Raw genomic sequence first — 66,030 nt, forward strand, 5'->3', positions numbered from 1 at the left:
TGCAACTGAGCACAGATATAATTAAGGCAAGGATCTTGAGATGAGCTCATCCTGGATTAGGGTGGATCCTAAATCTAATGACAAGTGTCCCAATCAAATGAGAGAAAGGAGGGAGAAGAGACAGAAGAGACAGCCATACGAAGCCAGAGGCAGAGGCTGGAATGATGTTGCTATAAGCCAAGGGATGCTAAGCATTGCTGCCAGCCAGTCAGAAGCCAGGAGAGAGGCAGATTCTCCCCAGGAAACTCCCACACTTCCTCTCATCCGAATAACCTGCTCCCTGTCTTCCCGCAGGTCTCCCAGCCCTGAGACAGGGGTGCCTACCCCTGGGGCATTCTGGCCAGGAGTAGGGAGGTATGTCTTTTGGGATTTCAGGGGCACGTGGGTTTTAGAAACTCCAGATGGTTTCCTTAAGTGTTGGAAAGTCTGAGTACCTTGTGAATCTGTGTCTTGGGAAACACTGGTTTTGTTGGCTTTTGTAGCTTTTGTCAGTCAAACAGCATCTCACTGGAGTTTCAGTTTGCATCTTCCTTATCTCTTATTGATTCTGAACATCTCACCACATGGGTTTCCTCCTTGGCTTCTTCCTACTATTTTTGATGAGCCAGGCATGCGTGCATGCTAAGTCACTTCAATTGTGTCCGACTCTTTGTAACCCTATAAACTGTAACCCACCAGACTCCTGTGTCCAAGGGATTCTTGAGGCAAGAATACTGGAGTGGGTTGCCATTTCCTCCTCCAGGGGATCTTCCCAACTCAAGGATCGAACTCATGTCTCCTGTGTCTCCTGTATTGGCAGGCAGGTTCTTTACTACTAGCGCCACCTGGGAACTCCTATGATTAGTCATAGGAGTTCCCTATATATGTTTGATACTATTCCTCTGTCAGTCAAATGTGTTGCAGATATCTTCCCCTTGTTTACAATTTGTCTCTTTACTTTCTTCAAAGTACCTTTGATTAACAAAAAGTCTTAATATATACAAGTTGATCAATATTTTGTTATATAGAATACAATGTCTTGGGCTTCCCTGGTGGCTCAGATGGTAAAGAATGTGCCTGCAATGCAGAAGACCTGGGTTTGATCCCTGGGTCAGGAAGATCCCCCGGAAAAGGGAATGGCAACCCACTCCAGTATTCTTGCCTGGGAAATCCCATGGACAGAGGAGCTTGTGGGCTACAGTCCATGGGGTCGCAAAAGACTTGGAAACAGCTGAGTGACTAACATACACACAGAGTGCCTTGGTGCTCTTTACGGGGAAATCTTTCTTTACTGAAGTTCACCTATGTTTTCTACCAAGACACTCAAGCTTTATTCAAGCTCTTTTTTCCCATATTGTCCCTTCACCCACAAGAAGCTGAGTTTTGTGTGATGTAAGGATCCAACTTAATTGGACTCTCACTTCCCAGATCCTTTTATGAGATACTCTTCCCTCCCCACTACTAGGACAGACCTTCTCCACTTTGGAACAAAATCTCTAACCTGCATTGGCTGTATGAAGGCATTTAATTCCAATCCATTGGTCAATGTGTCTCTCCCTGTGCCAATATCCCTCTTACTCAATTATAGGTTCTGTAATGGCTCCCAGTATCTGGTAGAGCAGGTAACACCACCCTGTTCTTCTGTAGAAGCATCCTTGCAACTCTCTGTTCTTCTAGATAAAAATTTGACTCATCAAGTTCCAGGGGGGGAGTCACAATCCTGTTGTGACTTTGACTGGGGCTGTTAAAACTTCAGATGGGGAGAATCAGCATCTTGAGCCTCAACCCCACTGTCCATGAATATGGTACACCCACCATCCCTGTCACTTCCTTAGAATCTCAGTACAGATGTTTCTGTTTCCCTGAAGGGCTGAGAACATCAACTGTTTCATTTATTATTCTTTCCTGATGCAGGGGGCCCTCCATCTGATTTTCTGTTTTACTACTGCATACTTGTTTTCACTTTGAGGATTGTTTTCATACATGGTATTTTTGATTTCTGTCTGTTTCTTTTCTGAATTTTGTTTTGTTCTGTTCAGATGGGCCCACTTTCACATGGCTGTCATATTTTCCTGCCCAGTTTGGGATGCACGTCAAGCTCATTTTAAGCTCCTGGCCTATCTGTCCTTCTGTTCTCGCTCTCAGTGGAAGCCGTGGTTCAGAAATTTTTCCTAGTGAAATGATGATTTTCTCCAAATCTGATCTTTTTGATTCCAGCCCATTTTCTCAGGAACATCAATGATAATGGTGGCTCAGATGGTAAAGAATCTGCAATGCAGGTGACCTGGGTTTGATCCCTGGGTCGGGAAGACCACCTGGAAAAGGAAATGGCAACCCATTCCAGTATCCTTGCCTGGAGAATCCCACGGGCTACAGTCAATGGGGTTGCAAAGAGTCAGACACAACTGAGCGCCTAACACTCAATGATAAGGCCAGCTCCAGTACCTCAGTCTCAGATAATGAGATGAGTCCCCAAGTCCCCTGAAACCTTAGGCCATCACTTCTTTCCCCTCCTTCCCTAGTTCCAGCTTCCCTTCCAGCATCTCCCAGGGAGGCAGCTGATGGGAGGTGAGGGTGCCACTCTCTGTTGCGAGTGCCTCTGCAGGGTGAAGAGGGGCAGTCCCCTGCTCAGGTCATTCTGCCAGCAGGTGTGGGGGTGTGCATCGCGTGTTCTTGCAATGGCTACAGTGAGGGTTGGGGGATGCCAGGAACAGAATTCCCAGCCACCCCCTCTAGGCTGTCTGGCGCTGCCATCTCAGGCCTGGGTCATTCTCAGAATTTTCTCGGCATCCCCCACTCTGGTGCCTCTGGGCCAGTCTCCAAGAAGAGCTGAGATTTTCCTTGATCCTGGACATCAGGCCTGGGATCGGCCTCAGGAGCCTAGAGGTCATTTAAAAATGCTCTGTGTCATGGAAACTTTCAAACATGCCCTGCAGTTAAGAATGCACAGTGACCCAAGGGCCATCCCCAGATTCACAGTGACCCAGGCTACACTCACCCCATGTCCAAGAGACTACCCACCCCTGCTGTGACCTTATAAGGTTCATGTTTATCCCAAGGTCATGCCCCTCATCCAAGATGTGAAATTCTTCTTACAGGACAAGCCTGACCCCTGCAACTCACCAGAAACTAGGGTCCCTTTCATTCCTTGCCTCCCAGCCTTTGGGATCCTGCCTGCGCCTCTCTATCCTGAGGGTGCCAGCCTATGCCACAGCTGCAGGTCGGGAGCTTGGGGCCTCGGTTTCCCTGTCTGTATGTCAAAGGGGCACCAGTCTGGTTGGGGGTGGGGAGGGGTCCACAGGTCAGATGCGGGAGGGTGGGATAATGCCCCCAAATCTCTCTCTCACCCCCTGTCTTTCCTACTGTTTCTCTCTCTCTCTTCTTCTCTGCGTCTGTTTTTTTCCCTGTTTCTCCACCATCTTTTTCTCTCACTCTCTCTGTTTCTCTATTTCCATTTCTCTGTCTCTCCTTGTCACTCTGTCTCTCCTCATTTCTCTCTTTCCCTCTCTCTCATCCATATCGCTCTTCCTGTCTCTCTCACCCTATCACTCCTTATCTCTTTGTGTGTGTCTCTGTCTCTCACTATCTTTGTCTCACTCCTTGTGTGTCTCTCTCTCCCTATCTTTCTTTCTTTTAAAAAAATTTTTTATTGGAGTATAGTTGATTTAAAATGTTAGTTTCTTGCTGTACAGCAAAGTGAATCAGCTATTGTTGTTGTTGTTCAGTCACCAAGTTGTGTCTGACTTTGCGACCCCATGGACTGCAACACACCAGGCCTCCCTGTCCCTCATCATCTCCTGGGGTTTGTCCAAATTCATGTCCATTGAATCAGTGGGGCCATCCAACTATCTCATCCTCTGTTGCCCTCTTTTCCTTCTGCCTTCAATCTTTCCCAGCATCAGGGTCTTTTCCAATGAGTCGGCTGTTTGCATCAGATGGTCAAAGAATTGGAACTTCAGCTTCAGCATCAGTCCTTCCAATGAGAATCAGCTATATGTATACATATATCCACTCTTTTTCTAGGTTCTTTCCCCATATAGGTCATTACAGAGTTTTTTGTTTAACATTAATTTATTTGACTGCATTGGGCCTTAGTTGAAGCAGGCAGGTTCTTCACTGTGGTGTGAGGGTTTCTCTCTAGCTGTGGTGTGTGCCATGGCATTTGGGAATCTTGATTCCCCCACCAGGGATCGAACCCGTGACCCCTGTGTTGATTGGAAGCCTCTCCCTCTTTTTCTGTATCCTTGTCTCTCTCTTGTCTCTATGTCTCCCTCTGTCTTTCACTCTCTGTCCTGCAGGTTTATTGAGTCCGCTGTCTGATCTCCCTGCAACTCTTGCCTCTCCCCTGGGACCTCCAGTCTGAGCTGGAGAGAGAGGGACGAGCTCTTGTTGGACCTCCAGATTGTTGACAGGCTGGACTTTCTGATGAGGTCAGAATTACACACACTGGGCCCAACCTGGGCCTGGCCACCTTGCCCTGACTCTGTGAAACCCCTCCCCCATCCTGCTGGCCACACTGCTGAGTCCCCAAAGCAGCCTCCCCAGGTCCCTTTGCCAGGCCAGGAGCTCCCCCACTGATCACCCTGAGTCCAACTGCTGGTGATCCAGAGACTCCAGGATCCCAGGACACCAGCCTGGGCTCCTCATCACCCCCGAGACTGTTCCAGAATAGAAACAGCCGCAGAACTAGACCTTGGTCAAGGGAAAGCTGTGCACTGGAGTGAGGCTGGGACAGTGCTGTTGCCTCATTAGGGTGGCCCTGACCTCGCTGGGCCTATAGATTAACAGCCTGAGCATCTGGGCAATGGTGAGATATGTGAGCTACACTTTAAGTTGACTTTCATTAGTATAAAATAAATAAATGCATCAGAAAGATACTCAATCCAACCCAGGCTTTATTTATCCTATCCTGATGGCACCTACTGCATCACCCCCAACCCACCTGATCCCCACAACAGCCCCACGCAGCAGATGGGGGTCATTACCCCCATAGTACAGATGAGAAAACTGAGGCAGCGTCTCAGGGCAGCTGTGACAGCTATAACGTCTCTATTTCCAAATGGATTGCTTTTTAACCTTTTTTCTGTTTTTATATTATGGTGTGCTCACATATCTTTCACAAATGCTTCATATATAGCATGTTTTTATTGACACAACTTAAAATACAGATTTAAAAAAATTATTTATTTATTTGGCTACACTAGGTCTTAGTTGTGGCATGTGGGATCTTAGTTGTGACATATGGGATCTAGTTCCCTGACCAGGAATCGAACCCAGACCCCTTGTATTGGGAACGTGTAGCCACTGGACCTCCAGGGAAGTCCCAGATGTCTTTTATTTTGAAGGGAGAAAAAGAATATTTGCTGACTCATCTGGACTGCTAGAGTATATAGTAAGAAATGGAGTACAAATGCAGGATACTGGAAATGCATTTGAAATAAAAAGACCAGAAATTTAAAACAACCATGGAAACATAGAGACTGCTGTATCAAAACCTCATGGAAACCACAAATGAAAAAATCTAGAATAGATATACACAGAAAAGAAAAAGGAATCCAAACACAACATGGAAGACAGTCATCAAATCACAAGAGAAAAGAACAAAAGAGGAAAGGAAGAGAAAAGACCTACAAAAACAAATCCAAAATGATTAACAAAATGACAATAAGGACATACGTATCAATAATTACCTTAAATGTACAGCAGATTAAATGTGCCAATCAAAAAACACAGACTGTCAGAATAGATACAAAAACGAGACCCATATGTATGTTGTCTGCAGGAGAGCCTCTTCAGATCTAGAGACACATACAGACTGAAAGTGAGAGGATGGAAAAGGTATTCCATGCAAATGGAAATAAAAAGAAAGTTGAAGTAGCAATACTCATGTCAGACAAAAGAGACTTTAAAATAAAGATTGTTAGGAAATTCCCTGGTGGTCCAGCACTTAGGACTCCAGTCTTTCACTGCTGAGGGTGCAGGTAATTAGGAACCTGCAAGCTGCTCAGTGTGGCCCATAAATAAAACAAAATAAAAATACTGTTACAAGAGATATAGTAAGATATCACTTTTCTTCCTTACACAGACTTCCAAAACAGGAGACTTTGTATAATGTGTTTAGATTTTTGTTCTTATGTTGCCTTATCCCCCCCGACCCTGTGCCCAATCCCCAAAGTCTCAAAATAAATTATATACCTATTTTTTAAAATTCTATTTATTTTTGGCTGTGTTGGGTCTTCGTTGCCCCATCGAGTTTTTTTCTAGTTGTGGCAAGCAGGGGCTATTCTTTGTTGCAGTGCACGGGCTTCTCATTGCCGTGGCTTCTCTTGTTGTGGCTCCTGGGCTCTAGAGCACAGGCTCAGTAGTTGTGTGCATAGCCTTAGTTGCTCTGTGGCATGTGGGATCTTCTCAGATCAGGGATCAAACCTGTGTCTCCTGCTTTGGCAGGCAGATCCTCTACCACTGAGCTACCAGGGAAGCCCATCATATACCTATTTTTAAAGTCTGCTTGGTTAGGTTATAATTCACGTACCACAGAGTACAGTTAGATGAGTTTTGACAAATGCATAGTCTTGGAACTGTCAATCTGGATATATTTCCACAACCCCAAAAGTTCCATCAGGCCCCTTTTACAACCAACTCCTCCTGGACTGCAGGTATACAATAAGTGATGAGTCCTGAGTGAGCTCATTCATCTTTTCCCACTGGATACAGAGAGTCAGAGTTAAAGATTCAGCTGGAGGGAGATGGGGACTTCTCATGCCACAATCCCCCTTGGCCGAACCCAGAGTGAGCCCAGGGCCTGGGGTGAGGGGTCTGCCTGCCGACATCCACAGTTGGCCAAAGTCCCATTTTACAGCCAGTACTACTGAGGCTAGAGACAGATGCCTCAGTGGGTCCTGTGGCCTCAATTCTGGCCCTGAATGTTGGATTTTCATCTCCTCATCTCAAAAGTGAAAATTAAGAGACTTTCTTGGTGGTCCAGTGGTTAAGACACTTTGCTTCCATTGAAGGAGTCACAGACTCGATCCCTGGACAAGGAACTAAGATCTTGCATGCTGTGTGATGTGACCAAAAGGAAAAAAAGATGATTAAAAGGAAAGGTAAAGGGACTTCCCTGGTGGTCCAGTGGCAAAGAATCCAGGCTCCCAATGCAGGGGGCCTGGGTTCCATCCCTGGTCAGGGGACTAAGACCCCATTGCTGCAACTAAGACCTGGTGCAGCCAAATAAATTCATTAAAATAAATTTTAAAAGAATTTTTAAAAAAGGAAAAGTGGGTGTTGCTATACACTGAATATTTATATCCTACATACATGTGTGTTAGTCACTCAGTTGTGTCCAACTCTTTGCAACCCCATGAACTGTAGCCCACCAGGTTCCTCTGTCCATGGAATTCTCCAGGCAAGAATATTGGAGTGGGTTGCCAGTCCCTTCTCCACGGGATCTTTCCAACCCAGGGATCGAATGCAGGTCTCCCACATCGCAGGCAGATTCTTGACTGTCTAAGCCACCAGGGATATATGCCCCCCAAATTCATAAACTGAAATCCCGATCACCCGAGTGTTGCTGTAAGGAGATGAGCCTTTGGGAGGTAATCAGGCCATGAGGGTGCAACACCCATTGATGGGATTAGTGCCCTTCTAAGACTTGAGAGAGCCTGTTTTGTCTCTCTGCTTTCTGCCATGTGAGGATGAAACAAGAAGGCAGCTGTCTGCAAACCAGGAAGTGGGCTTTCACCAGACTCCAGATCTGCTGGTACCTCGATCTTGGACTCCCCAGCCTCTCAGACTGAGAAATAAATGTTTATTGTTTAAGCTCCCCAACCTTTGGTGTTTTTGTCATAGCAACCCAAACTAAACTCTGCTGCATGCTGGGGTCAACTACAAGTCCTCAGCCAGCTGTTTCTTCCTCTAGATCCTGTTTCCAGCTGATGGGGCTTTTTTTAAAAGTATAGTTGATTTATAATATTATGTTAGTTTCAGGTGTATCGCAAAGTGATGCACTTATATATGTATATTTCAGACTGTTTTCCATTATAAGTTATTAGAATATATTGAATATACTTCCTTGTGCGTGCATGCTCAAGTCATTTTCAGACTCTTTGCGGCCCCATGGACTGTAGCCTGCAAGTCTCCTCTGTCCATGGAATTTTCCTGGCAAGAATACTGGATCAGGTTGCCATTTCCTCCTCCAGGGGATCTTCCCAACCCAGGGGTAGAACCCACATCTCCTGCATTGGCAGGTGGATTTTTTCCACTAGCTCCACCTGGGAAGCCCTGTAGTTTCTTATGCTATACAGTAAATCCTTATTGCTTATCTATTATAGGTTATCTATTTATATCATAAAGCCCTATACTTCTCATATATCACTCACACCCTCCCTTTCCCCTTTGGTAACCATAAATTTGTTTTCTATGTCTGTGAGTCTGTTTCTGACTTGTATATAGATTCATTTGTATTATTTTTTAGATTCTGCATATAAGTGATATCATATAATATTTGCCTTTCTTTGTCTGACTTACTTCCCTGAGCATAATATTGTCCAGGTCCATCCTTGTTGCTGCTAATGGCAATATTTCATTCTTTTTTATGGCTGAATAATAGTCCATTGTGTATATATCTTCTTAAACCAGTCATCTGTGGACAATCACTTGGGATGTTTCCATGTCTTGGCTGTTGTAAACAGTGCTGCTGTGAACATTAGGGTGCATGCGTCTTTTCAAGTTAGCTTTCATCTTTTCCAGATATATACTCAGGAGTGGGATTACTGGGTCATATGGTGCATGAGTGCGCTTGCTAAGTCGTTTCAGTCATGTCTGACTCAGACTCTATGGACTGTACCCCACCAGGCAAGAACACTGGAGTGGGTTGCCATGCCCTCCTCCAGGAGATCTTCTTAACCCAGGGATCGAACCCGCATCTCTTACATCTCCCGCATTGGCAGGCGGGTTCTTTACCACTAGCACCACCTGGGAAGCCTGGGCCATATGGTAGCTCTATGGGTTTTTTTTGTTTTTGTTTGTTTGTTTTTAAGGAAGCTTCATACTGTTTTCTATAGTGGCTACACCAATTTATATTCCTTTTTCTGATGGTTTGGGGGGGTGGCAATTGGCACTCATAGGTGTCAACAGCTACTGTTCCTACTATAGGGGTTGCTATTGTTGCCCCCCAGCCCTGGTTCTTGTCTCTGAGACCTCCCAGCTGGACACCCTGAAGCTCTTCTCTCTCCCTCCTGACCCCACCTAGCAGCCTGTGTCCCCATCCCATTCCTCCTGCGTCTTCTGAGGTGGCCAGGACATCATGGGAGAGCAAGGTATACCCGGAAGGCAGACGACTCTGGAAATTACAGTGCAGAGGCGGCACTGGGTGCTGTTTGTCTTGCCCTCGCCAGGACTGAGTTTGTTCTGGGGCTTTCATCCTTTTCCACATGGGTGATTCAGGACACAATGTCCTGCCCAGCTTGCCACTCAACCTTGGTGATCCTAAACCTAGCCTTACTGACTATCTGTGGGAGTCTGCAAATTGTCAGAAGGAACTGTGGGTGGTATGAAAAGAGCCCTTGATAGCATCATGTTCCCTCCCACTCTAGGACCTTTCCACATGCTGTGCACTCTGCTTCCAACTCTGTTTCTTCTGTTTATACCTGTATATCTCACTTTCCAGATCTCTGTCAGGTCCTCCAGGAAACCCTTCTGGAGTCCATGCTGGTGGTCCTAGCACTTTGCGGGGTGGGGGTGGGAGGGGTCTTCCTTTGGCAGGTCCTGTCCAAGTAACAATTTTGCACTTATCCATCTCCTTTGTTTATGAGGAGTCCTGGGCAGGCAAGGACTGGGGTACTTGGCAAATAGTAAGTATTCAATAAAAAGTGATGGGATCAATCATTGAATTTGATAACTACTTATTGAATCCCATCTTCTATTCATTCAGTAACTCTTTCCTGAGCCCTGCAGGTCACCTGGCTGGACTCTGGTTTCTGGAGGCACATGGTGAATGAATAAATTTGGACTCTGGGAGACGGTGAGGGACAGGGAGGTCTGGCATGCTGCAGTTCATGCAGTCACAAAGATTCAGACACAACTTGGACCCCCAACCCTCCTGTGGACCCCTGTGGTCCAGAGCCTCTTGCAGACAATTCTAGTGAAACTCTTGAATAATTGAGCTGTTCTTATCACCCAGGCTCTGGTCCTCAGAGACAGATGATGTATTTATGAGTTAATCATCAAAACAGATCCATTCCCCTGAGCTCCTAGGGGAGACAAGGATGGTGAACCATCAGTGGTACCACTTTCTCTGTTTCTGGCCTGGGATCCCCTCAGGATGTTCACAAACTCCAGTGGTTGAGGCTTCATCAAAGGGAGGTCAGGGAGTTCCCTGATGGTCCGGTGGTTAGGACTCAGCACTTTCACTGCTGGGTCCCTGGTTGGGGAACTAAGATCCCGCAAGCCACATGGCATGGCTAAAAAAAGGGAATGAGGGGTCAGGTTTAGCAAATAAACATCCAGGCACTCAGTTAACTTCGAATTTCAGATAAACAACTGACACTTTTTTTTTTTAGTATAACCCCAAATATTGCATTGTCTATATTTATATCAAAATTGATGTTTTTGAGCTCCGGTGCTAGAGAAAACTCTTGAGAGCCCCTTGGACACCAAGGAGATCAAACCAGTCAATCTGAAAGGAAATCAACCTTGAATACTCATTGGAAGGACTGATGCTGAAGTTCCAATACTTTGGCCACCTGATGTAAACAGCTGACTCACTGGAAAACACCCTGATGCTGGGAAAGATTGAAGGCAGGAGGAGAAGGGGACGGCAGAGGGTGAGATGGTTGGATAGTATCACTGATTCAATGACATAAACTTGGGCAAACACCAGGACATGGTGAAGGACAAGGAGGTCTGGCATGCTGCAGTCCATGGGGTCACAAAGATTCAGACACGACTTGGCAACTGAACAACAATACTAAAATTTTTTAAAAATTTATCTGAAATTTAAAGTTAATTGGGTCTCTTGTACCTTGATGGAACCCTGATCCATCATTGTGCCCATTTTACAGATAGGGAAATGGAAGTCCAAAGAGGTTAATTGATGGCACAGCCAGGGATGGGCAGAAGGAGGATTCAAGTGGGACAATGAGATCCAGTGCCTTAGTACTCAATTACTCAATTCTTCACTCCAAAGAGCCCAGCCTGAGGACAGGGGTGGGGGTTAGGGAGGAGGTGGGGCGAGGGTGTTTGAATGAGCCAAAGTCCTACCTTACCTGGGTTGGAGGCACTTTTCTCACTCTGGCTCCTGGCACAGGAGAGGTGTCCCTAGACCAGGACTCTCTGCAAACAGGAGGAGCCTGTCCTACCATCTGGATTCCTGCATCCGGAAGCAGGGCGGCTGATCTCCTGTAAATAGCCAGTCTCATGTCACTGTAAACAGCTGGTGTCTAGCGTTGTTGTCACAGTGCCTGAGTCTCAGTGTGATTGCCCTGTGACTCGATACCCTGTGGTCAGCCCCTGTCACTGGATATTTGGTAAACAGTATTCTGAGAATGGGCAGCAGCGCTCCATCTGGCCAGCGCTCCATCAGTACCAGGGCTGGTGGCTGGGTCCAGCTTAAAGGCAGATCCTGACGCCTCATTAGCCATCCCTGCTCATTTTGTACTGATACTTTGTAAACATGAAGTTCTGATACCTGTTACTTGTCAATGATCAGACATTGTTAGTCATCAACCTTCCCTAATGTTTCTTAGCTGGAGACCTGGAAGTGCTTTAAACAGAGCTCTGATACTCTGTAAACAATGAATCTTGATACTTCGTTACCCATACTGAGCCTCATCCAGGGGCTGGCAAACTGCAGCACTGGCCAGACCTAGAAAGGGCTTCAACACTTTTCCATTACTGAAAACATACCAAAAGACGATGTGTGACCCATGAACACTACATGAGAGGACTTCCTTGGTGGTCCAGTGGCTAAGACTCTGAGCTTCCAATGCACGTGACCTGGGTTCAATCCCTGGTCAGGGGACTAGATCCCACATGGGCCACAACTAAGACCCAGTGCACCCAAATAAATAAAAACCAACCAAACAAAAAAACTACATGGAATTCAAATTTTAATTTGCATAAATAAAGTTTTACAGTCACATTCACTCATTTGAGCATTGTTTGTTGCTGATTTCAAGAGAGCTGAATTGACAAGTTACGAGAGATGCTGTATGGCCGGCAGAACTGAGAAAACTTATAATCTGGCCATTAATAGAAAAAGCTTGTCAACTTTTGATCTAAGCTCCCAAGCAGTTGCTGTTCCCTATACTATCCTGTTAGTGGTCGGCAGTATATGACGTTCATATACTGGGCCAACAATGAGTTCAATAGTTCCTGATGTTCATATAGTGTGCAAAAAACAAGTGCAGTGGTCCATAATGTTCACATACCATTGCAAGTATGAGTAACATTCAGCCTGATGTGCTGACACACTGGGTGCAGTGAATATTTGGTCTCTGAAGTCAGTCAATGTATCCAGAGACTGTGTGAACAGTCAATACTGACACGTGGGACTTCTCGGGTGGTCCAGTGGCTAAGAATCTGCCTACCAACCATCCCCGATCTGGGAAGATTTCACATGCCTCTTGGCAATTAAGTCCATGCACCACAACTACCGAAGCCCCCACGTTCTAGAGATTGTGCTCTGCAGCAAGAGAAGCCACTGCAACAAGAAACCCACATGCCGCAAGTAGAGAGCAGCCTCCTCTCACTGCAACTAGAGAAATCTTGTGCAGAGCAATGAAGACCCAGTGCAGCCAAAAATTAATAAATAAATAAAAATTAAAAAGAAAACACTGGGAAATGCAACCAAGATGAGATCTAAAGGGTGACTGAGAATTAGGCAGAGGAAAAACAAAGGATCTTGGCACACTCAGGCAGGACCTTGAACCCTGAGCTGAAGAGCTGGATTCCTCTGGAGGGTGATGGGAAGCTATGGCTAGAGTATGAGTGAGTAGAGGAGGGGCCTGCTCAGCCTGGATGCAGGACCTCTCCTGACCTTGGATTTCCCACTCATGTTATGAGCTAAGGAGGCCAAAATAAGGACCTTTCTAGGCCTGGAGTCTGGAAGGAAAGGGGGCTCTGGATCATAATGGGGAGGGTTTTATGAGAGGCCAGTGTGTGAATAACTGAGCAAGACCTTTTGTTCTCCCCACCTCCCCTCCCCTCCAAACACCAAGCAAGCTCTGGGAGAGGGAGCCAGCAAGGATGTGGAGGCCAGGGGGGAGGCTGGGGACTCTCCCTTAAGGAGACATCCTCTGGGTTCTTGCATTCTCCTTTGTTACTACATGTTCATTGGACACTTGCTGCATAATACAGCCCTGCCCTCTCAGAAGTCCCAATACAGAGGGGAGGTGGAGGACAACCATGAACCCTCAAATACATTGTAATTGTGAATTGTCAGGAGCACAAAAGAAGGGCTTACAGAGAGCATGAGGCAGGGCAGGTTTGATCGCGGAGGCCCAGGGGTTCTGAGGAAGGGATGTTTCAGCTTAGACCTCAAGGAGAAGGGGAAGGTCTTGTGAGGAGTGAGGGAAGGGCTATCCAGGCAGGAGGAACAGCAAGTGCAAAGGCCCTGAGGTGGGACTAACTAAGTTTGTTGTGATGGAGGCTGTGGGGGCGGGGCCACACTGGACCTCATGGGCTTTGGGGAAGGTCTGAGCCTTGTTTCTTAGCTCCCAAGGCTGCCCTGGGGCTGGGGCCCTGAGACACCAGCGAGAAACCCCCACCGCATTGCCTGTGTCTTGGACTGTCTCGGGTTCATTTCTCAAATGAATCAGCCTGGCATGGAGCTGATGTGAACCAAGGCCAGAGGGACTGGAAGCCTGGGAAGGGGAATTTCCAGAACACAGAGACATCTCAGTGGAATGGAAAAGTCTTGTCTGCTCTTCTAAACTACTGAGTTTGGCAGGTCCTGAGGGTGATAAGCCAGCAGGAGGCACCTCCTGGGAATCAGGCATGGCTGAGGGACCTGAGCCAGCTCCAGGAAGTCAGCATGTGAGAAACATGGTCTTGTGTACCTGTCTTGGTGATGCTCAGCTCCTGAGAGGCCTGTGCCCTCACCTCTTGGGCCTCAACCCATGTCTATCCCCTCCAGATTCCCTCTATCTGGAGGGGATAGACATGGTCAGATACAAATGCCCTCAGTCCATGAGGTCAGAACTGGGCCAGAGAAAAGGGGTATTGGAGATGGGGTTTTAAAGGATGATCACAATAAACTGTGGAAAATTCTGAAAGAGATGGGAATACCAGACCATCTGACCTGTCTCTTGAGAAACCTGTATGCAGGTCAGGAAGCAACAGTTAGAACTGGACATGGAACAACAGACTGGTTCCAAATAGGAAAAGGAGTACATCAAGGCTGTATATTGTCACCCTGCTTATTTAACTTATATGCAGAGTACATCATGAGAAACGCTGGGCTGGAAGAAACACAAGCTGGAATCAAGATTGCCAGGAGAAATATCAATAACCTCAGATATGTGGATGACACCACCCTGTGGATGACACCACCCTTATGGCAGAAAGTGAAGAAGAACTAAAGAGCCTCTTGATGAAAGTGAAAGAGGAGAGTGAAAAAGTTGCCTTAAAGCTCAACGTTCAGAAAACTAAGATCATGGCATCTGGTCCCATCACTTCATGAGAAATAGATGGGGAAACAGTGTCAGACTTTATTTTGGGGGGCTCCAAAATCACTGCAGATGGTGATTGCAGCCATGAAATTAAAAGACGCTTACTCCTTGGAAGGAAGGTTATGGCCAACCTAGATAGCATATTTAAAAGCAGAGACATTACTTTGCCAACAAAAGTCCGTCTAGTCAAGGCTATGGTTTTTCCAGTGGTCATGTATGGGTGTGAGAGTTGGATGGTGAAGAAAGCTGAGCTCCGCAGAACTGATGCTTTTGAATTTTATTTTTTTATTATTATTATTTATTTATTTGGCCGCTCAAGGGATATTTTAATTGCAGCATGTGGGATCTAGTTCCTGGACCAGGGATTGAACCCAGGCCCCCTGCATTGGGAGCACAGTGTCTTAGCCACTGGGCCACCAGGGAAGTCCCAGAACTGATGCTTTTGAACTGTGGTGTTGGAGAAGACTCTTGAGAGTCCCTTGGACTGCAAGGAGATCCAATCAGTCCATCCTAAAGGAGATCAATCCTGGGTGTTCATTGGAAGGACTGATGTTGAAGCTGAAACTCCAATACTTTGGCCACCTCATGCGAAGAGTTGACTCACTGGAAAAGACCCTGATGCTGGGTAGGATTGTGGGCAGGAGGAGAAGGGGACGACAGAGGATGAGATGATTGGATGGCATCACCGACTCGATGGACATGGGTTTGGGTAGACTCCGGAAGTTGGTGATGGACAGAGAGGCCTGGCGTGCTGCAATTCATGGGGTCGCAAAAAGTCGGACACAACTGAGCGACTGAACTGAACTGAGGAGTTTGAGAGCAAGAAAAAGATATCCCAGGGACATGACCCAGGGAAGGCCCCAGTTTGGCCCCACTTGGCCCCTTGAGTGAGTGACCTAGAGTGTCCCCAACCCTCAGGTGTTTTTCTCACTTAATAAGGGCAAGGACAAAGCCATGGGATCTAGCCAGTTCAAATTTGAGTCCAGGCTTCTTCACTTTCTCAATGACTATGAGTGAGTGAGGCCACATCAAGAATGGCCCCAGGTTACAGGAGAATAAACTGAGGTTTATAGAGGAAGGCCACTCATCCTAGGATGCAGAGGGAAGTGGTCAAAGTGGGAACTTGGAGGAGGGGAGGGAGATAGTTGAGAATCAGGAGAGGGGGTGTCTTGCCCAAGGCCAGTGTCCTGAGATTGGAAAGAAGGGGAGCAGGGGAAGGGAAGTAGCTAGCATAGCATGTGCAAAGACCCTGAGGCAGGAACATATTTGGTAGCCTACAGGAACAGCAAGGAGGTAGATGGGCCAGGAGCTTATGTGTGAGTGGCAGATAGAAGGAAAGGAGAGTGGAGGCATCACACAGGCTATGCAGGGCCTTGGATTTGGAGCAGGGAAAAGATGGTATCCAGAGAGACCACTGACAGCTGCATCAGGACTTACCTGGGGATTCAGAGGCCTGGGGGGGAGGTCACTAAACAGGCTCCTATCTGCCTGCCTATACTGACATAAGCCTGCACAAGCCAGTACTCTCCAGTACAAATTAGGGCTTGCCAGGGCACACCAGTACCCACTGCTGATAGATACCCACGCCTAACACCTGGACCCAGACTCACAAATGCACCAATCAGCCCTCATTTGCTTCCCACATTGACTGAGATGCAGATCGCATTGGAGTACACACAACTTGTGTGCACATGCCTCTGAGCAATGCCACAGACAAGGCAGACACACAAGCGCACGCACATGCTGCACACGCTGGTGGCTCCAGCTATCTCCCCGCTGCCTGTAAATACATGTGTACATGTGCACACCCCCTAGCCTGCGTCACTGGGAGGCTCAGGAAACGCTGCTGGGGGCTCCCTTGAGAGCTGGCTTCCTGTTTTCAAAGTGGCTGGGAACTGCTGATGGAATGTTCTGGACAGGCCCAGCCCCTCCCTCACTGCTTCAGCAACCCTCCCCCATCCAGCCCTGCAGATCCTGCACCCGCTCTGTACCCCAGTACTGACCTGACCTCTAGTGAGATCAGACACCAGATGAGGAAACTGAGGTTCAGAGAGGTGCTGTCACTAGCCCAAGGTCACACAGGAAGGAAGAGATAGTGCCTAGAGCCCAGACCTTGAGCTCTAACCTGCCTCCCACTAGAGCACCATCCCTGGAGGTCCAAGATTCACAGACGGGGATTGCTCCTTTCTGCCTGGACTGTGGCCCAGTTCCTCCTGGCTTCTAGGACCACCCCCATGCAACCCCAGGCTTTCCTGCCCCATGAATGCAATCCTCCCATTCACCACTCACTCTCCCCATCCCATTCCTCTGTGTCCGCCAAGGAGTGCCCTCCCTGTCACAAACATTAATGAAGCTTCAGCAGCTGACAAAGTAGACCTGGTCTTACCTTCTGGGGGTTGGTGAAAGACCCAGCCCAGGAGCAAATAAACAAACACAACTACAGCTGTCCCTTCTATGCTCCAGCCCCAGAGAACCATCAGGATGGCTAAGGACATGCTTGGCTCTCTCTTGTCTGCTAGGTTTGCACATGCTGTGCCCTCTGCCTGGGATATTCTTCTTGAGCTCCCTGACAAACTCGTCTTCATCCATCAAAGCCCCAACTCCAACGTCCTCTCCTGCTTCTAGCCCTTCCAAGACCCTCCAGCCCTCATCCTTCCCATCTGGCCCCACCCCGACTTCACAGGGTGGGAGGTGTTTGTGGTCCTCCAGACTCTGTTGTCCTTGTCATGGTTGGTAAAGAGGGCCCCTATCATCACCTCCAGGGAGTCTCCAAAGTCCCACAGTGATTGGCCCAGCCAGATTCACATACCCATCCCTGAACCAATCCCTAAGTCTGTGGCGACAAAAACCTCTAATTGGCCAGACCTGGTCACCTGTCTGCATCTGGAAGCAGGAAGTGTACCTGGCTCCTTCTGTCCACCAAAATGTGCGCAGGGAGAGTAGATGCCCTCAGAACCATTTTGCCAAGGACTCAGGGGTCCCCTGCCTGCTGCATCCTGGCTTGGGAGCCTTGGGCCAAGTCACCTGTTCTCTTTTCCTCAGTTTTTCTACCTGTGAATTGGACTCAGCATGGCCGAGATGTAGGAGCGCCGAGGGGCCACCCAGCTCTCCCCTCCCCACCACACACACTGTTTAGAGGCCCTGTTTACCATGCACCCTCTTCCCCCATCTTTTCTTGTTGTTCTCTGATTCCCTTGAGATGGGGCAGCACAGTGTGGCAGGTGCTGATGGCCGCCGGCTGAGTCACCACTTCCTCCTGGGCCCCTTGCCCAGCCTGATGCTTTCTGGGGACTTTCCTGGCCTTCCCCGAACATCAAAACAAGGTGAGGGGGGGTGACTCCTGGGCCAGGGGAGCAAGGGCAGAGGTGCTTGTGGACAAGATGGAGTATACCCTGGCATGGATTCAAATCCCATGTCCTGTCCCCACCTGTAAAGAAGCCATAGCCTCCTCAGAGTTGAGGGACTCCACACGTGAACACCCCACACACTCTCAACCAGGACCATGAGTGCCCAGTACTGAGGTGAGTGTGGTCATTGCCGGCAACCCTGTCTGCACAGGTGTTAGCGGGCACGGGTCAGAGGGTCTGCATTAGTGGTTTCTCAGCTGCGTGTGCTCGAGTTCGCAGGGCCGTCTCTGCATCTCTGCTTATGTGTGTGTGCGCCTCGTGGCTGCCCCTGTGTGTAGAGCTTAAAGTGGGCTTAAAGGACAGACAGACCCAACCCCTCGTTGGAAAAAGGTGTCTCTGGTGGTACAGGGAATTCCCTGGGCAACAGCCGGAGAACTGGGAGATTCCTGGTGTGTGGGGGGGTGGGGTGGGAAACAGCAGGGGCAGGAGGAGGCAGGAGCTGGGGTGGGTCAGACAGCTGAGTAGATGAAGAGTCATGTGTATGAGCCAGAATGCAGGCTGATGACATCAACTCTAAAATAGTCACCAAGCCCTAATTTGTGTGCCTGGCACTGTGGATATAGTGAAGTCCTAGGGTAATAAACATGTAAATCAACAAATATGGGACTTCCCTGGTGATCCAGTGGTTAAAACTCCATGCTTTCAATGAAGAGGGTGCGGGTTTGATCCCCGATCAGGGAATTAAGATCCCACATGCCACATGGCAAGGCCAAAGGAAAAAAAAAGAAAACCCTAAACATATAAATATATAACTCTAGGAAGGGCAAAGATCAGAAAGCAAATGCATCAGAGCAGGGGTAGGGGAACTAAGGAGGTGCTCTGGCCAAGGGACAGGAAGGTCTACAAGGGAGAAGGGAGGTCTACAAGGGAGAAGGTCCTGGGACCATCTGGGGAGAGGGAGTTCCAGATGGAAGCCTTGGCAGGTGCAGAGTTCCTGAGATGGGGATTAGCTGGAGGAGGGGCCCCATTCAAGAAGATCTAAGCCCAGAGCAAAGAGGGGAGGCGTTAGGGGGCAGCGCTGGTGGGGAGCAGGGCCACCAGGACGGGCTGTCCTGTAACAGGAGCCTGGCAGAAACATGTCCCCCTGCCCACCCGCCCCCAGTACACCCTGCTCGGGACAGAATGTGCTGGGAGGAGAGGCTGGTGGTGGCTGGGCCTGGTGGCTGGAGCAAGGCGGCGGGAGGATTCCTGAACACCAGCCCGGCTGGGCCTGCTGCCAGTGAGGGCGGAAAACAAGCGGCAGGCACCCTGCCTGCCTGTCACCCCACGCCCCGGGCTTGGCCCAGCCAGGGCAGGAGAGAGAGATGGTAAAAGAGTCAGAGACAGAGAGAGACAGAGATGGTGACCAAGAGAGAAGGTGAGAAAGAGACAGAGATGCAGAGATGGTAAGTCAGAGATGATAAGAGCCAGTGAGAGAGCGATATGAAGAGATGGAGATGGGGGAGGCAAAGATGGTGAGAGAGGCAGAAGCAGAGAGAAAGACAGCAGTGAGAGACAGAGAGAGACCTGGCCTTGACTCTAAACTGGTGACAGTTCTGATTCTCGGGGGTGCTGGGAATAAACGTGAAGCAGTGACCCTCCTACCCCCATCAGAGTCTTTGTTCACATCAGAGTAGATGAGTCCCCTCCAGTCACTCATACCTGCTGTGTGCTGGGTCCCCAGATACACCCCTGACTTAGTCCTGCTCTCAAGGTCTCAGCCAAACAAGTGAATATCTAAATACAAATTTCAGAGACTGACAAAGGCAAAGAAAACATAGGACAGGGAGATGGGGGAGGGAATGATGAGGGGTGGTGACTTTAGGTTGGGCTATCCCTGAAATTTAAGGCTAGTGTGTAAAAAGGGGCCAGCTGTAGGGAACAGCCTTTTAGCAGAAGGAACAGCATGTGCAAAGCCCGTGAAGTAGGAGTCAGCTTGGGGTGTTTGAGTAGCAGCCAGGGATGGAGGGGGAAACTGGAGGGAGAGGTGGGTGGGTGGTCTTAGAGGACCAAGGAGCGGAGGGATTTTATTTTAGAAGAACATTTGGCCACATTCCTCTACACTCTGTGGGCCCCACTCAACATCCAGGGAGTTCCCTGAATTCTGGGCTGCCTGGCCTAGCTCCATGCTGGTTGTCATTTATCCAAACCAGAAAATCCACCTCCTTTAGGGATCAGGTTCCAGAGAGTTGCAGACGCAGGAGTCCTGGGGACACGAGGTAGCTTGTCCTCCCAAGCCCCCTGGGGGAACCTTTCATAGAAGTGTACCCACATCCACTGTTGCAATAAACACCTCAGACTCTTCTTAGTTTGAGAACATGAATCTGGAAACTGCAATCTTGTATCTTCCACAATCCAGCTGATGAGGAACTCAGCCCCACCTGAGGCTGCCATTTGGGGATCTGGGTAACCGTGCTGTAGGAACATCTCCCCCCTGCCACTGGGCCCTCAGGAACCCCAAGTCTGACAAGTTCCAAGCTTGATGGCCAATCAGCTAATCAGGGCAGGTACTGCTGCACTGGGAGAACCGGCTGAACCCCAAGACCAGGAGATGTTGGGAATCAGGGCCTAAATTTACACCAGGGAAGAGAGTGATTAATGTGAAGAGGAAGTGTCCTAGAGTCTCAGATGGGGAAACTGAGGTTCAGAAGCAAGTGACTTCTGAACCCATCATCATAGAGAGCAAAGCCTGAACACTGAGCTCCCAGTGTCCTGCTCCAGGGTCCCCCGCAGTCCTCAATCCTGCCCCTCAGCCCTACCCATGGCCACTCTGGGCTGCTGGTTAATTTTCACTGCTTTGGGAAGACTGGTGGGCAGAAAGTCAAGGCTGTCAGCGGGTGGTCTAATTGGGCTCCGCCCAAGGGGGCGGGGCCTCTTGTCTGGGGAGGAGCCTGAGCTGCACGGGATTCCAGAGTTCCAGGGGCGTTTTCGAGTGGCAGCTCCAGCACTATGTGACCCTGGACAAGTTACCTCATTCTGTTGGACTCACTTTCCACACCTACAGCTCCAGAAAAACGACAACCTCCAGGCCACTAGAGTTGCCCTAGAGCTCTGTGGGTACTCAAACGAACCCTGTACTAGCACAACCACAGCCACTAGAGTCCCAATTATCAGGGGGTGGAAATGACCCAAATGTCCATCAACAGGGGCTGAGTGGTTAAATAAAACGTGGTGCCTCTACACAATGGAATATTATTTGGCCATCAAAAAGACCGAAAGCATGGATTCCTGCTGCAACAAAAGTGGCTGAACTTCAGGCTGAGTGAAAGAAGCCAGACAAATGAGCTCATCTACATGAAATGTCCAGAACAGGCAAATTCAGAGACCCAAGAAAGCAGATGAGTGGTTGCCTGGGGCTAAGGGAGGAGTAATGGGGAGTGACAGCTCGTGAGGACAGGGTCTCCTTTGGGGGAATGGGGAGTGACGGCTCGTGGGGACAGGGTCTCCTTTGGGGGAATGGGGAGTGACGGCTTGTGGGGACAGGGTCTCCTTTGGGGCTGATGAGCATAATTGGGAATTACAGGTGATGGTGGCACAATATTGGAAAGGTCCTAAATGCTAGACACACTTACAAATGGCAAATGAATTGAATCTCAATAAAAGTGGGTTCGATCCCTGGGTCAGGAAGATCCCCTGGAGAAGGAAATGGCAACCCACTCCAGTATTCTTGCCTGGAAAATCCCATGGACAGAGAGAGGAGCCTGACGGGCTACAGTCCATGGGGTTGCAAAGAGTCAGACAAGACTGAGTGACTAAACAATGACAACAAAAGCAAAAACAGCCCAGACTCCACAGACAGGCAGGATCCTCCTGCTTCTGGCCTCCCTCCCACCTGCTCACCTCCATTCTGTGAAGATAGATGAGGCCTCCACCAGCTCTGCTCCCAGCCTTGCAACTACACTAAGGGGAGAGATGTGGTGTCTCCCTCTGTGTCCTCGAGCCTCACCTTCACCTTCTGGTCAATGGGCCCCTCAACCCTCCTCAGCCTGGAATTTCATCTGAGATCCAGACCCAAGATGGTGATCAAGGCCACCCAACTTCCTCAGCACCTGGGGGCAATAAACCACTAAGCCCAATCTCTTCCTCTGTGATTTTTATTTTAAAAAAAATGTACAAAAGAGAACAATTTAAGGCTTATCAGAAATGTGGAGTCCCAGGCGGGGGCCCTGCCTCGGCCGGGTCTCTGCACTTGGAGGCTTGTCCAGCTGCCCCATCATATTTTGTCCCTCTGGGACACAGGGGGTATTCAGAAGCATACTGTGGCCCTACTCTGTCACCCAAGGCTGACCTCTGTCCCCACAGCCTGGTTTAATGCTCTGCTGTCCCTGTCTTGAAATTCTTAATTCTTGAACAAGTGGCCCCACGTCTTCATTCTGCAAGTTATGTAGCCGGTCTTGTCTGTGCTACTTTGAACCTATGTTTCTCAGGCCATGCAGTACCCAGGCAGTGCTTATGTCCTGGAGCGTGTGGAGGGGCTCAGGCACTCCAGCCTGGGACAGGAGTCTCTGGTTTTCAAAGGTTTTAAGGCTGGAGTAGCTGGACCTGCCACCCTTCAGCCCCACACAGCCCTGATGACCTGCTTTCCTGAATGCCTCATTCCTGGGCCCTCTCGCCTCCTGGACCTTGCAGTATGGCCTCGACTGAGGCACTTGCTCTCTGAGCCCCACTCCAAAGATGAAGGGACGGTCTTCAAACATCAGTCAGCTCTGACCTTCTTCGACTTTTCCTCTTGCTTGCCTGCCTACCAAGCTCTTATTCATACACCAAAGCCTTAGCTAAAATGCCCTTTCCCCAGGAAGCCTTCTCTGCTCACTCTTTGGACTCTCCCAGCTCTGGGTCCTTTCCTCTGGTCCTGTGGGTCTGGAAGTATTTCTGGTTCTGTTGCTCCCAGACTGGAGGCTTCTGAGGGAACACAGGCCGACATAGACAGGTTGAATGGTTTCTCAGATCCTACTGTTGGTATCTGGTACCTTATGAGGACCAGTCCAGATATGTCAAGACTCCAGACTGGCTCTTCCTCTGTGTGATGTTGGAATGGCCCTGTTTTGTTCTGAGACTCAGTTTCTCCAACTTCAATGTAGTCAGCCCAGTCTGTTCTTCATCTAGCCACTCCTTACTCATGTCGACGGTGGCTGGAAGCACATGTAAACACCTTATCCTTTGAAGTTTCCACTTGACACTCAGCAGGTCATGCAGCGGGGCCTCCTGGCCTCTGAGGGTGGGTTTGGATCCTCCTGCCAGAAATGATCCCATCAAGTCTTAGGAGGTCCTGGAGGCTCAGAAACACCCCCACCCCATCCTCCTGATTTCCATTCCCACACTAGGTTAGGGAGCAACACTTAGGAACAGATTGAGATGCAAAGTGGGTTCAGACCCTGAACAGGATGTAGAAGATGCTCTATCTCTTTAAAAAAGAGGAAATTTAGTTTTGACTGCATCAGGTCTTAATTGCTGCAGACAGGCTTCTCTCTAGTTGTGATGGTGCAGGCTTCAGAGCGTGTGGGCTCTGTAGTTTGCAGCACTCGGGCTCTCAAGTTGAGGCTTGAGGACTCAGTAGTTGGGGCGCATGGGCTTGACCGCCTCACAGTACGTGGGATCCTACTTGCCCAACCAGGGATCGAACCCTGGTCCCTTGTCTTGGAAGGTGGATTCTTCCCTGGACCACCAGGGAAGTCCCTAGGAGTTCTATCATTAACGAAGATTCACCTGTGGTTCCTTCCCCTCCTCTTGGCTCCCAGGGCCTTGGAGAGGCACAGGGGCTTCTTGAACCCTCAAGCTTACCTCGGAGTACAGGGGTGGTGGGCGGTAGCGGAACTCCTGGATGTAGGCAAAGAAGGGGCCTTGCATGCTCATGTCAGGGTCCTGCAGTAGGGGCAAGAGGCTCTGCTCCAGGGCTGCCACCTCCTCGTCGGGCACCACCTCGGAGTACTCGGGAGGGGCTGGAATTGAGAGACAGGGTGGGTGAGGCTGGTAGACAAGGAGGGGAGCCCCAGAATCGGAGGCAATGGCCAGGTGGAGCTGGCTTGTGCCAGTTCTGGGGCTACTGGGCTGTGTGCCCTTGGGTTGGGATTCTTGAGGGGGACTCAGGTTGCCAACATGATTGTTCCGGAGCACTTCTAGAGATGGGGGCAGCGAGCAAGGCTGGAGGGGAAGAGAGTAAGCCAGGCCCTCGCCGCTCTCCCACCCATGCCCATCCACAGCAGGATGGAGAGTTCACCTTCAGGCCGCTCTGGCAGGACCCCAAGCCCCCAGTCCATCAGGAAGCTGGCACGGCTGCCCACGCTGGATGAGCGGCTGCCGAAAGGGTGCAGGGGGATGGTGCCGATGACCAGTGGGAGCTCCAAGAGCAGCTTGGATGAGCCCGGGATGTCCACGCAGACCTGGAGGGAAGCATCACGATAAAGAAGACCAGCCACTAGGGCAGCCTTGGCCACATGCTCCTTCTTACAGGAGGAGGCCCAGTGGTCCCAGCTCTAGCCTCAAGGAGGGAGGGGGACTCTGGGCTGGTTGTTGTTGCTGTTCAGTAACTACTAAGTTGTGTCCAACTCTGTGACCCCCTAGACTGCAGCACGCCAGGCTTCCCAGTCCTTCACCATCTCCCTGAGTCTGCACACACTCATGTCCATTGAGTCAGTGATGTCATCCAACCATCTCATTCTCTGTCTCTCTCTTTTCCTCCTGCCCTCAATCTTTCCCAGCATCAGGGACACAGCAAATGCAACCACCCCAGCCTTTGAGGATACTCTACCTTGAGGGCATAGTCCACGTGGAGCACACGACAGTGCAAGATAGAAGGACCCACAGGAGGGATCTGCAGAGCCCGGCCCTGCCACAGTGCCCGCCGCCCGGGGCCCACAGGCTCCCCCGAGAGACTAGCCACCACGGCTCGTTTCTGTTTGCGGGCACCTCGCGCCATGAAGGTCTGGGTCTGGACCACAGCTGCCCGAGGCAGCACGGGGCGCGTGCAGCCGTTGTCAATCTCAGCGAAGACAGGGATCACTTCACCTGTTAGGTGGAACCGCAGGGCCTCAGTTTCTCCACCTGCAACCCTGACACTGGCCTTCTTCCCAATCCAGGCCCTCCCACCTGTTACCTGGTGTGTAGCCCTTGCGGTCGATCTTGGCTGAGAGGGAGACAAGGCCACGGTTACTGTACCAGGATCGGGCAATCTTTTCCCGAGCTCCGGCTTGAGGGGCCTGGTCAGGGGTGGGGGGGAAGAAAAGGATGTGAAACGGGTCCCACTGTACCAATCACAGACCCTGTGGAGCTTCTAAATCACCCTCAGCTGAAGGAAGATTTGGGGCAGGGCTTAGCATCCTGGTTTCTAACAGTCTGTTTGCAAAATGGATCCAGGAATGTGACCCATCTCATTAAGCTAAAAACAAGTGAACAAGCCAGGCACTTAGTGTGTTAAAGAGTGCTCAGTAAGCCATTATTATTGTAAGCTCTGATTGTGCCCCCTTTCACAGACAAGGGACGCGTGGGAGGCTCAGAGAGGGTGAGACACTCACACAGAGCCACAAAGCAAACTGGTGCAGCTGGTTCTTGCACCTAGCTCCACTGCCATTCCCATGCCTGCCTCCCTCCCTGCCAGGGCTCAGCTGTGACCCCCACTTTGCGAAGGAAGGAATGAGGAGCCAATCACTATGTAGCCAGGGCCCTGCCTGCGGCGCCCCCAACCCACCAAGGGCAGCCACTCACCAGCAGAGCGGGTGTGTTGATGTCCACAGGCTCAATAACAGTGAACACCTTCCTTGTCCGACGGGCAGGGACCCAGGGCCGGTGCAGGGTGGCTTTGATGCAGTATCTGACACTGCCGTGTTTGCCTTCAAAGGAAGTCACTAGCGTCCTGGGGGTGGACGGAAGGTAAGACCCAGAGACACGCAGGTGGGGGATCCCCAAAGGCTTTGGGGGGTGAGAGACAGGAGACACTCTGGGGGGCCTCCCAGGGAGACAATCTTGGGTCTCAGTGGCCCCCAGATACCGAGCAGTGGAGTCCCAAACCTGAAAGGGGCTGCAGACTTAGGGACACTTAGAGGCTCCCCCACAATCCTGCACCCCACTCGACTTACGGTGGCAGCTGGAAGCTGAATGGGAATTCATGACGCCCAGGAGGCAGCGTTGTGGTCTCTCCAGTGCCTGCAGGTAGGAGTAAGAGGGGGAGGCTCAGTGGCTGCGAAGGGGCTCCCGGAGCACACAGCAAGCGCAGTGCAGAGGTTCCCCCAGCTGGTACCTGGCGCGAGTAGCGTGGCACGGTGGCTCACAACCTCCACGCGCTCGCTGTAGCTCTGCGTGTACGCCGTGCTCGAGCCCGCGCTGCGCGACTCGGTCCAGTGCACATGGGCGCGACCCCGCGCGCGCAGCCTCAGGGAGCTCACTCGCGCCGGGCCCGCTAGCTCCAGAAGCACTCGGCCGGCCACCGCCTGGCCGCCGCTGAACACGGGCTCAGAGCCCGCGCTAGCACCATCCAGTAGCACCACCAATGCCTTCACCTTGTCGAACAGCATCGCCGCGGGGATACGAACTCGCGGCCCGCGGCCCCTGGCTTCGAACCCGCGGCTAGGAGGCTCGACGGCTGCAGCCTCAGGACGCGAGCCCACCAGGCGCGCGCAGGCGCGCTCGAAGGTCGGGCCAAAGACTCCTCACTGCCTGCGCCGGCGCCGCATTTATACGGCGGGAGGGGCGGGGCGAGACGCAGGTCCCGCCCCCGGAACGGAATACGCCAATGGTGCGGCAAGAGGCGTGATCTTGCCCAGGCGTGGAGCAAAATAACATAAGCCCGGGCTTGCGGCTGGAGGCATTCTACCCCTGCTACCCTCTTGGACCCTGGGATGAGACAAGCATCGCGGCACAGAACAAGTATCTCTCAGACTCCAGGGGTGAACAGGAAAAACCGAGGCCTGGAGGCAGGACCCAGGCCTGAGGTCACCTAGCAAGAGCATTCTGCCGTTGGCTTAATCATCTACTGGCCGCCACTTGCAGACGTGACTCGATGCACGTCCAGCCGAGCTGGAGGGAACGGCCAGGTCCCTGAGAGTCTAGGACTAGCTACCTCGGGCCTCAGCTCGGCTCATCGGCCCGCTCACCCCACCCCCCACCCCCACCCCGTGCAATGGGGGAGGGAGGAAGAAGTGGTTGGGGCCTCCCAACACTGGGCGCCTGCTGTCCCCATCTATGATTTGAAACCCGCTCAGCTGGGTGACCTGGTTTAATGACATCTCGGAGCCCGAGTTTCCACGTTTGTAGAGTCAGAAGAAAATCAGGCCCGACCTCAGAGAGTTGTGCATGAATCGCGGTGTAGCCCTACTCGACCCTCCCAGAGCCTCTCTCCCGACTCATCCACCGCCCCTGACACACTGCAACACTCCGCGGCGCCTCAGCGCTTTTGCCCCGACGTTCCTTTCCAAACTTTCAGCACCTGCCCTCTCCACCCCCATTCCCCACCCTCCTCGCCTCCGCAAACTTCTGTTTGCTCTTTTGACCCAGCTCGTCCCCTCACAGACAGAGCTAAGTGCCAGGGAAACTCATGGAATCCCCGGGTTCATGGCTGCGGTGTGCCTTTGGGACGGTAACCACTCTCTGGACCTCAGTTTCCACAGAGAAGAACCTTAAGTAGGGTTTCCAAGTCGGAAGCCGCCTGTACGCGATATGCGAAGCGCCTGCGCCCTCTGGTGGCAGCATCATACATTGCTGCTTGAACCCACCCTCTACCTTGTTCAGTCTGTAAGTCGTATCCAACTTTTTGCGACCCCATGAACTGCAGGACACCAGGCTTCCCTGTCCTTCACTATTTCCCAGAGTTTGCTCAGACTCTTGTCATGCAATCATCTCATCCTCTGTTGCCTCCCTCCTCCTCCTGCCCTCAACCTTTCCCAGCATCAGGGTCTTTTCCAATGAGTTGGCTTTTCCCATCAAAGGGCCAAAGTATCGGAGCTTCAGCATCAGTCCTTCCAATGAATATGAAGGGCTGATTTCCTTTAGGAAGTCCTAAAACCCCCTACCTTGGCCATCCCTTCTGAGTCTGGCTCAGCCTGGCTGGAACCCCAGCTGAGGCCAAGACACCCCCAGTGGGAGGCGGCCATAACTGGACACAACCAGTGATAGAGGTCAGGGCAAACCGGCAGAGATGGGTAGAGGCTGTCCACTCGGTGATCAGCCTGCTGGTGGGCTCTGGGGCTGAAATAAGGCACCAGGACCTTCTCCCAGGGCCAAGTGAAGCCTAGAAAGAAGACAGGGGGACACAGGCCCAGGAGGAGGCAGGGAATAGAGTGACCTTGGGGGGATGGGATGGCTCATACTTTCTTTTTGGTCACATAAGACTTGTGGGATCTTAGTTTCATGACCAGGTACCAGGTATCGAACCCACGACCCCTGCAATGGAAACTCAAGAGTTTGAACCACTGGACCGCCAGTGTCCTCAGTCCATTTCACAGATAGGTTCCCCCAGAGACCCAGAGAGGAGCAGGGACTCACCAGAAGCCACACAGCAACTCTGCTTCACTCCTCCAGTATCTTAAGAAAGTTACCAGTGAGTGGGAGCAGGAGGGCTGTAGGGTGAGACCAGCTCCAATTTCCCTGAGTCTCAAGGAAAGGGAAGTGTCTACAGGGCCCCTTCTTGCCTCATTCCATGCCGGCTATGCTTTGGTTTCCACAGCCCGTCAGGCGAGAGCCTCCCACACCTGGCGGCTGTTTGGACAAAGTAGTAAGCCTGTAGGCAAAGCATCTAGTGTGTGCAAGGCCGGAAATAAGTGTGCTGTGGGCAGAGAGCCAGATTTGAGCAGCTTCCTGTTTCTACCCATCTTGCAGATGGGTAGAATTTGCAAGATGGGTGAGGTCTGGCTTCCCTGAAGTAGCCAGGGCAGCCCAGAGAGGCCAACATCCTCTTCAGCCACACAGCAGGTGCTAGAGCACAGACTTACTCTTTCTGTCCCTGCCCTCCCCTACTTCTGCTCTCAACTGGCTGTATGGCCTAAGGGAGGAGGACCGAGGTTCAGAGCAAGCAGGGACATGTCCAAGACTCCTAACCTGATCTGACCCTACCCCAAGTCTTCTCCCTGCCTGGGATGCATTCCCACCCCCTTACCTGCAAACAGCACCAAAATCCCCAATCGAGCAAACAACCCTTCATGTAAACACTGGTAAGGGGCACTGGCCGGGGGTGAGACATGGGCCGCCTTTGGGAATCAGAGCCCCCAGGCCTGGGGCTAACTAGACATCCTGGAGTTTAGAGAGGAGGATCTCCTAGCTCCACTAAGGGATCCTGTGAAACCAAGGGGGTCCTGTGGGGCTCCCAGGCACAGAGGCCTTTCTGACCCCATTTCTTGACTCCAGCCCCCATAAACTTTCCTGAGTTTCATAGGGTGGGTTTGAATTGCTAATCAAGGGAGAAGCCAAGAAACCACCTGAGACAAGATTACAGGGAACAGAGACGCTCACAAAGATTAGAAGACTGACCACCTGAGATGAGATTAAGGGCGTGCAAGCCCTGCTCACACCTTAATGTTATCAAAGACCTCCAATGTTGAACCACTGTTATAAAACCCCTCATCTAGTTTTCTGGGGTGGAGACATCGTTTTTCAAGGCAGAAGCCAGCTGTGTTTCCCTTTGCCTGGCAAAGCAGTAAAACTATACTTTTCCACTTCACCCAAAACTTTGTCCTGCGGATTTGATTCCTTTGATTCCTCACTGCTGTATAGAGAGGGCAAGCGATTGGTAACCTCCCCAGACTCCCTATGTGGCGGGGAGTGGGGGGCTGGGGAATGTCTCCACCGCATATCCTCTAGGTCAAGGGAGTCCTCGTGTCCCGGTAAGAGAGTTCCCCTCTGGAGAAGGGTTGCCCGCCCACACGGCCTCTAAAGGGAAAGGGCTGGCCTTGGAAAGGGGAGCCCAGACCTGAGAAGAGGGGTCGGTGGCGGGGATTCTGGCTCGAGGGTGGGGGAGATGAGCGGCTCACCTCGGAGCAGCAACTGCCGCCGTCGCAGGTACGTCTCGGCGGCCGCGTAGTCGCTGGACACGGCGTTGACACCCACGCTTCGGCTCTCGAGCCAGTGCGTGACCGCCCCGCCGCGCGCCGCCACCTCGAGCGCTAGCACCCGCAGCGGCGCCGCCACCTCCAGCAGCACCCGGCCGCACAGGCGCTCCCCGCCGCGGTACGCGTCGCCCGGGCCCCGCGCCAGCTCCAGCGCGAAGCTGCGCACGCCCCCCGGGCGCATGGCGGGGGCCAGGGCGCACGGCGGGGATGATGTACCCGCGCGGCTCCGCCCGGCGCGCTGCTGGGCAGCGTCTGCCGACCTCTCTGGTCTCAGTGCTGGTCTTCGCCGCGCCGGACACCCCTCCCGAGCTTTCTCCTGCTTCTGCGATCTTGTGTGGACGCCGCCGGCCCCGGGCCGGCACGTAGTTGGCTGACTTCCTGGTCCTCCGTGTCCGCCCTCGTGACGCGCTCGGGCCTCCGGGGACGTGCCGCCCGCGTGTCCGCGCGTTTGACTTTGCTACCCCCCAGGGCGGGGCGGGTCCTGTTTTTGCAGGGTAGGCGCTGTTGAGTCAGAGGCGGGCGGGGGCGGATGTGGCTGGCGGCGGAGCGGAGGCAACCACCCGGGATCTGTCTAGTGGACTCATTTGTCCCCTACCCGGCACCTTTGGACCCGGCGCGGCCCCAGCCTCCTCCCCGGCCTTCCTGCCATCATCTGGTTGTTCCCCAAACACACCAAGCTCGGGTCTCGCTTCTTGGCCTTTGCACCGGCGGTTGCTGCTAGGAACGCCCTTCTCCAGGTCTCCATGCCCAAATGTCACCTCCTCGGAGACATGCTCGGGACTTAATTCTTTGTGGCCCTGGCCGCTATGTTTGTGACTGCTGTGTGTTCACTGTTGTGCCTCTTCCATCAGCTGGGTGTCCCCAAGGGTGAGCACTGTGCCCTGTTGGCAGCACCTGATCTTACAGAAGAGGAAACTGAGGCCCCCCAGAGGGGCAGCCGCTGCCCAGAGGCACCCAGCGGTGACTGACTCAAGACTCGAACCTATGTCTGACTTCAGCCCACCGACACCTCCCCGGACCCTTCTTGTTCTTGTGTCCCACCTATCGCCCCCAGGCAGGTGGCCCATGGCCTTATCAGAGGCTGCCAGAGCCTGGGCTCTCAGCTGGATCCAGAGTAGCCTCCCTCTCCACCCAGGGCCCAGGATCTGCCAAGAGCCTGCCTCCCCACCTGACTCCAGCACTCTGAGCCCAAGGCCTGGAAGGACCTTTCTGATTCTACTTGTCTGAGACCTTCCCCTCCGTTCTGCCCCAGAGAGGCCTCTCTAAGCCCAGGATCACAGCAGTCCCCTCCCCATTGAGTGACCTCCACTGAGTCCATTTTTCCCCTTGGCCTATGGACCCCTGAGTTTAAATCCTGGCTCATCCCTCTTCACTCTGTAGCCCCAGGCAGGTGGTTTCACTTCTCTGAGTCTCCCCATCCTACCCTGATCAGGTTCTGGTGAAAAGTCGTCATTATATCGGCTGTATACAGCAGATGCTCAATCCATATTCATCAAAAACTGAATGGCCCTCCTCACTCATGTCACTTCCCCCTCTGGACCATGACCTACGGTTCCGCTGGAGCCTGGCCCTTACAGGGTGCTCTGGCAAAGTGAGCTCGAGGGAGGTCCTGACTAGCCACTTTCCCTTGCAGGCCACAGCTGGGCCCTGCTCTCTGCAGGGTCCCTCTATCGGTACCAGGGGCAGATGTCCTCAGGCAGGTGTGGAGTTCAGGCCCGGGAGACCACTAGGCTAGGATGGGATGGGCTCACCTTGACCCCCACATCCGGCCTGGAATCCCCAGGGCCCTGGTGTCCACTTCCCATGTTGTGATACGAGTGTCCACCCGCCACACACAACAGGCAGCAAGTGGGTGGGTTCCTGCTTTATTTGGAACTGGCAAGGACCCCTCTCCTGGCTGCTCCACACCCACCCGGGGCCTGGAGAGAGCCGAGGGCAGGGGAGGGGTGTACCGCAGGAAATCAGGGGACCAGAGGAAGCTCCAAGCTCCCCCAGCTCCAATCAGCGAGAAAGCAGACCTGCCCTCGCCTGCCGTCTGGCCCTACTCTCTGCCCGAACAGTCTGGGTGGGGTGCAGTGGTTTGGGCCCCAGTCCACTCAGCCCAACTCAGCTTCGGCTCCTTGAACTCCAAGAGGCGCCACTGTACAGGGCTTCTTGGATGGCGTGGAAGTGGCGGCCACACGATGGCCAAAATTGAGGGGTCCGGTGGCAGGCAGGGCTGTCACCCGCAGTCTGAAGGGGCCACGGGTGGCCACCAGTGTGGGGGACTCCGAGCCACCTGGTCAAGGGGGCCGGAGCCAGGCCAGGGAGGCAGGGGCGGTGGGGGTGGGTGTATGGCTTGGGCGACGAGGCCAGGCAGGGCCTGCAGGGAGGTGCCCAACGCATCCAGGCGACTTTCGAGGGCAGCCAGGCGGGCCTCAAGCTCCTCATGCTGGGCGTGCAGCTCCGACATGAGGTCGTACATGACATTCTGGGTCTGCTGGACAGAGAGGCAAGAGAGAGAGGAGAAACCAGGTGAGAGAGGGGAGGGATGGACACAGAGACAGCAGGCAGCCCCGGTTGGGTGGTGACCCACTGATTGGACCTAAGTGAGGGACAGCTAAAGGGCACTACCGGCCCAGCCGAAGGTCTCTCGGGTGGACCCCAGGGAGCGGTGGGAGACAGGTGCGGCGAGACACAGGTCTTGGATGCCAGACTAGGGGCCAGCAGTCCAGGGGAAGGTCAAGGGGGGTCCTGGGGCCCAGTGGGTATGACCAGAGTTGCCCTGAGGGGATGAACTAGCCACGTGGTGCATAAAATGAGAGGGTGGTCTTGGGTGATTCTGGACTGACGTTGCTCCAGGTTGGGAACACGGTCGAGGGGGAGGAGGCTAGGTTGTGAACTGTTCCCGGCTTCCCACATTAAGCTGGGGAGGGGAGGGGGGTCTTGGGGAAGAGGTGACCGCCCCAAGGATCTGACTCCATCACAGACCAGGGGACACGACTGCCACAACAGTCACTGTTACAGCAGGTGGTGGGGTGTCCCTGCCACCTCGACTGCTTCTCACAACCCAGCAAGCAGGGGTGTCCAGATAGATGAGCCGGGGAGTTGTAGGGGGAGGCGGGACACACACGGACAGCCCTCGGTGCAGATGTCACTGTAGCCACCAGGTGGCGCTAGACGATGGTTCCATTCTCAGCCCAGCTCCCTGCAGACTAGACCCTCCTGCCCCCTCATCCACCCGCCCTCCGGAGGCGATCCGCAGCTCACCACCCATTCTGGGCCTCAGGTTTGTGTCACCGCACCCTCCCTCGCCATGCTCTCGCTCTGTGGGAGGGAGACTGGTCATCCACACCACCGCTCCTTCTTACCGCATTGTACCCACAGCCTCTCAGCCCGGAATCTTTACCTGGGCCGGGCCTTCCACCCTTTCCTGTTACTGGTAAGCAAATCCCATCCCAGGGTGAACAAATGCCTCTGCGGCCCTCCTAGGGCCACAGACTCTCATCCCAGCCTGCCTCAAGGGACCACATAATCCCCAAGGCCAGGGAGTAACATCTGGAGGCATCCAGCCCTTGGATTGGAGAAGGAAATGGCAACCCATTCAGGTATTCTTGCCTGGAGAATTCTGTGGACAGAGGAGGCTGGCAGGCTGCAGTCTGTGGAGTCACAAAGAATTGGACACGACTTAGCAACTGAACAAACAGCCGCTGGATGGTTCTTTTTGGCCCTCTCTGAGGTTTAAGTTTTTATTAGAACATATATTTTGTTTTCGTTGGAAAGATACAAATTAAATCAGCAACCTTGGAAAGCATTAAAATTTAATATTGGAAAACATTTTAACCTCGTTAAATTTTTTTAAAAAAAATTAGAAACCATATCATCCAATTCAGTGAAAGACTTACTTCAAAGAAGCCTTCCTTAAATGTATTTTGAGAGGAGCATACTGCTGTAATTACAGGTTTAAATAACTTTTAGCAATTCACATTTTAATCATCTATACTCATGAAATAAGTATGACAATGGATAATCCAGACTATAATATACCTGAGTTTTTCAAAGACATTTAATATGTATTTGGAGCTGGTATCTCATTAGCATCACATTAGTTGGCCAAGGACTTGTGCATGCTCTTAGGATTATGCTCTTTCTACTACCAACTGAATTATTTCTTCAGGCTTCTAGAATGTTTTTTCCTCTGTAATATTCCCTTCCAAATTAAGTTTATGTAGGTTAGTATTAAGTTAAATTGCACTCTTTTTTTATTTTGACCATACTGCATGGCTTGTGTGATCTCAGTTCTCTGACCAGGGATTGAATCTGGAGCTACAGCAGTGAAAGCCTGGAATCCTAACCACTAGGCTCCTAGGGAACTCCCTTAAATTGCATTCTCTTGCTAATGACGAAGAGAGTGAGTCCAAAATGTGATGAGTATGACTAGTAAAATAGAAGAGGAGTTCACATTTTCTAAGGATAATATTAAATTAGGCTCAGATCTATTAATTGATTAGGAGATGGAGCCAATTAGCAAAGTTCACACGTGAACTATTTGTGAAAGGGCAGATGGGAGTTGAGAAGGGTGTGACAAATATTCTAAGAGCTTGCCCAACTGAAGTTGAGTCAGTTGACATATCTTATAATGGATGAATAGAAAGCAAGAAATAGGATGGGACCTGACATTAGAACTAACAAACAGATCCATTTCTAACACAAACTGATCTTACAGAGCTCTGGCAATTAATTTTAATCTCCTGAAAGATATTTAATTGCTATACAAATAAGCCTTCTCCTGAGGCTATAATTTGAATTTGTGTGTGATGAGAGCTTTCAAGCTCTGCTCTCGTTTATTTAGTCACCAAGTCATGTCTGACTCTTTGCGACTGCATGGACTATAGTCCCCCAGGCTCCTCTGTCCATGGGATTCTCCAGGCAAGAATGCTAGAGTGGGTATCCATTTCCTTCTTCGGGGGATCTTCCCGACCCAGGTATTAAACCTGTGTCTCCTGCATTGGCAGGTGGATTCTTTTACCACTGAGCCGCTTGGGAAGTCTGTAATTTGAACTTATATTCATAGCAAAAGAAATTTGTTTTTCTATTAAACTTTAGAGGCTGTATGTAGCTGACATTTCTAAATATGAAAGTACTACTTCACCAATTTAGCCCACTAATTACATATTCTTATTAGAGCTATTAATTAAAAGTGTAAAATAGCCACCAACATTCCAAAGTAAAGATTTTACACACAGATGTAGATTTCTGGCATCTCCCTAACAACTGGAGCCTCTGGTCAAAGTGGACCCTTGAAGACAGGGTTCATATTCCACAGTGGCTGCTCCCTGCCCTGCATCCCTGGCCTGTACCATGGGCACCAGCACTGTTCCTCCCTCCCTGGCAGGAGCTGGGCCTGGTTCTTTACTGAACACCCCTCCTCCTCCCCCTCCTCCTCCTCCTCCTCTGCCAGTCTTCCCTGGTGGCTCAGACGGTAAAGAACCTTCCTGCAATGCAGGAGACCCAGGTTAGATCCCTGGGTTGGGAAGATCCCCTGGAGAAGGGAATGGCAACCCACTCCAGTATTGTTGCCTGGAGAATCCCATGGACAGAGGAGCCTGGCAGGCTACACTCAGTCCATGGGGTCACAAAAGAGTCGGACATGACTAAGCAATTAACATCCCTCACCCTCCCCTGAAGGCCCAACCATCCCCTTCTGGCCCCTGGGGCTGCCCCACCATGCCCTGCTCTCCTCACCTTGGCCAGGTCTGCGAGTGTATTGGTCTGGTCATTCAGCTTTCCTTGCTCAATCTTCACGCTCCGGAGCCTGGGGGACAGGTGGGCAGGTGGGGTTGTGCAGAGGCTGCAGTGGGGTCAGGGGTCTTCCATGCAACTCACCCCACCCAGAGTGACCTTGTGGGGTATGCAGTTAGGGGATGAGAGGCAAGCTGGAGGTCCCCTTGCAGCCATCCCCTCCTGGCATGCAGGGGGCAGCAGAGCCTGGGGGATGGTTCAGCACACATGCACTAACCCCCAGGGAAGAGACTTACTTCTGCGCTCTGGTGGGACCCGGCGGAGCAGAGAGAAACCACAAGGCAAGTTTAACCTCAGCACAGCTGGGTGGCCCGTACCCAACCCGGCCCACCCCCCACGTGCGCCACCCCCCACGTGCGCCACCCCAGGGCCAGACTGGGGGCCCTAGACGGCAGAGGGGCAACCGCCCTTGCTCTTGGGTGAGGTCCAGCCTCTGAGGGGGTGGTACCAGCCCTCAGGGATGCCTCCTCCCTCTGCTTCCTCTCTCCAGCATGCCCTCCCAGCAAACGCAGCTGCCTTCAGCCCTGCAGCCGCACTGTATGCCAGCCTGTACCAAGCTCCTGGCCCCGGAGATGGTGTTTAGTCCAGAAAACTGTGCCCACACATTTCTTGAGGGGGAAACCGAGGCTCAGAGGGGGCAAAGCCAGTGCCTCCTAGCCTCCTACCAGGACTTGAACCTGCACTGCCACTCAGCCTCTGAGACCTTGGCCCTATGGACAGCTCCCTATGCAGGTGTGGGGGTTTGTCCTCACTCCTTCTCTCCGCCCCTTCTGTAGCTAAGCCAGCCCAGGGAGACCATTTCAGGCAGGACTCTTTTTTTCCTCTTCACTGGTCCAAACTCAACCCCTGCACATCCAACATGTGACAGACACTTGGAGAGGACCCTTGTGTCCCACCCATCCTGGGTGTGGTCAAGACCCCTAGGAGGACCCACTTCTCAGTCTGGAGAAGTAGAGGCAGATACAGGCAACTCCAACACTGGAAGTCTGGGGGTGCCCTAGAGAGGAAACGGAGCCACGGACATGTCTGCCCTGGGGAAGTCATTCTTGGCATCTCTGGAAACTTTCTGTTGCAGGTTGAATGGTGTCCCCACAAAAGACATACTGAAGTCCTAACCTCCAGCACCTCACAATGTGACTGTTTGGAAATGGAATCTTTACAGATTTAATCAGGTTAAGATAACTGGTATACTGGTATCCTTATAAAAGGGGGGAAATTTGGACACACACACAGGAAGGGAGAATGATGTGAAGACACAGGGAGAACATATGAAGATGGAGGATCGGAGCAATGCTTCTACGAGCCAAGGAGCGCCTGGGGCTGCCAACAGCTAGGAGAGATGCCTACGACAGTTCCCCTAATGTCCTCAGAGGGAGAATGGTCCTGCCAACACCTTGACTGTGGACTTCTGGCCTCCAGAGTGGTGAGATCACAAATTCTGTTTTAAACCACCCAGCTTGTGGTACTTTGTTAACGTAGCCCTAGGAAATGTGTACACTGTATGCTGTGTCCTCAAGTCTGTCCCCTCTGAGACCATTTCTTCCTTTTCACTGGCTGCTCATACTACACTCCCATCGTGGGGACTCTCCAGCTCAAGAAGATGCGATGGCGCCCTCATACCTGCAGGTAGTACCTCTTGTCTGCTGGGCACCGTGCTCATTCCCACCTCCCACCTTTGTCCAAACTGTGCACACTCCTTGGTATGCATGCACACCTCTTGGTTTCCTACCCAAATCCCATCCATCCTTCAGGCCCTAGTTCAATGTGCTTGATTTCATCAGCTGTTCTTATAAGGCCACTGTTTTGGGGGGCAGGGTGAAGGGGGACCTAAAGGTGAGATAGCCCTGCCCCAGAGCAAAAGAACACAGGTACCTCACAGAGAAGGTGCCTTCTCCACTGACCTAACTGTCCTCAATTCCTACCGTCCAACTTCTCCCAAAGAACTTTCAGGGATATCCCTTAGAGCAAGGTCCAGAGCAGAGACATGTCTGTGCCCCCTATGCCTGGCACACCAGCTGGTTGAGGGAATTCTTGTGGAATAACCAAATGAACATATTGAGGGTATCAACAACAATACCAGTTCCCATTTTCAGAAAATACTATGTGGTAGGCAGGCGCAGGCAAGTCATCTGGTTACCCCAATTGTGTTTGATCCACACTCCATTCCTGGAGAAGACGGATGTCACCACTGTTTCCACTTTACAGATAAGAAAATGAAGTTTGAAGTAGCATAGTCAGTTAGGTGGCAGAGACCAGACTGGGACCCTGTGGTCAGTAAACAACCTTTGAAGGGTCAACAAGGAGGGCTGTAGGGTCTTGTGAGGAAATAGGACAAACACCTGGGCACAGTGATGCCAAGTAAGTGGGGTACCAGTTTCTTTCCTTGCTTCGTAGGTGATAATGGAAGCAGAGGTTGGGGGTACCATGTGTTACTGAATACTTGCTCTGTGCCATGAACTATGCCAGGCATTTTTGCATATCACTCCATTTAGACCTCCCCACAGTCTTGTGAAGTAGAGATTGTTATCATGAGAAATTAATTCAGTCATAACAGTAAACACAATAAATGTAAATGGATTAAACTCTAGCTAAAAAACAAGGATGGTACAGTAAATACAATAAATGTTAATGGACTAAAGTCTCTAGTTAAAAGACAAGGATGATATGGGCTCAAGAAGACTTCTAGGGCAATGAATCTGTTCATTATCTTGACTGTGGTGATAGTTTCATGGGTGTACACATATGCTAATACTGATCAAACTGTGCACTCTAAATAGCTGCAGTTGACTGTATGTTGATTATACTTTAATAAAGCTATTCTTTAAAAAGAGGCAAAATGATTAAACAGCATTTAAAAAATTAAAGCTAGCTAGCTGAGCTTCCTCGCTCATGGCCTGGTCTTCTGTGGCCACACTCTGCTACCCTGCAGTGCCCCAGTAGCTGACCACACTACCATACCCTGGAGTCTCCCCACAACAAGCTGCCTGACTCTGCTGCTCACACAGGGGTCAGCAGTGTCGCCTCCCATCCCTGTTCCTTACGGCTGACTTGATTGCCTTCCTGTTGTACTAGTTCAGACCTTAACATTGTTTTCCTCACTCTCTGATTCATCAGCTCCTGAGTGTGGTTGAGGAGTTCTTAGGGCAAGAATCCATCTGATTTTCCTAGGGAAGCCCAATTGTGAATGAGGTTTTCCAGAATGTAAGAGCTGGGAATGCATAGGCTTATTCCGAAAAGTGCCTAAAAATGCTTGAAAATTTTAAATCAGGTACTGTGTGACTCAACTCTAATTTATTGTTGAGTGCTGGATCCCATAGAATTTGGACCTGTTTAAATTCTAGACTGCTCACTGTCCCATACCTCCTAGTGAACACTGAAATGTGACTCGTCTGAATAAAAACAGGTTGTAAGTGTAAAATACCCACCAGACTGCAAAGATTTAGTATCAAAAACTTTCTAAAATATTAATGATTTTTATATTAATCACATATTAGTAAGTGATAATGATTTTTATATATTAGGTTGAATAAATATATTAAAAAATTAATTTCACTTATTTCTTTTCACCTTTTTAAAATGTGGGTACTAGAAAATTTTAAACTATGTATGTTACTCACATAGTATTTCTTGTGGACAGTGATTGGTATATTATGGTTTATAGGCCAAGTTCTGGGCAGCTATTTGTTTTAGAAAACAAAGTTTTATTGGAGCATAGTTACGCCCATTCACCTTGCTGCCTTCCTGCTACAACAACATAGTTGAGTAGTTGCAACAGAGACATTTTGGCTCACAAAACCTGAAATAATTAATATCTGGTCCTTTACGGAAAAAGTCTGCCAACTCTGGCTGAACAGTGGATTCACCTGAGGAACTTAAACTTGAGCTCAGGCTGTATCCCAGACTCTACTGTAACTGGCATTTGGTATGGCCTATGGGATTTTAAAAAGCACCCCCTAGGTGACTCCAGTGAGCAGTCAACATGAGAACTACTTGATTAAATAATTCTCAGGAAAAAGGGACAACAGAGAAAATTAAGTAATCTCTAATTACCCCACATGATCATACAAATCAGGCCACAGATTTAATTCTGAGCTTCCTGGAAGCCAAAGCAAAAAGGGGAAATTGCTTTAGTGTCCAAGGGGAAAGGCACTTTGGCTATCCCAGAGAACAAAATATGCTTCCTGCCACTTATGTTGGGTGGTCTGCATAATTTATCAGAGGTGATTGCCCTGGAAAAATGCTGGTCCCACTATCCCGCCCAGCACAGAAGCTGTAGGCCCCAACCAACTGACCACCCAGAACGGGAATGGTCATGATGTATGTAGCCACGATGAGCTGTCTGGCCTAGTCTGCAGCCTCCTCCCCGTGAGCCAGGGCTGCCTCTGTGCCAGGTGGACACAGAAACGCGAGTGGGAAAGGTGCTGGACTTACTGATGGATGGCTTGGAGGAACTTACGCTGGTGTTTCCGAACCCGGGCCTGGTCTGGCTTTTTCACCAGCCTGGTGTGTTTGTAGATGAGCCACGTCTCCCTGAGAACGTTAGCAGCGGCGTTTTTTACCTGAGGCCAAAGAAAGAACAATTCCTTGCTGCTGCTGCTGCTGCTCAGTTACTCAGTCGTGTCCGACTCTTTGTGACCCCACAGACTCTAGCCCACCAGGCTACTCTGTCCATGGGATTTTTCAGGCAAGAATATTGGAGTGGGTTGCCATTTCCTCCTCCAGGGGATCTTCCCGACCCAGGGATCAAACCTACATCTACTGCATTGACAGGTGGATTCTTTACCACTGAGCCACCTGGGAAGCCTCGAGTAGGCAAAAAACTATGGAAGGCTCTGGAAACTTCTGGGAACTTCCAGAAACTCCCAGAAACTGGAATGGAAGTGTCCCTCTGGGGTCCTGGGACTGTAAGGCAGGGCCATGTTTACCCAGCCACATCTGTACTCTGTGTGTGTGTGCATGCATGCGTGCCTAACAAACATCACTCACCACAGGCCAGACCCTTTCTATACATCTTGCTAATGTTAACTCGGTGAATCTACACATGGTGGTATCTCTCTCACTTTATATGTGAGGAAACAGGCACAGAGAGACTCACCTGCTGAGGTCATAGAGCTTATGTCGCACCTGGCTGCCTGGTGATGAAGCCCCTGCCTCTGGTTGAGTGGCCCATGGCTGCGCTGTGACTGAGCACAGAAGTGGACACCTGTGGCCATAGCCACGACTCTGTGCATGGCTCAAAGGTGTTCACCTGGTGGTGCAGCTCAGGGCACTCTGGGAATACAGGCAGCATGGTGTGACCCGCGGGCAAACGTGCAGAAATAAGGTGTGGAGAGTCAGCCTTGAGGACCAGGAGGTGAAATGGCTGTGATGGGGCTGGTGTCCTTACCCGCTTGGTGAGCTGAGTGTCCATCATGAAGTTGTGCACGTGTTTCTCTGCCTTGGTGAGCTCCAGCTTCCGGGCCACCACAGCCACCACGAGTGCCGTGCAGCCAGCCCCCTACATGAAGAAGGTGAGGGGGCATGTCAGAATCCACCTCATATGGGTTGCAAGTAGGACACCCTCCCTCCTCCAGGAAGCCTTCCTGGTTCCCCCCTCACCTTTGCCCTCCAAACCTGCTGGGTTGGAAATCTCATCTGAGTTCACTGACTCTAACCCCACCTTGCTTAACACCACTGAATGTCCAGGGAGTTTGTGCCATACATTAGTTCATTTGATTCCCAACAACCCCAGGAGGCAGGACCACTCTTATCCATCTTGGGCAGAGGGGAAAAGTGAGGCTCAAAGATAAGAAAAAGGAAAAGAAGCAGGCAGGATCTGCATGTACATTTGGGGCTGATGCCCATGGAGGTGGGAGGATGGGAAGAATTTCCATCCAGGCTTTGGGTCTATATGATGGAGACAGAGACCCAGCTGACATGTTGCTGACCAGTAATGTGGCTAACTGGTAGGGTCAGAAGGGTGGTGAGAAAGAAGATCAGGTCAGCTGACCATGGTGGGGCATTTTCAGGACAGAAGAGGCAAAGTATAGGTCCCAGGATGTGGGGAAGTAAAAGGAGGGGTCGTCTCCCCTGTGATGGGGCTCCCTGCTCTTAGCAACCACCCTCCCCAGTATGTCCTGAATGGCAGCCAGTGCCCCAATGAGGGACGGAGGCCAGAGAGGACTTGCTTATCCACTTGGTGACCACTTGAGAGACAGAAGGGCAGGAGGGAGGACCCAAGGAGGAGGGCAAGGCTGCCGGGCAGGAGTAGGGGGGACAGTGAAAAGTGATGGAGGAGGGAGAGAAAGGGGGCATTTGGCCATTGAGAATTGGGATCCTGGGAACACAGGACATCCAGCTGTCATCAGCCCAGGAGTGGCCAGGGAGCAGGTGGCTGTGGGTGCTGCATACAGGATGGAAGGAAGGAAGAGACCGAAACCCAGCCCCTGGGACCAGGGGAGTGGCTAGTTTTTCTTACAGATGGAAGCAAACATTTATGGGGAAGGGTGGGCACAAAGTCACCCCTTGAGGAGATCCCATCATGCATTTCTGGCCAGGATATGGGTCTGGGGAGGACTCAGGAGTCTATGTTCAAGAAAAGCCCTGTCTAAAACATTCTCTGACATAAATCGTACCAATGTTTTCTTAGGTCAGTCTCCCAAAGCAATAGAAATAAAAATAAACAAATGGGAACTAGTCAAACTTACAAGCTTTTGCACAGCAAAGGAAACCACACACACACACACAAGGAAGAGACAACATACGGAATGGGAGAAAATATTTGCAAATGATATAACAGACGAGGGCTTAATTTCCAAAATACACTAACAGCTCATACAACAACAAAAAACAAACAGCCCAGTTGAAAAATGAGCAGAACACATTAATAGATACTTCTCCAAAGAAGACATACAGATGGCCAATAGGCAAATGAAAAGATGCTCAACATCAGCAACTGTGAGAGAAATGCAAATCAAAACTATAATGAGGTACCTCCTCACATCTGTCAGAATGACCACCGTTAAAAAGTCTACAAATAACAAATACTGGAAAGGGTGTGGAGAAAAGGAAACCCTCCTACACTGTTGATAGCAATGTACGTTGGTTCAGTCACTACAGAAAACAGTGTGGAGGTTCCTCAGAAAATGAAAAATGGAATTACCATACAATCCAGCAATCCTACTCCTGGGCATATACCCAGACAAAACTACAGTTCACAAAGGTACACGCACCCCTATATTCAAAGTAGCACTATTCACAATAGCTAAGAAATGGAAACGATCTAAATATCCACTGACAGATGAATGGATAAAGAGGATGTGGTACATATATACGATGGAATACTACTCAGCTATAAAAAAGAATAAAATAATGCCTCTTGCAGCAACATGGGTGAAACTAGACATTATCATACTAAGTGAAGTGAGTAAAAAACAGAAAGACAAATACCATATGGTATCATTTATATGTGGAATCTAAAACGTGGCACAAATGAACCTATCTACAGAACAGAAACAAACTCACAGACATAGAGAACAAACTTGTGGTTGTCAGCAGGGAGAGGGAAGTGAAAGGGATGGAGTGAAAGTGTGGAATTAGCAGATATAAACTATTACATATAGAATGGATAAACAACAAGGCCCTACTAATATAGCACAGGAGACTATATTCGGTATCCTGTGATAAACCATAATGGGAAAGAATATTTAATAAAAAGAATGTTTTATGTGTATAACTGGGTCATTTGCTATCAGCAGAGATTGGCACAACATTGTAAATCAACTGTACTTCAATAAAAACTTAAAAACAAAAATCCCTGTCAACTGGGGCAAAGAACATATTGGGAACCTCCATGTGGAATAATATGCAGCCAGGAAAAAGGTGGGCTGATGGCCAATGTGCCAGACAATAGCACAGATGCTGCATCCAGCAAAAGACTCTGAGTTTAGAGGAGGCCATGCTGGGATTCCTTGAGGTTCAAGGATGAGCAAATGTGTGTTTTATAACATATTGGAAGGGGGTGGGCTGTGGAACAGTGACAGGGAGGAGACACACTTGGACAAGGACAGAAGAGGAGACAATAACAGAATAAGAAACAGAAAGTGGCTTGAAAGCCCAAGGTGTGGCTTCATGCGATACCTGGCTCTGTGGTAACAGAAAAGCAAGAAATATTCCTGGGTATAAACACTCCTGCATTTGCTGGAGGCGAGGGCCAGGAGTGAGCTGCAGGCTAAATACCAAACTAACTTTCTGGAAGGAGGCTCATCCCAGTGGAGAGAACATGGCTTTTCTGTTTCACTGTGGGTGATAAGTCATCTTATCTGAATACTTTGGTTTTTTTATTTGTAAAGTTCATTTGAGGTCTTCCCTGGTGGCTCAGTAGTCAAGAACTCGCCTGCCAGTGCAGGAGAGGTGGGTTTGATCCCTGCATCAGGAAGATCCTCTGGAGAAGGGAATGGCTACCCACTCCAGTATTCTTGTCTGGAGAACTCTATGGACAGAGGAGCCTGGCAGGCTATAGTCCATGGGGCCGCAAAGAGTTGGACATGACTGAGAGACTGACATTCTCACTTTTCTTCATAGCAGTGGTTCCAGGGGGGAGTTCCTGATAAGGCTCAAGACTGTGTGCAGGCCTGCATTCTTTTAACCTGGCCTCAGGTGGTCTCTGGATGAGCTTCTGTGGTTCTTGTGGTTATCACACTGACCTTCTCTCTGGAATGAAGACTGCTTCACCAAGTATTTCATCATCTTCCATTGGTTGGAGGTTTTAGTTCTGTAGAAGAGCTCAAAGATACCATTATGTGTATCCCTGAGGCAGAACCGGGACTCTGCCCCAAGGCTGCACTGTGGTTCCCTGGCTGCTCCTCTCCTGTCTCTGTAGCCCCTCCCCTGATCAGCAACTATTTGAAAGGTTTCTGTGCCCACAGGGTCCTGCTCAATTTCAATTTGTGAAAAAAATAACACAAACAAGCCAAAGGAAGCCAACCTAATTCCCCCCATGGTCCTCCCTGGGCCACTTATTTTCCTTTGTAGAGAAATGCATTTGTCCTTACAAAAGTCCGTCATCATCCCCAGCATGGTTTCCTTTCCTCCCGCAGAAGTAGGGGCTGTGTCTCCATTGGGTCCACTCGGCCCCGTTCACTGTCTCATGTTGTCACCATCTCCCCAGGCCCATGGCTCTCTCCTCTCTTCGCCCCTCATCTCTTTCTTTTTGGACACAAGCTGGGGGTACACATCCTCCTCTGGCCCCCATTGGGTCCTTGCTTCTACAGGCTAAGCTGACCCAGCCCTCTCTTAGTTAAAAGGCATTATGCATGTTTCTTTATGTTATTTTACAATCTACTCTAGCACCCCACCCCCAATAAATTAACTTTGTTGTTGTTGTTTAGTTGCTCAGTTGTGTCTGACTCTTTGCAACCCCGTGAACTGTGGCTCACCAGGCTCCTCTGGCCGTGGAATTCTCCAGGCAAGAATACTGCAGTGGGTAGCCATTCCCTTCTCCAGGGAACCTTCCTGATCCAGAGATCAAACCCGGGTCTCCTGCATTGCAGGCAGATTCTTTATCGCCTGAACCACCAGGGAAAACTCCACCCTGGAACCATTGCTATGAAACCCTTCACCAAATCCTCCCGGGTTGGGACACACAGTTTTGAGGGGCACAAGCCTGCTGTGTCCCCTTTTGTCTGCCAAAGCAATAAAGCTATTCTTTTATATTTCACCCCAAACTCTATCTCCAAGATTTGATTTGAAATCAGTACACAGAGGCCAAGTTTCCGGCATCAAAATGAACATGTTAACTGGGGGCTAGGGATAGGCATTCCCTACCATATGTCAAACAAGTCATAACTCAAAACATGGAAAAGCACTTATGGATATCAAAGAAGCTTGGAAAGAAGGTTCCAGAAGGAAAGGATGGGCAGGGAACCTAATGATCGAATCATGGTAAAGACAAGTCACCAGACGTCAAAAGTTGCCCACACAAGCAGATGGACTTAGGAAGACTTTAGGGAAGACGGGGTGCTGCCTGGGCCCACAGAGTCACATGAGATAAACTTTACACCTGAGGGGCTCAGTGGGATGCTCAGCACACCCTGACAGTTAGGCGAGGATGGGGAACTGGGTTGTGATGGCAGGGGTCAGGGGGTATTGACTTGGTATCTGAGGCATAATGGCTTTAGGCATTTCACAAAAATGAAAGGACTGAGTCCTTGCAAGAAGCAGAGGGAATGGGCACTGGTTACAGCCAGGGAAACCAAGGCACAGAAGCATCAAGCCCTTTGCCCTGGATCCAAGGGCCGTGAGTTAAGTGGGCTGTGGGGCATAAAGAGGCAACGGCGACTCTTGGTTCAGAGTGGACCACAGCATCTGGCCTGGCGGGCATAGAAGAAGCTGTATGACTGAGGCTGGAAGAACCCAAGAAGAGATGTCCCCTGGAAGCCTAAAGGGGTGGATTTCATGTCGCATCAAAGGGAAGAGGGCAGTGGAAGGCTGACACAGGGAGGAACTCTGAGCAGGCCCAGCTCGAAATGGGGTGAGCTCCCGTCAGTGGGGACATGCAGGGGCCCTTGCCCTTACCATGATGCCAGTGAGCAGGCACACACCCTTCCCGCAGTAGGTGTGGGGCACCATGTCACCATAGCCGATGGAGAGGAAGGTGATGGAGATGAGCCACATGGCCCCCAGGAAGTTGCTGGTCACTTCCTGCTTGTCGTGGTACCTGAAGGGGAGCCAGGGAGGGCCTAGTCAGTTCACACTGGTCCCTCTGCCTTCATTACACCCCCAGGGGCAGTGCCAGGAAGGCAGGGCCCTGGGTCCACCTGGCTGCATGGGGGCCTTGATTGCAGGAAGCTGACCACTCTGGAGGCTCAAAGTGTCCAAAGCATTGCTATAGGGCAGTGTGGGTCAATGGTTAGTACCAAGGACAGCCCCATGGTCCTCCTGAGGATACCACAGGGCAGAAGGCACCCATACCCTCCTCCCCAGAATCCCTTCCAACACCCTCCTTTCACCTGACCGCCAAGTTGCTCATTATGGGGCAGTAAGGGGTCCAGGTGAGGGAGCTTCCACATGTGTCCACGCATAAGCACACGATCCCCGTCCCAAAGACAGACACACAGACAGATGCAAACACGGGTGGCCATGGGCACCAGAAGCGGCAGGAAGTAGAGGCAAGGATTCAAGTCAGACACCAGGAAGAACTTCCCTAATCAGCAAGGCCCTGAGGAGGGAGGAGGACTCCACGGGGAGACAGAAGTCTGGAGGAGCAAGCCCTGGGGAAGAGAGTCCTAGGACAGTCAACACGTGCAGGGCAGTTGCTCCAACTTCAGGCCTGAGAATCTTCTGGTGTTAGGTGTGAAAGGCGGCAGCATGTTTAGCTCTGGGGAGAGACGCGGGACTCAACTTTTGTTATTCAAGAGGACAGATTCCAAGGCCTCGCAAAGGGACATGATTTGCTCCAGTCAAAGCCAAGCCCGAGACCCTGGCCGTACAGGCTATGAACTGGTGGTATCTATGGTCATCCCAGGCTGACCATAGAGGCTGAGGGACTGGTGCTCTGGATCTGGGGGTGGTTCAAAGCTTTGCTCCAGCCCAGTCCCCTGCCTGCAAAACCCCTCCAGCTCAGGGAGGTCAGGAAGCCCTTCCCAGATGACCCCTCTCCTTTTGGGGCACAGAGGCCGGGCAGGGGGAGCTGGTGGGGAGGGCTGTTCCAGGCAGATGGGGCTGGGGTCAGGGGCTCAAGATAAGGAGATGGAGACTTCCCTGGAGGTCCAGTGGTTAGGACTCTGAGCTTCCAATGCTTGGTGCACAGGTTCAATCCCTGTTCAGGGAACTAAGATCCCACATGCCATGGGGTGTGACCAAAAAAAAAGACCAGGAGGAGATGGAAACCCAAAAGGTGGGACGGAGGGATGGAGGCCTTTCTGCTCAGCCTGGGCTTCCAGGCTGCCTGCTGGGTGAAGGGCACCAGGGACCAAGCCTCATCTTTCACTGTGGCACCTGAGCCTGAAGCTGCACCAGCTTCCACTTCTCCAGAGACCAGCACCCCACACCCAGGAGGCAGGAGGAGCTGGGAACCTATCAGCTATCAGCCATGGGCACGGAGGCTCCAGGCCCAGCTGGAGCTCTGGTGGGGGCTACAGGGTCACCCTGAACCAGGGAGTGGGGGGCATGCAGGAGGTGGGGTGGGACAGAGCCACGGCGGTGGAGTGAGGCAGGCGAGGGGGCGTCAAGCGGTGTTACAGGGCTCAGAATTTAGGATTGGCTGCCCCTTGGCCTTGCCCCATTCCCCGCCCTCACCAGGTGCCCCTGCAGTGACCCAGCCTGGACCTCAGCGATGCCTGACGCGGGGCACCCTCTCCCACTCCCCAGCCATCAGCCCTCAGGTCTGTGGGAACTGGCACAGAGGCACATCAGGGGAATAAGGAGCCCTCATGTGATCCTCAGCCTTGGTGACGAGAAGAGCTGGGCCCTCTCTCCCAGGAGCCCCACATCAGGCGGAGGCGGGGTGGGGGAGGGGACAACTGAAGGGGTGAGGATTGGGGTTCTGGGGACAGGTCCGGCCCAGGGACCTCCCAGGAAGCCCAGTGCCAGCACCACCCATTACAGCCCCTACCCAGCTCATCAAGAGGCAACAGAGACCCCCCTCCCAGACAAGGCATTTCCCTGCCCTGAGAGATCCAGGGGGACCCTTCCCTCTCCATGAAGCCCCAGGGGGTTTCTGGAGAGAAGCAGAAATTGGGCCCTCAGGGTGTCCCTTTAGCTCCTCAGAGCCTCAGTGTTCTCATCTGTAAGTTGGCTGGATGGCCCTGCACCTTCCAAGGCCATTCAGAAGAAACCCCCGTATGGGGGGTCTTAAAAGCTGGGACTGTGCTCACTCATCCCAGGCCCACTGAAGAAGCTGTCCCTGCCCCCTGGGGCCAGCTGCCTCAACAAGGCACCAGAGCTAAACTCTTCTTCCCTCTACTCCCTTCTGCTGCCCCCTCCTTGGTGGCAAGGACCCCAGGGATGCCCAGGGCACCGGGCCCGAGAGTGACCCAGACCCACCGGCATGGTGGCACTGGGGCAAGCTCTCCCCTTGGCCCATGGGCTCTGGGCAGGTCCCAGACACCTGCCTCCCCTTTGCGCTCCCTCCCCTGGTGGCAGCTGATCTTAAATTCCTGGCGGGCAGGACAGCTGGCAGCTTCGCACACATAGCTCGGCTGAGGGCAGGACTCACATGTTTTCCCTACAGTCCGGCAGGGTGGGCAGAGGGGAAAAGGAGAGCAGGTTAAATTGTGGGGGATGCAGGTGGATGGAGGGGGTCCCTGTTCCTGCTGCCTCCACCACCCTGGGCCAGAGATGGGGCCAGTGGAGGGGCCCCTGGAGGGAGGGGAAGCGGAAAGAGGGATGGGGTCCTAGAGGGGTGAGGGTCAGGGTATGAGTTGGGGGTGGCTGGGGACACAGAGTTGGAGTCCCAGGCATGAGGAAGTTGCATGTGAGAGACAGTCACTGAGGCCAGGAACTTGGGGGAGGGGTCAGCAGGATCAGGGGTCACCGGGATGGAGCCATGGGTGGGTATGGGGTTCAGCAGGGTCAGAAGTCATAGAGTCAGAGTGATGGCTGGGGGAGCCCTGGGGTCACTAAAATCGTGGGTGGGCCTGAGGGTCATGGGGGGTCAGGGCCCAGGGGATCAGGGGCGCACCTCTCGCAGACCCGCACGGTCCAGGCAGCAATGATCCAGGAGGAGATGCTGAAGACGAGGAGCACAGTGCCCGGGCAGATGGTCATGAGCGTCTTCATGACGAAGCGCGTGTTGAAGGTGATCTTGTTGAGGGCACCGATGCTGCGGCTGGAGGCGTCCGTGAAGATCTTGCTGTGCAGCAGCATGACGCGGCCCAGCAGGTAGAGACGCAGGAACATGGGCACAGACAGCAGCACGTCCACGTCGGCCTCGGCCGCTGACGGCGTGTATGTGAAGGCCATCCGTGCTGTCCATGTGAAGCGGTAGTGGCCGGGCACCGGGTGGATGGCGCACACGGCCAGCTCCAGGGAGATGAGGAACACGCGCTCGCACGTCATGGCGATGCGCCAGTCGTCTGCCCCGTTGTCCACCATGAATAGCTGCAGAGATCAGGTGGGCAGGACGCAGTGGGTGTTGGACACGTGCCCAGGCCATGGAGGGAGATCCCAGTCCCAAACTGCATCAGCTTTTACAACAAACATGGCCTCACAGCCGAAACCCCCTAGTTCTCAGGGTCGGCCACAATTCAAGCTAAACAGGGCACAGGTGTTCCCCCAAAAGTCAAACACAGAGTTACCAATGACCCAGCCCTCCCATTCCTAGGTATATACGCAAGAGAGATGAGAACAGTTGTTCAAACACATCCTTGTGTGCGTGCAATCACACTGTTCACAGGCGCCCAAAGTAGACACTACCCAACGTCCATCCATGGATGGAGAGAGAAACAGAATGTGGTCCTTCCACACGTGGAACATGTCTCGGCCATGAAGAGGAGAGAAGCACTGGCATGTGCTACTCCCTGAAGACATAATGCCGAGGAAAAGCAGGCAGTCACAAAAGGCCGCCGGCCAGGCTCAAGGAGGCAATGCTGCCGCCTCAGTAGGCCTGGAAGGTGGGGCGTTGAGCCAATGAGGATCATTCTCCAACCTTCACACCCAGTGGAATTTGCCTGGGCAGGTCTGAGACAAGTTTAGGACCTGTCACTTCTCTCCTTTCACATTTTCCAGCTTTGGGGAGGAGAATGTCTATCCTATGCTAGTCCCACCACTGTACTTTAGAAGCACACAACTTATCTGGTTCACAGCTGGAGGAAAATTTTGTCTCCAGAGGAACTGTACCTCAAGTCTCACCCATGTCTGTTTTAGATGATACTTAGCCTGCCAATCCAGGAGATGCAAGAGACGCAGGTTTGATCCCGGGGTCGGGAAGATCCCCTGGAGTAGGAAACAGCAACCCACTCCAGTATTCTTGCTGGGATAATCCCATGGACAGAGGATCCTTGTGGGCTATACAGTCCATGGGGTTGCAGAGAGTCAGACACAACTGAGTAACAGAACACACACGTTTAAATATAATCTTTCTTTCTTTTTTCTTTTGGCTGCACTTCACAGTACATGGGATCTTACTTCTCTGACCTGGGATCGAACCTGGGCCCCTGAAGTGAAAGTGTGGATTCTTAACCACTGGACCACTGGAGAAGTCCCTGCTGCTGCTGCTGCTGCTAAGTCGCTTCAGTTGTGTCCGACTCTGTGCGACCCCATAGACAGCAGCCCACCAGGCTCCCCCATCCCTGGGATTCTCCAGGCAAGAGTACTGGAGTGGGGTGCCATCGCCTTCTCCGGCGAAGACCCTAGGTGATATTTAAAGGAGATTTTGGACTTTGAGTTGATGCTGGAATGGGTTAAGACTTTGGGGGCTGCTGAGATTGATGCATTTTGCATGGGAGAAGGACATGGATTTGGGAGGTGGGCCAGAGGGTGGAGAGTTATGGACTGAACTTTGTCCACTCAATATTCAACTGCTAAGGCCCTAGCCTCCAATATGACTGTATTTGGAAATAGGACCTTTAAAGATATAATGAAGATTAAATGAGGTCATGGGATGGAGCTCCCATCCTACAGGACTGGTGTCCTTATAAGAAGGGTTTATATGAGGGGTATATGCGCATAGAGCAAAGGCCATGTGAGGTCACAATGAGAAGACAGCAGCCTGCAAGTCAAGGAGAGAGCCTCAGGAGAAACCAACCCTGCCAGCTCCTGACCTTGGCCTTCCAACCTCCAGAGTTGTGAGAGAATACGCGTGTGTGTTAGTCACTCAGTCATGTCTGACTCTTTATGACCCTGTGGACTGCAGCCCGCCAGGCTCCTCTGTCCATGGGATTTCCCAGGCAAGTATACTGGAGTGGGTTGCCATTTCCTTCTCCAGGGGATCTTCCCAACCCAGGGATCGAACCCAGGTGTCCTGCATTGCAGGTGGATTCTTTACTGTCTAAGCCATCAGGGAAGCCCCGTGAGAAAATATACTTCTGTTGTTTAAGACACTCAGCTGTGGTGCTGCAAACATACAGCGCTTCATCCTTTTTTTGTTTCGCTGAATAGTATGCCATTGTATGGACGGACCACCGTTTGTTTACCCATACATCAGTCAATGGACATTTGGGTGGTTTCCATTTTTAGGCAATTGTGAATAATGCTGCTCTGAACACATGGGTACACGTTTTTGTGTGGATGTAGTTGCTGTTTCTCCTGGGTGTGTAACTAGGGGTGGAATTGCTGGGTCATATGGTAACTCCATGTTTAACTGTTCGAGGAACTGCCAGACTTCTGTTCCCAGCTGTCCCTTTAGAACTGCTTCCTTTACTTCAAGGGTCATCGTCCTCCTACCCCAACCCCTAGCCAGACTGAGGACCCCTCTGGGTGTCTGCTGACAGGTCTGCATACAGTACAACCTAGGTAGGATTTTCCTACGCTCATCTCTTGCCAGGTTGTGGCTCCTTGAGGTCAGGGGTCAAAAGCTAGAGTCAGGGGTCAAAAGCTAGAGTCAGGAGCCAGATCTGACCTCCTTTGGTGTCCCCAGGCCCTGGTGCTGGCCTGGTGCTGTGGTAACACCTGCCTTACAAGCCCTGAACTTGGCTCTCCAGGCACCTGACCAGGTTTTGATCAACTCCTGAAATAGGAGAATCCTTGGCACATGAGAAATCTTTCAAACAGAGGTCCAGTGGACTAGGAAAAGGAGGCTGGTGCTACAAACACTGGACTCCATGGCTGCAAAACCTCAGAAGACCCCAGGGCTGCAAACACAATCCACGTGCACCTCAGAACCCCAGCCCATTGCCTGCTCCCTCACTGTTCATCTTCTTTACCAAATTATCGATGGAAATTAAAATGATGATATGCGTTCCAGGAAATTTAGAGTGATCTAACCAATGTGTTTCCATGAAGATCTTTTTTTTTTCCTTCTATAAAGTGGCTATTGATCCTTCTATGTTTTAGAGGGTTCCCAGGTCCTGGGGGCTTCCCAGCTGGCACTAGTGGTAAAGAACCCACCTGCCAATGCAGGAGATGCAAGAGATGCGGGTTCAATCCCTGGGTTGGGAAGATCCCCTGGAGGAGGAAATGGCAACCCACTCCAGTATTCTTGCCTGGAGAATCCCATGGACAGAGGAGCCTGGCAGGCTACAGTCCGAAGGGTCAAAAAGAGTCGGACACAACAGAACGTGCAGGCATGGAGGTGGCTGGTGAGGGGGCTCTGGGGTGCAGGGAGGGGAGCTGTCCTAACCCCACTGAGCACTGACCTGGATCTCTCGGGCATGGTAGAGGATGACCAGGCCCAGCAGGATGACCGTAGAGAGGCTGATGAGGCATTTGAGTGCAAATGAGTACAGGGACTCCTGGGCAAAGAGAGAGCAGAAGGCAGGACAGACACTGTGGAGGTGGGCAGCCCTCCTGACCCCCCCACCTGGTCACTTTGCTCGGGAAGTGAAGCTCCGGTCCTTACTCTTAGGCTTGGGCTCACAGCAAGGTGGCACTCCAGTTTATAAGGCCAGGCCTCACATGGGCACAGCACTTCATAGTTTATAAAACCAGGCCTTGAGCAGATGCAGCACTTTACAGTTTACAGGCTGACTTGGCTCTCATCTCCCTCTGTCCTGGCATCCACATGGGGACCCACAACCAGGCTCATAACCTGGCCCAGCGTGCCCTCAAAAGGGGCAAAATTCTTTCCCTGCTCCTCAAAACAGCTCTTCTCTGGTGCTCCCCTGTCTCCTCCTGGCCTGACCCGGAAGCAGCCCCCTTCCCACCTTCAGCAAAAGTGCAGCCCCGTGGTGCAAGGCAGAGGGAAGGGGCTGGAGAATTTGGGCCCCACCTGAGGCCTTCCTGCTGCCCCCAGAGGGTGGAAACAACAGGAGACCCTGGGTGCCCCCACTTCCCACCTCCAGGGTCCCCTCAGCCTCCCCCGCTCACCTCTCCTAGGGCCGATGTGGTCCCAGACCCTGTGCCCAAGGGGGTCTCGGGGAGCCAAGTGGGACCAGCAGGGCCTCCCCGGGGTGCCAGAGGGAAGGGCCATGCCTACCTTGGTGTAGACCCCCCAGGACAGCTCCGTCTCTGTCACCATGACAACGATGCCGAACATGCCAAAGATTAGGGCATAGTCACTGAGGCGCTTCCGCTTCTCAAAGAGCACCCGCCGGTGGCCCAGGCGGTGGCCAACGCTGGGGGGCTTCCCTGAGCGCCTCTGTCTGACCGCCTCATCTTCTTCCTCATCTTCCTCCTCTTCCTGGTCCTGGGGCTGCCCCCGGGGGCTGCCAGACGAGGGCTGCGACGGCTCGCTCTTGGCCACCACCACCTGGATGCCTGGGCCATTTGGAGGCTGCGGGGGGTGGCTGGCCTCGGGGTCCAGAGGATCTCGGCCCAAGGCACCCAGCCCACCACCTAGTGGCCGTCCCTCGCAGCCACTGTGTCTGTGGCTGTTCATGACTATGTGGGTGCTGGCTTTGGGCTTGCTGCCGGCCGCCTGGGGCCTGGCATGGCTCGGCAACTGGGCTCCCGCGCTGACCTGCAGGGCACAGGGAACGTGGTCATGTCAGAGCCTGAACAACTGACCAGATGGCTAGGGACCCCCACCCCAGAACACCCTGAGGCTGGAGAGGTCATGAACCCATCTCAGCTGACATGTGGACTGACTGACCACCCCAGAAATCAAGCCAACCTATGCCTCTCCTCGGCTCAAAACCTCCACACAGGACTTCCCTGGGGGTCCAGTGGTTAAGAATCTGCCTCTCAATGCAGGGGATGTGGGTTCGATCCCTGGTCGGGGAAACAAAGATCCCATACACTGCAGGGCAACTAAGCCTGCACGCTATGACTACAGAACCTACGCACTCTGAAGCCCACATGTCACAACTAGAAAGAAGTCTGTGGCCCACAACGAGGAGCCCATATGCCGCAACTAAGACCCAATGCAGCTAAAAATAAGTAAATAAATATAAAACAAAAACAAACCTCCCAGTGGCTCTCCAGCGCTATTGCATAAAAACTCCTCACTGTGGCCAGGAGGCCTCTATCGTCTGGCTCCTACCCATCTTATCCTTCTCACTTTCCCAGAGTCACTCCCTTTCAGCCACACTGACCTCCCCATTACCAGGTTCCAACAAGCTTGGTCCTGCCTCAGGGCCTTTGCACACTCTGAGGCACCTGCTGCACCCTCTGCCTGGAACACCCTCCTACCAGACCTTTGTCCATTGACTTTTCTGTGTTTCCAAGTACCTAAAGCAATGGATGCTAAAAGCAGTAAACACCTAAAGCAATAAACACAGGTGACACTCAGTAAACACCTCTGTAAGCCTCAAGATGGAATTCTGCTGGCTGGTTTGCCTGGGAGGATTAGAGGCCACCTAAATGAGCCATCTGGAACCACCTTAAGGTGGTCTTAAGGTAAGACCACTTTACCTTACCTTACCTGTCTCCTGAGAAACCTGTATGCAGGTCAAGAAGCAACAGTTAGAACCAGACATGGACTGGTTCGAAATTGGGAGAGGAGTATGTCAAGGCTGTATATTGTCACCAGGCTTATTTAACTTATATGCGGAATACATCATGAGAAATGTTGGACTGGATGACTCCCAAGCTGGAATCAAGACTGCCGGGAGAAATATTGACAACCTCAGATATGCAGATGATACCACTCTAGTGGCAGAAAGTGAAGAGGAGCTGAAAAGCCTCTTGATGAAAGTGAAAAAGGAGAGTGAAAAAGCTGACTTGAAACTCAACATTCAAAAAACTAAGATCATGGCAGCTGGTCCCATCACTTCATGACAAATAGAAGGGGAAAGCGTGGAAACAGTGACAGATTTTATTAATATTTTCTTGGGCTCCAAAAGCACTGTGAATGGTGACTGAAGCCATGAAATTAAAAGACACTTCTCCTTGGAAGGAAAGCTATGACAAACCAAGACAGTGTATTAAAAAGCAGAGACATTACTTTGCTGACAAAGGTTCATATAGTCAAAGCTATGGTTTTTCCAGTAGTCATGTAGGGATATGAGAGTTGGACCATAAAGAAAGATAAGCATTAAAGAATTGATGCTTTTGAATTGTGGGGCTGGAGAAGACTCTTGAGAGTCCCTTTGACAGCAAGGAGATCAAACCAGTCAATCCTAAAGGAAATCAGTCCTGAATATTCATTGGAAGGACTGATGCTGAAGCTGAAGGTCCAATACCTTGGCCACCTGATGTGAAGAGCCAACTCATTGGAAAAGACCCTGATGTTAGGAAAGATTGAAGGCAGGAGGAGAAGAGGGGGGAAACAGAGGATAAAATGGTTGGATGGTATCACTGACTCATGGACATGAGTTCAGAAGAACTCAATGGGATAGTGGAGGACAGGGAAGCCTGGTGTGCTGCAGTCCATGCAGTTGCAGAGAGTCAGATACGATTTAGCGACTGAACAATGACAAGTGAGCCATCAGGAGATGGTTCCGACCCAGGCTTGTCTCCTGACTTCTGGAATCTTGGACAAATTAATCTCACTCTACTGAGCCAAAGGCCTGAAGATACTTACACAGTCAAAGGGTATGGCCAGGGAGATATTAGGGACCGTGACTATGGCTATGAGACCCTCAGGTCCCTCCTGCCTGGATTCCAGGACCAAAGGAACAATCCAGGATTTAATTCTAAGATCCCAGAATTGAGGAATGCCCTGGCAGTCCAGTGGTTAGGACTCTGTGCTTTCACTGCTGAGGGTCCAGGTTCAGTCCCAGGTCATGGAATTAAGACCCCACAAGCCAAGGTGTGGCTAAAAATAAAGACATAAAACTTAAAAAAGAAAAAGATCCCAGGGAATTCCCTGGAGGTCCAGGAGTTAGGACTCGGTGCTCTCACTGCTGAGGAACAGGTTTGATCCCTGGTTGGAGAACTAAAAATCCTATAAGCCATGTGATGCAGTCAAAAAAACAAAAAGATCCCAGAACTGATTCTATAGCACCTTGGTCTGGTTCTGCCACCTTGGGCCAGGCTCAGTTTCCCCACAAAGGAAACTGGCTACTGAGAAGCAGACAGGCTGATATGCTCTGACATCCTCAGATTCTGTACCTGCCTGGGGCCAGGTCCCGTGTGTCATGTGCAGGAGCAAGGACCTTGAAGACAGTGATATGCACAGGATGAGCCTGCCTGGAGTCCAATCTTGCCAGACCCTCCATTGCTCCATCCCAGCCCACCCCAGTCACTCCTCACCCCCACAGGCACCCAAGCTGCCACCACAGCCTTTGTTTACTGAACACCCACTACATGCCAGGCTCTGTCCTTCACCCAGAGTTTTCTCCTTAATTCTCACAACATCTCCAAAAAAGGGGTCCTAGGATTTGGCTTGTTGTACAGATGGGGAAACTGAGGCACCAGTTTCCCTTCACTGTGTGGTGAAGGGTCCATCTCCTTACAAGGCAGATTCTACATAAGGCTGCCTTGTGGGATTCTCCCAAGAAGCCAGGCAGCGGTGGGCTGTGGCTCCAGTGTTGTCCTCTTGGAAATGGCTAAGCTGGTGTGTGCTGGGGGCTCGGGAGAGGGGGCTGTGTGCAGAGACAAGACACCTCCCTGGCCCTGAAACCACGTTCCTAGGGGTGAGAGACTCAGACAATGTCACACCAGGACACACCATGATGAGCAAGGTTGCCAGGCGAGACAAGGTGACCTTGGCCAGGGCACCAATCACCGCATGCACTGCAGGACTACCTGTGTCCATGTCCACCCAGCCCCCAGACAGTATCTGTCCCACTCATTACATGTCCCCAGACGAGGGTGCCAGCACACAGGAAGAACACAAGAAACATGAGTCTTAGGACATGTCCCACTTCCATCCATCCTACCAACCAGGCTGTGGCCACCTGTGACCTGACGCTTCACAGTTTATAAGAGCTGGCCCCACGTGGGCCCAGGACGTTACAGTTTGTATGGGCTGATTGCCTGCAGGCCCAGCACTTCACAGTTTATAAGGCTGATCTTGGCCCTGATCTCTCTCTTTGTCCTCAAAAGCACTCAGGTGCCACTCTTCTGGGGCTATGGTCCCTGCTTGCCATCTGAAAGGCCATGAGCTGCTAGGTGGGACTAAGAGCCTACCCCTAGGACACACACCTGCTCTTCCCCAAGAGACAAGGAAACCTCAGACAGTCCTCCCATCTTCCCTCCTGAAGGTGCAGAAGGGTCCCTGCCCAGGGCTTGGGGACAATAGGAAGGAGAGGGGATGGCCTGGCAGACGGGACTGGGAGGGGGTGGGAGCGCTGCAAACGACCTTCTGAAATGCACCGATGAAGATGCAATTTGGGGATGTGACTCAGCCACCTAACACACAGGCCAAATTCAGCCACGTGGTGGCCATGCTCCTCCTTGCCTGGCAGCCACGTCCTGACATGCCCTGGGCAGAGAGGGAGTGGGGTGGAGCATGTGGATAGGCAGCAGGTGACTTCCAGGGGGGCGGAGGCCTGGAGGGCCTTCCTAGGGCCCATCACGTTAATGCGGTTATTTGTTATTTACTCGCTCAGTTGTGTCTCTTTTGCGACCCCATGGACTGTAGCCCGCCAGGCTCCGTTCATGGGATTTTCCAGGTGGACCAAGACCTTGATAAGAATTACTGCATTTAATCCCTGTGGCTACTCAGAGAGGCAGATGGCATTCTTACTCACATTTTACAGATGGGAGACAAGGCTCAGAGAGGTTTAGCATGTTGCCTGAGGTCACACAGCCAGGAAGGGCAGGGGCTAAGTTAGTTCAGTCTGGGGGTGGCAGGATCTGCCTGGATCCCTCTTGACCGGCAACTATTCGGAAAGGGAGCCAGTCTGGCACTGCCCTTGAGGGACTACAGAGCTCAGAGCACAGGAGTGGTAGCTGTCTGACACCTCCCATGACCTCATAGGAAGTGGAAGGACAGAGTGGCCTGCCCGAGATCTCACAGAAGAAGGGGCCAGCCCATAATCTAAAGACTGGGTGGGACCAGAGGGCCTTGGGGACAAGAGACCCTACTCTTCCCCAGGTTCACCTTCCCCTCCCTCATTGCAACTTGGGCCTAAAGGTGGGGTCCCCGGGATCCTCAGAGTTTTCCTAAAGAACCAGAAACTCCTATAAAACCCCAGCCAAGGTTTCAATGTCCATGAAAGGGTGTGATTTTCTGGGTGAAGGCCCTGAGTTCTCCAAGGACTTCTTCTAAAAAGGGAGAAACACCCTGTGGGCTGTATTTGGTTTTGAAGGTTCTTGGAATTGCTAAAACTGTCTCACATGTCTGGGGCACAAGACCTCTGTTCCCTGAATGCTGGAGTAAGGAGATGAGCAAACCCTGCCTTCTGCACCATTTCAAGAGATACTGTGGGAAACCTGTAGGAGGGGTAGGGGGAACCCAGGAAGGTTCTTGAAGCAGAGAAGAAAGTGTGCAGGCAGCAGGGACCAAGGAGGCCAGCTCCTCTGAACTTTCCCACCCAACAGGAAGAGAAAGAAAATGACCAGACACCAAAGGCCCTCGAGTGAGCTCTTTTTACAAATGATGGGTTGATTACAGAGGGACCTTTGGGTATTCCAGCCAGGACGAAGTCACTGCCACTTCCTCAGCTACTTCTTTAGTAACGGGGCATCTTAGTGCCAACCCAGCAGGGTCAATGACCAGAAAGAAATGAGATCTCACGTGGAAAATGCCTAGCACGCAGTCATGGGTACGTTGTGGTGCCACTGCCCAATACCGCTATCTGTCCTTCAGAGCTGGACCAGGAGAAAGTACCCCCTGCCCATTACTCTCAAAGGCAGAGCCTCCTTGGGGCAAAACGCCCACCTCACCGCTCCCAGGAACTGTGGACAGAGCAGCACATGGCAGAATCTTGTAGGTTTTGTGGGCAAGCTGTGGGCTGTGTGTCCCTGTGGAGGGTAGGGAAGGACCCCAAGACACTCTTCCACCATCACCCTTCAGGCCCTAGCTCTGCCGGGCGGACAGGATCCATTTGTCCTCCCACGCTATGGGCTGGTGGAGAGTGGGTGCAGCATGTCATTGGCTGACTGCCCCATCCCTTAGGCATTCCCGCCTTCACCACCCATCAGGGTGCAATTAGCCTGCCCTAGCCTGCTCTCCCAAGTGCCCTCCACTCTGATGCGTCTCCATCAGCATCTCTGGCTCACCCCCAGCCTCTAGCACTCACATCTGAGGACCCACTCTCCAGGACAGCCAGAACAGTGCGCTGTGCAGGGTGCCCGACCTCTGTCCTGGGAGAGCTAGGGGGCCAGTTTTACGAACCCTGCCATGCTGCCCCTAAAGGCTGGACACAAGGGCTAGTGGTGAGGGTCTCGTTCCTCCCATTCCCGTGTCAGTCCTGGGTTACTGCCTCCACCCCGAGAGCTCCCCCACCGTATCTATGGAGTTTGGAGACTCACTGCTCTGCCCCCGCCAAAGTGAACCCAGTACCCTCCCCCTCCAGGATGGGGATCCGTGAATCGACTCACTGGGGCAGTGCACATACACACATTCCCCCCACTGCCATGTCCTCTCGGTTGCGGACCCCACGAAAATCCTCCCTCCTGGCTCCTGCCCCAAACGGCATCTCACTCCGGGACATGTCTCCCTGGGTACCCCTGCCCATACCACTCAGTACCTGCGGGACTCGGCTCGGGCGGGCGGACGAGGCTGGAAGGGAGAGGGACCCACGCGGCCACGGACCCCCAGGTTGGGGCCGGGGCCGGGGTTGCGGACGGGGCGGGCAGCAGCGGGCAGGCGCGAGGCCCCGGGGCGGTGGGGCCGGGGGCAGCGGCAGCGCTCGCATCCCCCGCAGCCCTGAACACGGGCCCGGCCGGGGGGGCGAGCTCCCGCCCGGGCCGGGAGAGGAGGGGGCGGTGCGACGCCAGCGGCGCGGCCGATTGGCCGAGCCCGGGTTGGCACCGCCCCCGGCGACCCCGCAAGCCCCGCCTCCATTTAAAGATCCCTCATTCCTCGGTGCCCCTTTCGCCCCCCAGCGTGCGGCTGGTCCTCAAACTCACCCTCCTGCTCCGCGCGATGCAGAGGACCATGGCGAAGCGAAAACTCCCGCCCTCGATCGTCTTTGAGAACTCCTAACCACCCGTTTTCCAAAATCAGGTCCCAAACTCCAGCCACCTCTCAACATTAGCGCACCTGGGGGCTGATCACATCCTCTGCACTTGCAGAGGTGACAACTTTGCGAAGTGACTGGCCACCTCCCTCCTGAAATGACCTCGTCAAACTTCCGCTCTGTGTGTGTGTTTCGGGGGGGGGGAAATTGGGGTGGGGAAACAAGATGATGTCAAGTAGAAAGTGCCTTGGAGCTGGGTGTGGGGGCTTTCAGGGCTGGGGGTGGGGGGTGCTTGCTGGGGCAAAGGCCATCTTCTTGAGAGGAGAGAATCTACTCAGATTTAGCCCCCTCCCCCAGTCCTAAACTCTCCAAAGCAATGCCAGAATGGCAGGCCAACAGATTATTTTTTGGGTCCCCCAAATGGTGCCCCTTTCCCCTCGTACTGAGGACGACCTTGGGCAACACTCATTCGATGTTCATGGAAGCTCAGAGGAGCCTTGGGGACTGGAAGGTGGAGAGCCCTTACCTCCTCCTTTCTCAGGCAGCCACACAACCTCAGCCTCACCCTATCCCCACCCTGGCAGCTGGGTGACTGAACCTGGCTCTGTCCTCCCTGGCCTGAGGGCTCCTGGAGGCAGCCGTTCCCCCTTCTCTCTCCCAGTCCTCCATCTATTTTCCTCCTGGCCCTAAGCTTTGGGCCAGGTAAGAAACATCTGACTGCTTATCACTGCCTCGGGGCAGCTATCTGTTCTTTCTGCGGTGCCCAGAAAATAGCTGGGCTGAATGAATCAGTGAGTGGACAATGGCTTGGGCAGGAGTAGTCCCATGGGTCAGTGATGGAGGTGAGGGTGAGAGGAGCCAGGTGATGGGTGGGGGGTCAGCAGATGGGACTCCTGATCCCTCATCTCCAGAGCCTGTTCTTTATCCCAGCCTGATTGGAGCACCCTGAGGAAGGCCTAGCCATGGTCTATGCTAGTCGGGAAGTGGAGGCCTGGGGACCCCCATGCCCTGTTGTGTCCATAGGGGCTCCAGGAGTGGGGTTTGGGAACCGTAAGGGGATGCATTCTCAAACATGCTTCATCCTGCATCCCTCTATCCACTTACCAGCCCCATTTCCCAGGCATCCTCAGACTCCCCTCAGCTCACTCCAGGCCTTTGCACTTGCTTTTCCCTTGCCTGAGCCACTGGGGCCTTTTTCTAAAGCACAACAGTAATGGAGCCACCCACATCTCCCTTGGGGTCTGGCACACATCCCTGTGTCGCATTCAATGCCCTGGCCCCTGACAGCCTATGCCTGCCCCCGTATGGGTCCCTGCCCCACAAAAAGCATTCCCGTTGTGCCTACCGATTGACTCAGGCTTGCCCAGACTGCTGTCATGCCCCTGCAGCATTGTGCGTGTGTGCTCAGTCGTGTCCGACTCTTTTGCCATCCCCCAGACTGTAGCGCACCAGGATCCTCTGTCCATGGGATTCTCCAGGCAAAAATACTGGAGTGGGTTGCCATTTCCTACTCCAGGGGATCTTCCCCACCCAGGGATCAAACCCATGTCTCTTGCACTGGCAGGTGGATTCTTACCACTGTGCCATCTGGGAAGCTGCTGCAGTATCCAATGCTTTCTGAATTCAAGTCCACTGTGCAAATGTCCAGAAATTCACAAGAGCATCGACCACAGCCCACAGAAGCCCCTCCAGTCCCCCTATCCTACCAGACCCTGCAGGCTATGTATTTACCATCTCTCTCTCTAGAAAAATCCCTATCTCTCCTTTGGGCTCACATGCCTCAAGGGATCAGGAAACTCCTTCATGGAGCTACATTTAGGACAGTCAATCTGGTGACCGATCACCTCCTGCCCAAGTTGGCCCTGTTGTCTGCTTGAATCTCATCCCTCTGAGACAAGGCTGGCATTGGTGGACAGAGGTCAGGGGTGGGCTTCCCAGGTGACACTAGTGGTAAAGAACCTGCCTGCCAAGGCAGGAGATAGAAGACACATGTTCAACCCCTGGGTCAGGAAGATCCCCTGGAGGAGGGCATGGCAACCCACTCCAGTATTCTTGCCCAGAGAATCCCATGGACAGAGAGCCTGGCAGGCTACAGTCTTGGGAGGAAGGGTCACAAAGAGTCAGAAACGACTGAAGCGACTCAGCACACACTGGATGGGATATATCTGAGTTTCCATTCCAGAGCCTCTCAGCAGCCCACAGTTAGCTGGAAGGGACTCAAGGAGCATGAACATGAACTTCAGCTGGGAGACCCACAGGACTCAGGCCCCAGGAAATGACCTACAGACTGCTGAGGGGGTAGAGGCTAAACACGAAGCCCCTCCTCCAGGGCCCTGAGGGGTGGACCACAAGTTCAGGGCAGTGGCTATGGGTCTGGGTGAAGGAGACCCAGGAGAACCTCACAGGGACTGAAGCACCCAGAGGCAGAGGCAGTGACCTGAGCTGGGGCAGACTGGCCACCTCTCCATCCTACACCTAAGCTGCATATTCACAGAAGTCTCAGACTCATCCTGGGTCTAACCAATGACTGCCTCAAAGGAGGCAGGATGCTAAATCCCCTGTGAGTGTGGGAATGGCAGAGTGGGGAAGGTATTCACTCACTCTCTCATTCATTCATTTATCCACACATTCATTCGTTCATTCACACATCCACCGAGTTTCTTTTCCAAGTGTGGTGTGGAGGACGCAGAGTCTGAGATATCTTCCCCTCTTGGAGTTGATCTTCTCAAGGAAGGGAACATCCTTTACTAGTAAAGGACTAGTAAGGCTTCCACACAAAAGCATGGGAGGGACTTCCCTGGTGGTCCAGTGGTTAAGACTTCAAGCTCCCAGAGCAGGGGACCAGGGTTCACTCCCTGGTCAGGGAACTAGATTCACATGCCACAACTAAAAGACCCTGCATGCCTCAATTAAACATTCTGCATGCTGCAATGAAGACTGAAGATCCCATGTGCCACACCTAAGACCCAGCACAGTCAAATAAATTAACTTAAAAAAAGAAAAATAGACAAGCTTAAAAAAAAAAAAAAGCATTGGAAAAGAATCCAGTGAAGAGAAAAACGGGAACGGAGGTGGGAGCCTTTAACTAGGGTGTTCTGGGGTGGCCTCTCAGAAGAAGGAACATTTGAAAGCGGGCCAAGGAGCCAGCCCTAGAAAAGCTGGAGAAGGGTACACCCAGAGGAAGGCACTGCAAGGGCAAAGGCATTGAGGTGAGATTACTGAGAAGGATGTGATGGAGGAAGAAAAGGGAGACAGGTGGGGCTAGAGTGAGGGAGTAAGTGGGGTGGGAGGAGTCACAGAGGCAAGCAGGGGTCCCACTCTCAGGGTTGTGTGCAGGACTCTGAGCACAGCAGAAGTCATGAAGGGTTTAGCCTCCTAGTGTCCTGGTAACTGTGGGGGTTGGGGGGGTAGGCATTCCAGAGGGCTTGTTCGTGGGCTCTTCAGTATTGAGGGACTGCCTCCCCCCAGAAGCTTCAATCATTCTATCAGCATTTACCGAGCACCTCCTGTCTTCAGGGCTACTGTGAGGACGAAGACACACAAAATCCCCCAAATGCAGGGTTTCAGGCCAATGGGCAAGATAAGATATTGAATCAATCAATAAATACAACTGGGGCTTGCAGATGGCTCACAGGGGAAATGAGGCCAGGGAGGGGTGGGAAGGAACTGTGCCTGGCCTCCTCTGTTACTTACCATTGGCAGCCCACTCAGGAGCTCTCGGGCCCTACTCTGGAGGAGGAGATGGGAGCCTGGGGGTGGCACGCAGGCAGAGAACGGGCTCTGTCATTAGCACCGAGTTCCCATGAGCGGCAGGGAGACCCTCCATATCCACCAGGGGACCTGCCCTGGGGCTGTCTTGTTCATTCAGATGGTAGCTGCATCCTTGCTCCAGACACTAGCCTCCCCTCCCGCCCTTGCCACTCTCGGGCTCAAAGGCTCCAGACTAACACTTCCTCCCCAGAGTCCCCCACATCTGACAGACCAGTCCATGATCACTTCTGAATTCATTCCAGCCCACCCCTCTGTCCCCATCCCTACAGCTCCTGCCTCTGCATAAGGCTTGATTCTGAAGCATGGTGCACCCCTGTGTGGCTGTTCTGATTTGAACAGTATCCCTCCCCCTAATTCCAGCTCATCCAGGGCATCAGAACAGGACCTTATTTGATCACATTATTGGTCTTTGCAGATGTAGTTAAATTAAGATGAGGTCTTCCTGGTGGCTCAGACAGTAAAGAATCTGACTGCAATGGGGGAGCCCCGGGTTCAATTCCTGGGTCGGGAAGATCCTCCTGGAGAAGAGAATGGCTACCCACTCCAGTATTCTTGCCTGGAGAATTCCATGAACAGAGGAGCCTGGTGGGCTACATTAGTCCATGGGGTTGCAAAGAATTGGGCACGACTGAGCAACTAACACTTTTCACTTTCACATACGCATTAGGGTGGATGCTAATCCCATGACTGGTGTCCTTATAAGACCACATGAAGATACAGACATACACACAGGGCAGAAGGCTAAGTGAAGACAGAGACTGGAGTGAGACAGCCACAATCGATGGAATATCTAGAGCCACCAGAGGCTGGAAGAGACCTCTCCGGGAGCCTCCAGAGGGAATGTGGCCCTACCATGCCTGGATTTCAGACTGTTGGCTTCCAAAATGCGACAGAATACATTTCTGTTGTTTTAAGCCAACCATGGTTGTAGACATTTGTTACGGCTGCCCCCAAAAACTCTCACCATGGTCATGGACAAGGGGCCACCCTTCTCTGAGCCTCAGTTTCCTGAAAAGGGCAACGAGGACCCTCCAAGGGCAAGGGGAGGAGTTAGGGAGCTAATCCCAATTAAATGTGCCACAAATACTGTGATGGCTGACTGGATGTTCCCCATTGCTACTGGCCTGATCATGACCTGACCTTTTTTTTTGGGGGGGGGCCACACCTCTCAGCATGCAGGATCTTAGTTCTCAACCATGGCTCAAAGCTGTGCCCCCTGCAGTGGAAGCTCAGAGTCTTAACCATTGGATGACCAGGGAAGTCCTGATCTGGACCATTTCAAAAGCTCCTTTCTGGCCTCCTGGGCTCCAGCCCAGTCTCTGCCAGGTCCCAGAAGGGATCTTTCCTTGCTAAAATATGATCATGCTGCTGCTAATTCTGAGTGCTC

At 52.0% G+C, this 66,030-nt stretch overlaps 2 protein-coding genes across 12 annotated transcripts; both read right to left on the minus strand.

Annotated features, from left to right (window-relative positions):
• Nucleotides 1–22,107: 22,107 nt before the first annotated feature.
• Nucleotides 22,108–30,457, minus strand: ARRDC2 (arrestin domain containing 2). 4 transcript variants are annotated; one of them, XM_081496433.1, is made up of 8 exons: nucleotides 29,986–30,457; nucleotides 26,104–26,170; nucleotides 25,733–25,880; nucleotides 25,125–25,227; nucleotides 24,780–25,036; nucleotides 24,249–24,411; nucleotides 23,813–23,970; nucleotides 22,108–23,262 (listed from the first exon to the last, which is right to left on the minus strand). In XM_081496433.1, the coding sequence occupies exons 1-8, from the start codon at nucleotides 30,242–30,244 to the stop codon at nucleotides 23,212–23,214; spliced, it is 1,206 nt and encodes a 401-aa protein (XP_081352559.1). In that variant the 5' UTR covers nucleotides 30,245–30,457; the 3' UTR covers nucleotides 22,108–23,211. The 4 variants fall into 4 exon arrangements, with proteins under 4 accessions (XP_081352559.1, XP_081352558.1, XP_081352556.1 ...); XM_081496432.1 differs by having other exon boundaries at nucleotides 22,108–23,265; XM_081496430.1 differs by having other exon boundaries at nucleotides 26,265–30,457.
• Nucleotides 30,458–31,912: 1,455 nt separating this feature from the next.
• On the minus strand, nucleotides 31,913–60,656 carry KCNN1 (potassium calcium-activated channel subfamily N member 1). Of its 8 annotated transcripts, XM_081496427.1 has the most exons (11): nucleotides 60,441–60,656; nucleotides 53,897–54,379; nucleotides 53,118–53,213; nucleotides 49,505–49,923; nucleotides 49,040–49,048; nucleotides 46,399–46,540; nucleotides 41,231–41,341; nucleotides 40,276–40,403; nucleotides 36,081–36,089; nucleotides 35,788–35,857; nucleotides 31,913–32,539 (listed from the first exon to the last, which is right to left on the minus strand). In XM_081496427.1, the coding sequence occupies exons 1-11, from the start codon at nucleotides 60,606–60,608 to the stop codon at nucleotides 32,285–32,287; spliced, it is 1,890 nt and encodes a 629-aa protein (XP_081352553.1). In that variant the 5' UTR covers nucleotides 60,609–60,656; the 3' UTR covers nucleotides 31,913–32,284. The 8 variants fall into 8 exon arrangements, 4 of the variants coding, with proteins under 4 accessions (XP_081352553.1, XP_081352554.1, XP_081352552.1 ...); XR_014055624.1 differs by lacking the exons at nucleotides 36,081–36,089; nucleotides 49,040–49,048 and having other exon boundaries at nucleotides 40,301–40,403; XR_014055623.1 differs by lacking the exons at nucleotides 36,081–36,089; nucleotides 49,040–49,048 and having other exon boundaries at nucleotides 31,913–32,542; nucleotides 40,301–40,403.
• Between the last annotated feature and the right edge of the window lie 5,374 nt (nucleotides 60,657–66,030).

The sequence above is a fragment of the Giraffa tippelskirchi genome, chromosome 6 (assembly GCF_054371585.1).
Source record: "Giraffa tippelskirchi isolate mGirTip1 chromosome 6, T2T-mGirTip1v1.2.pri, whole genome shotgun sequence".
NCBI lineage: Eukaryota > Metazoa > Chordata > Mammalia > Artiodactyla > Giraffidae > Giraffa > Giraffa tippelskirchi.

Coding starts and splice junctions, on each gene's coding strand:
- ARRDC2 (XM_081496429.1), bottom strand. CDS start 26,538: ATGCTGTTCGACAAGGTGAAGGCATTGGTGGTGCTACTGGATGGTGCT. Junction 25,228..25,732: donor TCAACACACCCGCTCTGCTG/GTGAGTGGCTGC, acceptor ACCCCTGACCAG/GCCCCTCAAGCCGGAGCTCG. Junction 24,412..24,779: donor ACGTGGACTATGCCCTCAAG/GTAGAGTATCCT, acceptor GCTTCCCTCCAG/GTCTGCGTGGACATCCCGGG.
- KCNN1 (XM_081496427.1), bottom strand. CDS start 60,608: ATGCGAGCGCTGCCGCTGCCCCCGGCCCCACCGCCCCGGGGCCTCGCG. Junction 40,404..41,230: donor ACACTCAGCTCACCAAGCGG/GTAAGGACACCA, acceptor CTTTGGCCTCAG/GTAAAAAACGCCGCTGCTAA. Junction 32,540..35,787: donor CACTCGCAGACCTGGCCAAG/GTGAGGAGAGCA, acceptor TCTGTCCAGCAG/ACCCAGAATGTCATGTACGA.